Genomic DNA, 67,806 nt, shown 5'->3' with positions numbered 1-67,806 from the left:
CACAGTTCTAACAAATATCCCAGATTATTCCAGAGTAAAAAAATAAAACTGCCCAGAAAAAGCCAGTACGCCGCTGCCAAACCGCTTGCTTATCCATGTTGGCGGCTCAAATCACGTGCAAGTAAGCTTCTTGCGCAATCCATTCGTCCAGACGATCGTTAATGCGAAACCAGCACTCGTAAAGACCGGCGTCTTCGTATGTAACGCTGTAGAAACTCATCGTCGCATTGCACAGACAGGGTTCACTCACACCGAGCTTAAATTCTCCCTTAAAACCAAACGGCGAAGTGACTTTACCCTTCATCTCCGGGACTGACTGGGCCAGTAAGAGCAGGCTTCCCTTACGCCACAAAAAGCGGGTCATGAGGTACCCGGGGAGAAAATTGAAGCGCACCGGGCAGACCATTGCCGCTGGATGGCCGTAATGCACGGTGACGCTCTTCATGGGCGGATTAAAAACGTTGTGGCGGAAGAGGGTCGCGCTGACCCAATAGCGATGCGTCACAACGAGCTGGCTGCCGTTGGAATGCAAGCACTCGTACAGACCGGTGTAGACGTAGGAGAAGTTCTCTAACGCGATGGAAAACGCACCAGTTACCAAATCGTACTCGGGCACAAGCCACCGGCGTGGTATCTGACGGTTCCCGGCAGTGGCGGCAATGAATTCTTTCGTACAGTTGCAGCAATAATTCACTTCATTGTGCGGTTCCTTGTTTATGCCGTCCGCGGGAACAGCGACCAGAATTCCGTTGTATGTGAATGCCGGCGGAATCGCAATGTGGGACACCTGTAAAATATCGATAATGTTTGCAAATAAGCTTGAGTTTAACGACAAGATGCAACAGACCAAGCCGGTTTTGGACTCGAAGACTACGCTAAATAAGCTTCTAGTAGGTAAAATTTCTATAAATTACTCTCTTCTTAATGAAGTTGCGGCATGTCGAATTACTGCGGAATTAAGCTGCCGTCATCACTTATTAGACCTTCCGGCAAGACGCTTTGTAAATGCGCCCTGAATCTTGAATCAAAAACAAAACAAACTGGTCGATATTGAAAGTCTATATAATGCCCCATACGCACCTGCTTGTTGGTGTTGTGGCTGTTGTTGCAGGGAATGAGCAGAGTGCCACCTTCTGGGGCTCGAATGATCTCAGTGTCCGGCGGAAAATCAGTGACGGGGATACCCCATAGAGGAGGGGCCACGCCCATAATCCTGCAGGTACATGGTGCCCGTGCCGTTTCGCAGTTTCGCTTCGTTCAAAATGCGATTGACTATGAGAAACAAATGCTGTGATTCATATGGAACATCGTTAAAATGCACTGGAGCTGCGGAGGCTAATTCTATCACTACTTGTAGTATGTGCTATGTACTATGTAGTATGTACCATATTACAGTCAACTGATCTTTCAGCGCTTCATCGGCTGCTTGCCGGATTTAGCATTTCGGTTATCTGCATCTATTTTAACGTGCAGTCTTGCATCTCAGAGCGACTATGTTGCTAACGCTAGCGAATAAAACGTATTATAGAATAGGGTTGAAATTCATGAGGTTTAAACCCATTTTTGAAAGGAAATGAAATGAAACGAAAAGAAATGAAATGAAACGTGAATTAGAATTCTTTAAAAAAAATAATTATTTTAATAATAATAATTATAACACTTTAATAACTTTTCCCGCTGTTTCAAATACTTGTTTCTCCAAAATATCTTTCAGAAATGAAAGTATGGTTATCACCACTCACAAAAAACGGTCCGAGAGTACAAAATATGGTCAACCGCAAAACCGGCAAGTAAGAGCTGAAACCTGATGCTTTTGGTTTTATCGTATCTTTAGAGATTCTGCATTGATTGCATTAGGGGTACCGCTCCAAAAAGATTTATTTTCCTACTTGCCATAAGGGCATAAAATTAGGCATACCAAGTCTCATAGGCAGGAAGCGAAGTAAGTAAGATCTGCTAAATTGCTAACTTGTAAGTACCAGTGTTGTGTTGCCATCTGCGCATCGCACTAAAAACAGTTAATCGTACTTACTCTCTAATGCCGATGGCTACGTCGCATTTACACCAAAAGCAGTCAAATCTGCGCCAGATTTTAAAATGTTTTACACAAAATCTTATGAAACACGTTAATTTCATGCGGTATCGTCGTATTTCAAACGATTTCACAATTTCAAGATTTCTTTCATTTCACATTAATTTTCATTTCCTTTTCACACTTCACGCAAGGGTCCGTATGATCACGAAATGAAACAAGAAATATGAAATGCATGAAATCATGATTTCAACCCTATTATAGAAACCCTTTTGTGTAAATATCACACTTTTGCATATTATACGGTTCGTCATTTGCGCTTTTAAACAGAATTTGCTGTTATGCAGGTTACGTATGTACAAGTTACATTTACAGACTGTCATTCGACCGCCTTTGTTTGTAGATGCTGCTGAGTAACTCTCTATCTTTCCATTTTCGAAAGATTTAAGAACGTCGAAAAACTGTTATCGGTAAAGAGTACCACTATAGCTACAGCCGTCCGCACAAGTTGCGCCACATTTTATCCATGAAAAAAGCACGTCGTATCGGAATAATAGACCAGATGCGCATAGGCGCTTCGGGGACTTACTTACAACGTTTTTCACCCTATACATACAGACATCGAACGCAAAACCGCGCCCGTTTACGCGTCTTGCATGTGGGTATGTACGGGCTAAACTCGACCGCATGCGCACAACAGTCAGGACATACAGACTGACAGTTAGGCCTTGTCCCGAATTCGAAGCAAATCTCGCTATGGTACCGTTGCTCAACCGCACGAGGTGGCTGTATGCAGTGGCCACGCCTACAGATACGGTACGCGAAGCCACCTCGCGAGGTGGAGTTGCTGTATCGCAACGAGATTCGCTTTGAATTCGGGACGAGGCCTTAATATGCGTGCTGTGCTGACATTATGCTTCTAACGATAAACTGTAGCACTACATTTCTAAAGTTAAACAATGACATATAACCTGTTTAAAAGTACCAAAACAAGGCGCGCTAAGGTACTGCTATGCAGTATTATTTTAAGCTAAAATAAACAAAAAAAACAACAAAATATACTAAAATACTTCTGGGTAGCTAGATCACAAAGGAACCCGCCACACGGTCAAGCAAAACATACAATTTTCTGTCAAAATATACGGACGAAGAACCAAAAATGGGGTTGTCCAGGAGTATAAATCGTAGTCGGATTTCCACATCCGATCAGGAATTCAAGCACAGAATGCACTGCAACCAACACCCACAGCTGGTAGCCAGCGCAGGGTTCCTGCGATACGACGGCAGCAATACATGACAAGTTTATATACCACAAATCGTTAGAGACAGCCACAAGGATTCATGGACCTTTTGGCAAGTCGGAATCAATTTGTAATACGCTAGTCAGCTGTGGTGGGATTCAAATTATTTTAAATTGAACGATAATCAGGTAGCAAGCGATCAGTATAAACAGGAGTGCATCTGGCCAAACACTATACTGTACGTCTTATCTGGATTCCCAGAACACAGGCTTCCTGCACTGTAGATGCATATCAGTTTCATATTTCTGATTTCAACAACAAACTAGAAGGCAAGAACTTGAAAAACTTAAAAAAAAAGACGGAAAACCCTGTCGTTTTACTGTTTAACCATCGCTGTCAGCCCAAAGTATGGAGAAACGATCACGTGGTTTTGAATTTTGCTATTATGGTGGGCAGCCTCGATCTAATTCAGAATGCTGACCCACCAATAAAATCGCGGAAACACGAAGTTTAGCACTCAAGCGTCGCTTAGACCAAGTTACAAGATACGCCCATGTTCGTAACGGTTTTCGTCGACGCTTCACCGACAGACATCGAACTTAAAGCGACTTACATCGAAACCCAGCCAATTGGGACTTGGTACGCCTATTTCTCGTTTCGATGTAAGTCGCAGATGCTCGATGTAAGTCCGCGTTTTGACTCTGCGCATCCTCTGGAATATATATTATTATGTATGTACACTTGCTAATCGTAGTGCACTTCTTGTCCGGTTTTACGCAACTGGTATGATGGTGTATCCTAACTGCATAATCATAACTAGTATGAAAAATAAACTTCGTTATCACTGAAGATTGAAGAACTGAAAGCCCGTCTACTTTTCTGCCTCCCAGTTGATACGGCAGGAAGTGCAACGGCTCCCAACGAGCACAATGGTCCCTTGTGTGACCAGTAGATGCCGCCGTGGGAGCCGGAAGTTCAAAGTGCCGCCAGCGGAAAGATCTTGCAGTTCGACAGAACGGCTTACGAAGCATTAATCTAAAACTGTCGAAGATATCCCACCTAAATCGCAGAAAACTTACGTTTCTCCACATTGCCATCGACTCCTTTTTGTACCGGACAAGTACGACGGGCTGGGAAAAGCCAGACCAGCTCCAGCACAATAAGCCCAACAGCCACAAAAAAACAGCCCATTATGAGATTCTGGGAGTGAGATCTTGTGACTTTTTATTGGTCAGACCTGATACACAAAATAATGAAAAGAACTACACAAACAGAAAACTACAACCAGAAAATCTCGGTTTAATTTATCTGGATAAATTAATGGAGATTTTCTTCCACCGTGGAAATTATAAAGAGTGATAAAACAATAAAAACAGTAATACAGATATTAGGATAATACGAGTATAATCGTCAGTATAACACTGTTGGATAATTCGCACTGACCGATACCAGAAATCGTAGAATGTGGTTGCGAATGTAACGCTTTGTTCGTAGTTCGTACGCATATAACAACTTGAACTAGCATGAATTAAGGCATGTAGCCATTTTTTGGTGCTAGCCACACCTGATTGGCTGTCTGGCTTCTCCCCTTAGTTACAGGAAAGTCAGACAAGGGCCAGTGCAGCGCAGTCGCACTATGGTGCATACGTTATGATTCATAGAGATAAGAACGGTGGAGTTAGCGCAGCGCGGTATCTTGAATACGTGCGGTATGGTTGTTTTGACCATTCAGAGCCTAGGTAGACAAGCTGCGGATCGTGATGACACATAAGCTCCGGATCGTGATGACACAGTCATAAGCTCCGGATCGTGATGCACGTCACCAGTCGTTCTACTGCGCATTATGCGGAACAAAACAAGTGGCGTTGGAAACATACGGGAATGTCTGAGACCAGAGTCCTACCGGACGGCATTCGCATCCGCCAGATTATCCAGGCTCTACAGGTTCCGAAGCGTTGTGCTCGACTGGAAGATAGCGTATGGCGAACATTTTGTGAGACTATTATATTGAAACACTAGTACGCCATCAACTGGTAATTATTACTATCTGTTCTCCGTACATGTAAATAAATTCAGACACATGTAGTTTTTGTGGATAATGCAGGGATAAATAAGGACTGGTAACGCGTATCACGTGTGTAACTTGGCAACGTGCGGGCTTATCTGCGCTCCGAATGGTCAAAACAACCATACGGCACGTATATGTACACGATACCGCGTTGCACAGCTCCGTTTTTTTTAAAAACGCGTGCTTATCTCTGTGAATCATAACCCACGGCAATAGCGCGCTGCACTAACCGTATACCAGCCTCCGGGAAAAGATGTCTGCATAGATTGCATTAAACTGCATATTCAACAAATTACAATCATGTGTTCATAGAATGGGGAGACCGACTGTCTTCAGTCTTGACTCTTGAGAATGCAAGGGCGTCCTCCATTATTAACAGACTAGGTGAACCCGAACAAGACTGCACGGAATTAAATTACTTTGAGATACGGTAAGTCATTTAGCACTTTTTTCTTAATTATTAAGTAATTAACAAAAATGCATACACCAAACCCGAGAAAAAGCTACATAATACGCACATACATTTGTTTGTCTGTCCCGTGACCTTTGGGCCAGCTGCTTTCCTGGTGAACTACGTAGTAACTAGTAAGTACTTAAATATTTATGAATTGTAATATTCAGGGTTCAGCCACTCGGGTAACGGCTTTTTTGAAATTTTTGGAAGCTGATGAAAACGGTTTCAAATGTAGTATGTTTGTCTGATTGTATTTAATCGAGACTTGTGCAATAGGAAATTTTCATATATTCCTGCTTGCAAAGCGGTTTTCTTACTCATTCTAAAAGGTTTTCTTACTCACTTACTCAATCTATTTGAATACTTTTTTCGCGGACCGGTTTGTGTTTACGAAGTCTTGTTGACAGCAAACCAGAATGGCAGTTTCCGTATGCTATCGAAAAAACTGTAAAATGCGGTACGCGTTTGCTGCAGATCGTCCACCTCGTACGTGTTATATCAACTATTCCAAGCTGACCTCTTGCGACTAGGACACCTGCCCGGCTTATCCTAATGCTCGCTGCAGTCCGGATCCTTGTAGCTGCCGTCTCGGTGGTTTATTGGTGGAAGAAATGTGATTCGGCTCTGATGGCGCGCTCAAGTATCACGAAATAAATCTATAAGTACAGTACAGGAAGCCAGTCATTGTTGCTTATTATACGAAGCACGAAAGTGGAACCGTGACACAAGTCAATACAACGATAACTAAAAAAAGGCCATCGTGAATTAGTTACATTGGGAACTGCACTACAACAATCAATTTAAACATCATGCCCCTATAATCAGAATTGCCAAGCAAGCATTCCACATTAGCAACAAGATTTCCGTTTTATACAACAACAACAGGGTAACGCTTATTATGATTGTGACGCTAGATTACGCTTATTATGAGACGACGTAGATTACGCTTATTATGATTGTGACGCTATGACAAACGATACTCGTACGAATGAAAACATGCCGCACCAGTATCAACCACCTGCCAAAACATGGTGCAAGATAGTGCACCCCGATTCCTCCAGCGCAATACGCTGGCTACCGTCCAGTCTCCCAGGCAGCCATCACATGGGCTCTGGTCACATCGTTCAGCGACATCTCTGGTATAAATCCACTATATAATTACACGCTCTCCTGTTCGATGACATTTCTTGGAGAACAGCAGTACCGTACCTTCTTTCCGCTAGCGCTCCTTTTTGATGGGTGTTCAAGGAGATGGAGATCTTGGCTTGACCCCATACAAAGGAAATCCCTTGTGTCACACTTTGATGAGTGGATCGCGAGCCGCAGATGTTGAGGTTGAACAGCATGCTAATCAGTCGCGATTTGCCGACACCCGTTGGTCCCACCACCAGAACATTCTAGTTGTTCTTTTCATAGTCGAAATACGATTCCACGCGACTGCAGACAATATGTTCGCTGGTACGGAAATACATGATCAGCAGGTCATCGCTCTGCGCATCCATCTGCAGGCTATTCCGGCGTCCCTGGAAAACGTAGTTCGCCACGCGCGCACAATTTCTAAAACACAGCGAGTAACTGCACATCTCCAGTACATGCCGCATGCGATTGCGCATGGCCTCGTCTATCGGTCTGCAGTATGTTTTATTCGCCGGACGGGTGGGATGTCGCTCACGGGGAAACATATGGATGATCACCCGTGCTGTGTAGGTGCTGCTATCCGCGGATCCGAATTCCAAGATGTAGAGGCCGTTGGTCACGAACTCCTGGGCCATGTGCTTGCTCTCGGTGCAATCCAGATAAATCAGTTCACCATTCTTGAAATTCGCCAGGGCGGTAGATTGACCTCGCGGAAAGGGGTATACTTCACAGTGTGCTTGTTCCAGGTCTTTCTTCCACTTCCACGTTAAATCGTCCAGTAGCGCGAACAAGCAGGTAGCCGAGGCGTAATTCCCAACTTTGGAAGCGTAGCTGCACATTTTGCGATGGTTCATGCGATAGCGATCAGGTTCTCGTGGTTACGGTTCTGCAGAACAGATTCAAATAATTATTACAGTACTAGTACTGAAAGTTTGCAATTAAAACGTACTCACATTGTAAAAACAGAATTCAGCAAAACACATAACGCTTAACCTATTAGGATTGTTCATACCTCTCGCTCGAACCTCGAATTTTTCAGATCTTGTTCAACTCTATGCGCTAGACTTCATTGCTTTTGACACCAAAACAGTAACTATGTCAAAACGCTACGTTATGTCAGGTAGGAAAATTAGGATATTGCTCCAAAGGTTATACTTGTATTCACAAAAGGCTTTCCACGAATTTAGAACACGCGTCAGTCCTGTCTGAATGAGCTTCTGAGCGTACACTGAAGAGTTTTCAAGTACTATGAGTGCTAACTTGACAAAAAGTACACATAAAACTAATACTGTAGCGTTCATAGAACCGTATTACGTTCTACTGCAACCAATCATAACAATCCACATTCCTGCACTTCCCTAGCTCCGGCCTGCTGCTCGCCGTGCGGTGATCCGCCTGTCTGTGTGATTCAAGGTAGGTTAAGCCCAGGCTATTATGTCATTTTGATTCGTAATGACTCTGTTCCTCCCGGCTCATTTTGTTACTGCAGAGGGGAGGGAAGGCACGAAAAGCCCGAAGACACTTTTTATAAGTAGAGCTGAAGAGGTAAAGTGTGCAGTCAAGTAAGAGTACTTGACCTTCTGAACAATGAGTGTTCTATAGCCTACTTAAACAAATAAAACTGTTTGCCTAATATTATTTACAGTTTCATTGGGATTTTGAATTTTCTGCTAGCCTGGGTCGTCTTTGATGTGAATCGCATACAACATTCAACATTGCTATGTTGGGAATCACATGCCGCAAAATGGGTAATTTGTTGGATATATATTATGGCAGGGCAGCGAGACTAAATACAGGGGTGCTACGCCAAGTTCGGGCAGTTACAAAAATTCCTCTGCTTCTACCAGTTAAGTCTAATATTTTTAATTTATTCTTGCAAGATAGTTCTTATCCTGGACCACCTTAGGTAATTTTGTATCTATGCAAAAAGCTGATGTACAAGGATTGCGAGCCGAATTTCTAATTTCATTTTTTGTGCAAAAATCTCACTGCTTAGTACGAAATAATCATTTTCCTTCAAAAAAATTTAAAAATTGGTGGGCATTGAGAACTGTGAGGTGTGAGCTGTATTTTCTAAGGGTCCTTCCCTACCTTCAGTTTAAACCCTAAAATCTGCCCCAATGGGATCGGTGCTCTAGACAACCGCATTCTCCTGTAGGCTCTTTTTAACATACAGGTCTATGGGAAATGCACTTTGTACCGAGGTCTCCTCGAGCACTGATGGCGCAAGTCCCTTATGCCGACCCTTGAACGATACCTTCTGGGTTACTTAACAGTTTTCGAAATTGTTCGCGCAAGAATATTTGTTGGGACATTTTTAATCGGTCCAGTTATAAGCCCCCAAAACATTACCTCCACCCCAGCCCTTTGTATTCCGGATTCTCCCTTACTCTCAAGTCGAACGATTAAAAGTTTGACACTGTTGGATTCGCAAGAAAAAGTTATACTAGAAAAGTGAAGAAGCGAAAACAAAATGGCGTACGGGAATATTTATAATTTAGTTTACGCAACTGCCCGAACTTGGCGTAGCACCCCTGTATGTGAAAAGCGAGCAAAGGAATTGGCCTAACGTTACTCGCCATGATGTGGAATCCGATGAAGGAGTCCGCGAGAAATGCCTCCCATTGTTAGATGAGTTCCATAACGGCAGTGACTTAAACCTTGGGTTCGTCGAAGATAAATGGGTCCACAGAGCACCGGAGTGTTGGTGCGTCACGGATACTTCACGTGTCCTGGAGTTTGTATGCGGTACTGTTTGCGTTACCAGCCATTCCGAACACGATCACAAATACGAAATCGGAGAGAAAGGTTGCGGCAAGATGGACGAAGCTGTCCGGCAGGTCCTCGGCATGTGCAACTACTCCGTCTGTTTTCGCGATTCGGAGCACGTGGCGAACTACATGTTCCATGGGAGATGGTTCAGCCGACAAATGGATGATGCTGAAGGTACACTAGAACAAACTTTCGTCGACATATGACTGACGATATGAAGCGCCTTGTTAATACTGTTCCGGAATCTCTACGCAGGTAGACTCAGGACTGTCGACGATTTGCAACAGATCTACCTATTCGTCCACTTAAGGTCATTTCGTATTTAACCAAGTTGGAGATAACCACGAAGATACCTACAATGTACTGGTTATCGGGCCGACAGGTGGTGGGAAATCGCGTTTGGTAAACATTCTGTTTAATCAGAACGTCTGTGCAGCCCCAGCCAACCCTCACTGTGTTACGAGGAGCGTCGACTTTCTGCGTGGCAGACTGCAGAGGCATGATTTATGACGCCGGAACTAGCAGTTACAAAGAACGGAGCATGATTGTTGCGAACACTGTTGGATTATGTGCGGATACGGAATTTGCGGGAGAACAAGCGGTCCAGTTGACCCTTGTCTGTCCTGACTGTCCATTGCACATCGAAGCGCTACAATAGTATCATTATAAAGGTACTACGAGTATAATGTATAAAGGTACATAGTGCACAGACAGCATTATGTCCTGCCATTGCCGAATACCAGCTGCGCTTTCGCTCGCACAGTATTAACTTTTATAAAAAAATAGTTACTGTAACATGTAGAATACTGTGCGCATAATTAATTTGATAAGGCTTTGCCGGTTGATATTCAGCATTATAAAATGGATCTAACGAAATGCGAGCGCATGTATCCGTTTATTTTCGATCACATTGTCTTCCGTCAATTGGATTTGCTTCTGGATCGTGCCGAAAACACATGCAATGTGGTTATAATCGGACCAACTGGGACCGGCAAATCGCGATATCAACGCTCTCTTTAATCTGGACCTTTGCGATGCTCAGGTCGACGTTGAACATACCACACCGGGAATCGCCTTCCTCCGCGGTGAAACGGACATTTTCAGTACCTCCATGGCGACGCCCCGAAAGCGAAATATTATGGTGGCGGACAACGTTGGTCCGTGCGAAACAGATTGGAATGAGAGCAGGGTGTTGAAATTCATTCGCAGCCGGAGAGTACCGCTACCATGCCAGTCGATGCCGTTTTCGTCATCGTTCCCGCGGATCAATCATCACCCACTGTCGTGCGAAATTTTTGTCAAATTCTGACCCATCTGGAGTACAACAAAGGGAAAAACTGCCAGCGGTTCATGTTTATCAGCACGTGCGCCGTATACTACCCCGAACGGGTAAGGTACCGGCTGCGTATAGACGCTGAGAACAACCTGTTTTCGGAGCAATTTAACCGAGGAACAGGCCAGCAAATTGTGGACTTTGGATTTATATCTGAGGCGTTACTGAGCCACGGAAGCTAAGCTACTATGGAAGATTTTTGGAAGAAGGTGCGAGCTCATTTGCGAGATCATGGGGACAGCCGTGAAAGGCCTTTATGCACCATCATGTGAGACGATGGTGGAATGACGGAAGTTCTGCGTGTTTTGTTCCGAGTAATTCTTCAGTACATTTGTTGTGCCGTACGTCATTCTATACGATGGAGTTCTGTTATTATCCGGGAATTCTCTTGCTCGATCCTTGACTTTCTCCTCATAACTGTCAACTTGTCAAGCTATTTTGATGTTCTGCTGTTGCACTTGCATAATCAGGCGGGCAGTGTGCTCTATCCATAGAAGTATGTTTTATGCGTTGTTGTTGTGTCGTTGGACGAAATTGCAAATAAACATTTCTGGCTTTAACGTGGCATGCATAAATTGCACGTTCACATTAATTGTTGCATATACGTTTGAATATTGAATCGATACACAGTTGAATTATGATGAGACGACATGTTTCCGGTACGTAAATGACAGATCCGCATCACTACTTCAGTGTTCGATTAATTAAAATTTAAAGTAAAAACCAAAGTTTATTGTTTAAGTATTATCGTACACGCACCCATTCCGCAGTATTCCAGACCGTATACGTAATACGTTATACGAGTATACAATAATTTATAAACATTTTGTTGACAGTGGCATATCTGATTAGATAGCTGATATGATTATTTGTAGAAACTGCTACGTAATAGCCGAGAATAATGTTAATCGGGTGTGCATGGTCAAACGGATTGTGCGACGTTTCACCGCCAGACATTTCACAACCAGACATTTCACCGAGTAACAATTCACCGCAGTAACGATTCAGATCCCGGACAATTCGCCGACACAACATTTCAAAACCGTAACATTTCATATCCGCAACGTTTCGAAACCGCAACTTTTCATGATAGTAACATTTCTCAACCTTCTCTCTGGTACGCACAATCCGGGTACGACGATCTGCCCTATACTGAAGGGCGTACAGTAGCTCAATGTTTTAGATTTGCTTCGAATTCGGATTTAAGCCGGATGCAGGCCAAGTATTTTGAAATTGCTGCAGTCGGCATCGGCATACATTTTTCGATCTAGATGTGCAGGTATAATTACCTTTGACAATCTTTCAAAACAAATTAGCGGCAAGAGAGAAACCGGAGGCGCAGGGCCTGGAGGCGCAGAGAATGTTCGGTCTTGACTGAGCGCTTAATGCGCTTTGCTGTGGTTTACCATGAAATTTACTTCTATGGAATATTAATTTGGTAAACATCAGTAGAAACTTGCAGGTGTCCGAAAAAAATTGCCTGGACGTCGAGTAGCGGTATCGAAAACCATGATGTTGTTTCTTCGGTTTAAAGTTTTTATTAATATCTTAGAATAACGATTGATAAGTGTCGGTAAAAGATTTTGATGTAACTAAATAACTTTGATACAACTGATACATAGATGTAAGTCGTATAACTGATTTCGATATCTATATAACTAAATAACTTTGATATAACTGAATGTACTAATTTAACGCTGAGGCGAAGCACAATAACACTAAATAGACGTATTGCATGATTTTAAATGATTGTTATGATTGTAAATTTGTAATAATTTACCCATGCCAGTTATGCCAACGCAATGGTGTGCCTAAAACTGGTTACATTTGAGTAAACCAGTAACAATAAAAGGTATATCAGTTATGTCACTTTTATTGTGAAAGATGGGTTTTGGTAATGGGTTTTGACTTTTGGGGCTTTTAGATATAAGTTTAAACAATTTTACAGAATATTAGGCGTGGGTTATCGCAGTTGCCAATAACAGGATATTTAGTAAGTTTGTCGGTTTTTGAATTATAGCAATCGAATCTCGTTACGGAATAGCGGGATAGAGTTGTTCCAGTGTGCGCAACGTACTTTATGCATTGTTACGGGGCGGCAAATGTACGAGTCATGAAATGTTACGGTTGCGAAATGTTGCAGTTGCGAAACGTTGCATTTGCGAAATGTTGTGGCTGTGAAACGTTGCAGTTGTGAAATGTTGCGGATGAGAAATGTCGTGGTCATGAAATGGATTCGGTGAAATGTTACGATGTGAAATGTCGCGTTGTGAAATGTCGTGAAACCGTCAAACGACAGCTTAATACTTTTTCTTCGCTTTATTTCGTATACTTTATGAATCGCAGCCATTATACAAATTGCTAACACTCTTTTCCACAGCAGGACCGGTATCCGGGACTAACAGGAAAGAGGTTTTATTTACTTTCGATGACTTATGATTACATTTTACTGAATCATAGATAAACTGCACACAAAGTGTTTCCGACTGTACAGGTAAATTAGAGAAATCGAGACTTATGCAATAGGAAATATTCAGTTACTGCCAGAACGTTGTACGCATCTTGCTTAAACAGCGGATTCCTAACTGTGTCTTAGACAGTTTCTTATTTGAATACTTTTGTCACGTACCGACTTGTGTTTACGAAGTTTTGCTGACAGCAAACCCGGATGACAGTTTCCGTACGCTTTCAAAAAGAATCTTTAAAATGCGGTATCCGTTTATGGCCGTATACGGTGATAATCTTTTCTTTAATGCTATGCGCATTTTAGCGAAACGTTTAACTTTTTGCCACAAATTACCGGCAAAATTGTACGTATTGTACCAAGCGCAGTCTTCCGTGCTAAAAGTATCGACAACGCTATGCATCGCGCAGTGTTAGTAATTTGCGTAATATGGATGGCACTTGCAGCAGTCTCGGACGCCAGGACAATTAATCTATCAAGTAAGCATACAAGCATGAAATATTTATACCCTCGTCGTGGCTACGTAGAGGTTTCGCTGGATCTTGTTTTGCCGCAGATTGTCCGCCTCATCACCCCGCCTGTTATATCGGCTATTCCAAGCTTACTCCTTGCGACTCGGACACCTGCCCGGCTTATCCTAACGCTCGCTGCAGTCCAGATCCTTGCACCTGCCGTCCCAGATGGTTTGTTGGTGCACGAAATGTCACTGGGCTCTGCTGGCGCGCCAACGGCTGATTTTACTTGAATTCATAATACATAGTCCGAACTCCGAAGCTCTTTAAAGGCTGCCTTTTAGTATTTTCAAAACAATTAGTCTTACTGCATTAATGGTGCATCGGCTTCCTTGCTCGCTTTGACAGTGTGTCACGGCAGTGATTTGCTTTAATACGAACATTTTTCTAACCTTGGCCGATACTTTCAGAGACATTCTGAATGTATCCCAGCCTACCGATATAGCTCTGATTATTGACGATTAATATAAAGAACTGGTTACGAATATTACTGTATTTGTACTGATTATGAATTAAGGCAACTGCGACGGTTATTTTGCCTTCGGATGATGTTGCTGCGAAACAGGTGGCTGGAAAATCGTGCTCTAACTTAACGTGACCCTTCATATATGAAACACTGAACGGGTCGCTGTCAGTCTTTCCGGGTACGTCTTCTTTCAGAAGGAACTCTAATATTCCGGCAGTCAGGCTCAACTATTTTAATAACCTGTACATACCTTTGAACTATGGTTTGCAAACCGTAATGTCTATACAGATACAATATTTTGTCAGTTTAACTTTCATCTACAGTACATTTTCGCTCGGTATCCCGTGGCAGAATATTCATCATAAAACACTACTCTTGCTAATTAGAAAATAACATCATTAGTCCTTACCACCATGACATTTTTGCTCCCGTAGTAAAAGAACGAAATACAAGAATTCATTTCAATACAAAGCAGTCTCAAACGATCATGCAGGATGTTTGACCAACCTCCAAGCGACCAGTCTGGCCCGGGTGCTTCATCAGATCTTCCACGTTTCGCCAGCTGTTTTCCACTCCTATCCGTGTCTGCTCGTTCAGCGAATCCTCTGGAGGGAAGCCAGTATACACCAGCAACGACATGTCTTTGTTAGTCTCGTTAACATCTGTTCCGCTGGTCTGCAGTTTCAACATCGCAGTGGCATCCACTCGTAGATTCTCCTTCTCATCGTCGGAGAGATTCTCCGCCGCTGTCCCAATAAACACGAACCTGTTTTTTTTTAAAATCCCGTTGCGTTTAACTTTGCAAAAACGATCACACTACAAAGCGGAAATACGTAGTACCTGGTCCAGTTGTCTGCCTCTCGGTATCGTAACCACGTCAGAATCCTCTGGATGTTCGCGACATGCTCCCTCATTAAACGCCCGGCGCGAAACACCACGCAAACGGCATCAATGAATTTGAAATTGGAATTTACACGACGACGCAGCAGCTGGATGACCTATCCTTCCTCCAGTTCTGTATCACACAGACCCACTGTATCCGCAACAATAATATTCCGCTCTTTGTAACTTTGTGTTTTGGCATCAAAAATCTTGCCGGTACCGCGCAGAAACTCAACGTTTTTGGTTACACTATGATGGCTGGCTTCGTCTGCACAAACGTTCTGATTAAACAGAACATTGATTAAACGCGATTTACCACCTCCTGTCGGCCCGATAACCAGTATATTGTAGGTATCTTCGTAGTTCTTATCCAGGTAATAATCAACTTGGCTAAAAACGAAATGACCTTCAGTGAACGAATAAATCTGATGCAAATCCTTGGCAGTCTGGCTTCGCAGATTTTCCGGAAGAGTATTAACCAGACGTTTCATATCATCAGTCATAATATATCGACCAAAATAACCTCCCAATGCACCAGCATCATCCATTTGGCGGCTAAACCATCTCCCATGGAACACGTAATTCGCTACGTGCTCCGCGTTGCGAAAACAGACGGAGTAGTTGCACATGCCGAGAACATGCCGCATTCGCTGCCTGACACCTTCATCCATCTTGCCGCAACCTTTCTCTCTGGTTACACGTTTGCGATCGTCTTCAGGATGGCAAGACAGGCAAGTAACGCAAACCTTACCACCTACAATCTCCAGGAAATGTGAATTATCCGTGACGAACCAACGCTCCAGTTCTCTGTGGCCCCATTTATCTTCGACGAACCCAAGATATAAGTCGCTGCCGTTGTGGAACTCATCTAACAATGGGAGGTATTTCTCGCGGATTCCTTCATCGTATTGAACAGCATGGGGAGTGACGTCAGGCCAAGTCGTTTGCTCCCTTTCTAGATATGCAGTCTGACTGCCCTGTCGTACTATATCCAACAAATTACCCATTTTCTGACGTGTGATTTCCAACAATCCCAACATTCTATACGATCCACATCGAAGAACACCCAGGCTAGTAGAAAATTCCAAAAATTCCGTAATGAAATTGTAAATAATATTAGGGAAGCCGCTTACTTGGTTCAGGCTTTTAAAACACTCTGTAATGACCATTGGCCAGTGGTTCAGAAGTTCAAGTAAAGGAAGTACAGTACTTGAACTTTGCACTTTACTTGGAAAAAACTGTTTAGGCTTTACGTGACCTTGCAATAACAAAATGAGCAGGGAGGAACACAGTCATTATGAATCAAAATGACATAATAGCCTGGGCTTGGCTTCACCTTGAATCAGACAGACAGGCGGATCAAACGCACGGCCAGCAGCAGACCGGAGCTAGAGAACGTGCAGGAATGTGGATTGTCACGATTTGGTTCAAGTGGAACGTAACACGCTTCTATAATATGAAGTACAGCAGACTGTTTGAATGCGTTTTATGTGTACACTGTACAGTGTAAGTACTCGTAGTCAAAATAAGTTAGCACCAATATTACGGCGAAGCTCTTCAGTGTGTAACCCTCAGAAGCTCATTCAGACAGGACTGACAGGTGTTCTAATTTTGTGGAAAGGCTTTTTGCGAAGATATTAGACTGTTGCAAAATTCCACTTTTGTACATCCTGGTTTTCCTACCTGACGTAGCGTCTTGACATAATTACTGACTTCAAACAGCGCTAAACAGGATCTGGAAAATTCGAGGTTCGAGCAAAAATTCTAAGAAACCCTTGTAAATGTAAACGTTCTATGTTTTGCAAAATTCTGCTTTATTAACGTACGATGTTATTACAAGTTACTTGAAAGTCTTGAATCTATTCTGCAGAATCGTAACCACGTGAACCTGATCGCGACCGCATCGCCAAATGGGGAGCTACGCTTCCAAAGTTGGGAACTACGCTTCGGCAAGCTGCTCGTTCGCACTACTAGACGATTTAACGTGGAAGCGGAAAAGACCTGGAACAAGCACACTGTGATGAGTGTGAAGTATATCCCTATCCGCCAGGCCAATCTACCGTCCCTGGCGAATTTCAAGGATGGCGAGCTGATTTATCTGGATTGCACCGAGAGCAAGCACATGGCCCAGGAGTACGTAACCAACGGCCTCTACATCCTGGAATTCGGATCCGCGGATAGCAGCATCTACACGGCGCGGGTGGTCATCCATACGTTTCCGCGCGAGCGACATCCCACCCGACCGGCGAATAAGAAGCACTGCAAACCGATGGATGAAACCATGCGCAATCGTATGCGGCATGTCCTGGGGATGTGCAGTTACTCGCTGTGTCTGCGCAACTGCGAGCACGTGGCGAACTATGTGTTCCGCGGGCGCTGGATTAGCCTGCAGATGGATGCGCAGAGTCACGGGCTCTTGATCAAATATTTCCGTTCGAGTCTCTTGTGTGATACCAACCGGATGGTCAACACCTTCCCGGATAATACGCACCCGAATATGGCGAACCCAAGTAATTGTTCGCGCGTGTATTCATTCACTACGGAGCATATTGTCTGCAGCCGGGTGGAACCGTATTTGGACTATGAAGAGAACACGTACAATGTTCTTGTGGTGGGACCAACGGGTGCCGGCAAATCGCGACTGATCAACGTGCTCTTTAATCTCAACATTTGCGACTCGCGCTCGAGCCACCAGAGTGTGACACAAGGGATTTCGTTTGTCCGTGGTCAAGCCAAGATCTCCAGTTCCGTGAGTGCTCATCAAATGCGGAATATCGTCGTTGCCGATACAATTGGGCTGTGCGATACGGAGTGGGAGGATGATGATGTGGTTAATTTCATCCGCAGTCGCGTGAGTGCCAACTGCAAGCGCATTGACACGGTGTATGTGGTCTTCGCGGCTGGCCGACTATCGAAGACCTATGGACAGCATTCACTGCATTCTTGACTGGGTCAAGTATGCGAAAGGGAAGAATTCTCAGCGGTTCATATTTGTCGCGACCTGTGCGGAGAACTGTACGGATTTGGAGAAGGATCGCTTGCGGAAGGAGGCAATGACGCTGCTGTTCTCGAAGAAATATCAAAAAATCGAACCGGAGTTCGTGTATACGGGATTTATACCGGAGATGTCGCTCAACGATCGGACCAGAGCCAATGTGGTGGGTTCGTGGAGGAAAGTGCGGGCGCATTTGCAGCTTCTGGATGGCAGTCAGCGCATTCCGCTCGAGCAGTCTTCGTGCACCATCTTGTGAGTTGTTTGACCGTTAGTAGCTTTGCATGTTTTTCTTCGTACGAGTATCGATCATCATGCCGACATAATAAGCGTCATTTATGTTTCCCTCGTTGTTGTTGTATAAAACGGAAATGTTGTTTGCTAGTTGTGGAATACTTAGTTTACTTCTGATGGTAGGAGCATAACGTTTTACTTGATTACAGTAGCTCAATCACAATATATCATGCGATGGATTTTACTTTTTATCTATGATTGTACTGACTTATGTCATTGTTTGCATTTTTGTTCTTCTGTACATAAGCAAAATGACTGGCTTCCTGTACTTACTTATAAAGTTATTCCGCGATACTATAACTCACGAGTGCAACAATTTTATGCTGGCACAACCTGAACTTTTGAGTTACATCACAAAATTCAATGGCAGCTAATTTTCACTAAATGTACCTGCTACAATTATGCATTTGAACCAAGCTGCTAGAAAAAACAGTAACTCTAAAAACTATTGCATCGTGCAGGAAGAAAGCAGATTAATGTTATTGTTGCCATACCCTTCAACGATGACAAAATGTGTAAACGTTACCACAAGTAGGTGCAACATTTGGCGTCAGAATGTTTGTCTTATCGACACTGCGAGGTGACATCTTGATAGTTTTCGTGGAACGACCAGCGGCATCCTCCGCAGTAGCTGTTGCAGCAGCGGGCATTGGGACGATTGGGGCAGGTTTTACCGCGGCAAGGCTCCACTTTACATTTCACCACTTGATCAGCCGGGCATTTGATCATGGGGCAATCCTGCGTGTTGCGGCGACTCCGAGTACTACTAGACGATTTAACGTGGAAGCGGAAAAAAGACCTGGAACAAGCACACTGTGATGAGTGTGAAGTATATCCCTATCCGCCAGGCCAATCTACCGTCCCTGGCGAATTTCAAGGATGGCGAGCTGATTTATCTGGATTGCACCGAGAGCAAGCACATGGCCCAGGAGTACGTAACCAACGGCCTCTACATCCTGGAATTCGGATCCGCGGATAGCAGCATCTACACGGCGCGGGTGGTCATCCATACGTTTCCGCGCGAGCGACATCCCACCCGACCGGCGAATAAGAAGCACTGCAAACCGATGGATGAAACCATGCGCAATCGTATGCGGCATGTCCTGGGGATGTGCAGTTACTCGCTGTGTCTGCGCAACTGCGAGCACGTGGCGAACTATGTGTTCCGCGGGCGCTGGATTAGCCTGCAGATGGATGCGCAGAGTCACGGGCTCTTGATCAAATATTTCCGTTCGAGTCTCTTGTGTGATACCAACCGGATGGTCAACACCTTCCCGGATAATACGCACCCGAATATGGCGAACCCAAGTAATTGTTCGCGCGTGTATTCATTCACTACGGAGCATATTGTCTGCAGCCGGGTGGAACCGTATTTGGACTATGAAGAGAACACGTACAATGTTCTTGTGGTGGGACCAACGGGTGCCGGCAAATCGCGACTGATCAACGTGCTCTTTAATCTCAACATTTGCGACTCGCGCTCGAGCCACCAGAGTGTGACACAAGGGATTTCGTTTGTCCGTGGTCAAGCCAAGATCTCCAGTTCCGTGAGTGCTCATCAAATGCGGAATATCGTCGTTGCCGATACAATTGGGCTGTGCGATACGGAGTGGGAGGATGATGATGTGGTTAATTTCATCCGCAGTCGCGTGAGTGCCAACTGCAAGCGCATTGACACGGTGTATGTGGTCTTCGCGGCTGGCCGACTATCGAAGACCTATGGACAGCATTCACTGCATTCTTGACTGGGTCAAGTATGCGAAAGGGAAGAATTCTCAGCGGTTCATATTTGTCGCGACCTGTGCGGAGAACTGTACGGATTTGGAGAAGGATCGCTTGCGGAAGGAGGCAATGACGCTGCTGTTCTCGAAGAAATATCAAAAAATCGAACCGGAGTTCGTGTATACGGGATTTATACCGGAGATGTCGCTCAACGATCGGACCAGAGCCAATGTGGTGGGTTCGTGGAGGAAAGTGCGGGCGCATTTGCAGCTTCTGGATGGCAGTCAGCGCATTCCGCTCGAGCAGTCTTCGTGCACCATCTTGTGAGTTGTTTGACCGTTAGTAGCTTTGCATGTTTTTCTTCGTACGAGTATCGATCATCATGCCGACATAATAAGCGTCATTTATGTTTCCCTCGTTGTTGTTGTATAAAACGGAAATGTTGTTTGCTAGTTGTGGAATACTTAGTTTACTTCTGATGGTAGGAGCATAACGTTTTACTTGATTACAGTAGCTCAATCACAATATATCATGCGATGGATTTTACTTTTTATCTATGATTGTACTGACTTATGTCATTGTTTGCATTTTTGTTCTTCTGTACATAAGCAAAATGACTGGCTTCCTGTACTTACTTATAAAGTTATTCCGCGATACTATAACTCACGAGTGCAACAATTTTATGCTGGCACAACCTGAACTTTTGAGTTACATCACAAAATTCAATGGCAGCTAATTTTCACTAAATGTACCTGCTACAATTATGCATTTGAACCAAGCTGCTAGAAAAAACAGTAACTCTAAAAACTATTGCATCGTGCAGGAAGAAAGCAGATTAATGTTATTGTTGCCATACCCTTCAACGATGACAAAATGTGTAAACGTTACCACAAGTAGGTGCAACATTTGGCGTCATAATGTTTGTCTTATCGACACTGCGAGGTGACATCTTGATAGTTTTCGTGGAACGACCAGCGGCATCCTCCGCAGTAGCTGTTGCAGCAGCGGGCATTGGGACGATTGGGGCAGGTTTTACCGCGGCAAGGCTCCACTTTACATTTCACCACTTGATCAGCCGGGCATTTGATCATGGGGCAATCCTGTGTGTTGCGGCGACTGCGAGTACTAGTAATAGCAGTGCTTGCGCATGTCGACGTTACTTCGCGGGTGCCGACATAAAAGCGCGCTTTGCAGCCTCCGCAGTAGTCATCGCTGCATTTGGCACTGGGGTGAGCTGGACAGGAAGCAAATCGGCAAGGTTGCACGAAACAGTTGAACATGGGTTGTCCGTTGGGGCATCCAAGCGCTGCAATAATTTAATGCTTATAAACAGCAGCACACAGCATTAGGGTTTTTCCGTGGGTACAGCTGCGCTTTCGCTCGTAAAATAGGAGCTTCTATTAAAAAATTTATAAGAATGCTGTACTTCAGTAATTAATCTTGTTAGACTTACCGGCTTCACTGGCAATCCATGACGTGGACAAGGCGAGACAGATGCCGATAAATACAACAGGTTTCATTTTCTTCGATTTGGTACTTCAATCCTTAGAAAAATAACTTAAACTTTACGCAAAGTGAACGCTGAGTTCCGGGGTATAAAAAATAATGATAATATGGTGCTGTGTTTCACAGTGTCGTCTCACTTCACTTTATCGCTTAAAATGATAAGAGCTGTGTGAAGAATGTTGTCGCGCAGGACGTGTTGTTTTCTGAAAACTGTTAACGGATTACATCGGTTGCGCTGATTTGACATACAAAGGTAAAAATGCACAAAGTGCACATTTTACGAGCAACCGGATGTTTTTCGGCTGCCCACAAATGTTACAGCTGGTGAAGAATTACCGGTATTTATTCAGTTTACCGATAATATGCGCTTACTTGCCGGCTACCGGCATACGTAAAGGCAACGTGAATCACGATGTGAACCAACAGACTGCCGGAAATGCAGCAGCTTAGTTGCATGAAACATAAATTTGACGGATACCATCAACACGGTAAAACGGCGGATACGCACTGCACAGGAAGCCGGCATCTTTATTCTGTACATTTAAATAAAAAAGTTTTATTTAGTTTGAGTTCAGCTTTTTGTAATATTATACTGTCACGTCTTGGCACAGGTGTTTATTGTGCCATTCTGGCCGGATAGATACTGAATAGTGATAATAATGAAATACTCGTTGCACCACATAAAATGCGTCCTCTACTGGTCAACACAACCATACGGGTTGCTACGCGCTAATATGGCGCGTAGCCACTACACTATCTGTATCTGTACATAGCTACATTTAGCCTACATGTACACGGAATAATTACGAGTACATGTATATGGAATGATGTTACTTACATGAAAAACAGAAGTGCTCAAGTGCTGGTACAAATGCAGTTAAAATTATCGTTTACAGATACATTGTACGTACATATATATATCTATATCTAGATACATTGTACGTACATATATATATCTATATCTATATATATATCTACATATATATATCTATATAGTATATTGTATATACGCAAACGATATGAAAAAAACTTTACCTATGCAATATTTTGCGCCACTGAACAGCACTGTACGAACACAAAATACTTTATTACGTGATCAGATACATATATACAGAAACGTGGGTCTTACAATATTCTACACACGACTGGACAATGTCTGCCAATAATTTGGCGTTTTCAGGTTTTGTAGTACGTACTACTGTACCGTAGTACTCGGACAAAGTAGTAACAACAAGAGCGCATTTATCGCAAATACATAATAATCCAGAACGATAAAGCAATCGTTGTAGTCAAAAGCATGCTAAATCGTAATTCCGCGGCTAACTGGTGGGATTTAGCGGACCCTGCGGATTCGGATTAACATTCCAACAGTCCCCGGTGACATCCTGGTAGCCAACCCACCAGGAGAAGGTACACGTACCACCACACATGTAGTTACAACAGACAGCGCTGGGATGCGCCGGACAATGCTGGTTCGCACATGGTATCTGTGGACACGGAATGTACGGTAGCGCGCATTTATACGCAAACGGACACCCCGCTTGTCGCTTCGCGCGGGACTGGCGGCATTTCGCGGTCACTTCTTGGTTATTGACGTAGTAGCGGGCCTTGCAACCGCCGCAATAATCATCGCGACATTCGGCGCCGGGAAAGGCCGGGCAGGAGCTGACGGCACACGGTTCAGCAAAGCAGTTGTATATTGGCTCACCGTTGGGGCAACCTGGACTAATCATATTTGTCAGTACTTGCAAACCGGAGACAACTGGACGGCATAATTGTTTAATTAGCTACAAGACAGCGAAATACAGATACACGCCAGAGCCATATCAAACAAAACTGAGATACGATACTTACCGAACCGGGTTGTTGAATCGGCTGATGCGATAACAACCAGAACTGAGAGTAGGATTTCAGAAACGTAGAACATTTTGTAAAAATTCGCTGCAGCAACAAGAACGAGTTGTACAAGAATGTCAGTGCTTTATAGAGAAACTGTCTGGATGATTCGCCAAGGTAATGGTGAAACTAAGCGGCAATGACTACGTTTAAATACGTTTTACTGCCTATAAACAATTTCCGCAATTTAATAAATGCATGTTTTACTGCTGGATTTCGACGGGAAACTGCCATTACGGTCAGGGATGTTTACTTTAAACACCAAACAAAACATTTTGGTCGACCCGATTCCTACCGGTTGTAAAGGTGTGATTGTTCAGCAATAAATATACATATGGGCTCATAGTAAACAACGCTTGCCGACTGTTGTACTTTCCGTCGTTTCTCGTTTCTGTTCTATTGAGTAGGCTGGAGCAACAACAACTGTGGGTGGCGATTTTCGATCTTCTTGAAACGTTTCTGCCTTCTGATAGCGTCTGCTACATATCTGGAATGCATGAATGATAGGTTAGTTTAAAAATTTCATTCAAAATTCAGTTCATTGCAGTCAGTAAAACAGTGCGGCGCAGCTTATCGGCATAATTATAAACAACAATGCAATCATCTTATTAAGCTTCAGATACGGTATAACTGTATAGCTAGCGGTAAAGTTCATCGTAAAAGCTGAGATTATTTAATGTCAGAAGACCATAAAAACGATACTTCGCTTTTTTCATATTCCGGCTTTAATTATACGATTTCATATTTCGGTCACCAGGTAGTAAACTTGCCTGGCAAAACAAAATTCACAGAAATGATTGGTTTTCACAATAACGGCTTCTCTCATTACATTCGAAGCGCAACACAAATAATGAAAAATTTTTATGAAAAATAAAACGAATAAAGGAAACTCTGAACAGGGTAAACGCAAGAAAAAACGGTCCTTTATGTGCACAAATCCCGACAAAAATAAAATTTAAACTTGATCACCAGCTTTTCATGCAGTGCGCCACATGTGCGGCTGTATAACTGACCGGTGACCGAAATCTGAACGTACACTCAAAGTACCGGAATAGGAGAAAACGCGAAGTATGGAACCAGCTCATGCACGAACAAATATGCAAGCATGCACTTTTCTATCGTGTATACTCTTCAATTACACTGACATACTATTACTCTCTGGTGATATGCGGTTCTTTTTCATCGAAATTTTTGATTAATGCAACGTGCAAGCTACAAGGAAACAATTTACCAATCACGAAGAAGATTCCATGCAGAAAGCGGTATTGGGTATCGAGCTGCCTCGACACTGCCATGGTGTTAATTAGATATAAAAGTAAAACAGTAAGACGAACTTTTCGTACATGTTAGTAAGGAGACGGGAGAATAAGCAACGCATATTTTATTGTGACCTTTAGCTTGCAAAACAGGAAAACCAAGACAGTTTAGCGAAAAGTTTGACTGCTCGACTTCATGACGTTTGACAGTGAAGGTGAATGAATTTCTGCCGACGACATGGCGGGTCATTCCACTTTCACCAAAGGATTGCGTCAAATGATTATACATAAATTCAAAGAAAGTATGCCAGACGGATACCTCCGAATGCTAGGAGTTTTCGCCGTTGCTAATCAGTCATCGGGTATCCTTCGCGATGCACGCTTACCGAGAATCGTCACCAGGAAGACCGGATCAGCTGCGCGGACACACCAAACCGACTGTGCACAATCATTACAACTTGATTGCTGTTGCGCGCCGGTAATGGAAAACCCACTAATGTCGCAGTTGTGTTGACGATCTACGAAATACGAATGCGGCAGCCATCATTAACCTGGTTTACCTCTTGACGGAGACATCTGTGGCCGTTTCGGCGGAAATTATCCCGACTCTAAGACGAAACTGAGTAATCGCATTATATTTGCGATGGTGATATTTTCTACTTGTGTAAGATCTGTACTCGGTTTAAGGTACTCGTTTACAATGCACGGATAACAGTTAGTGTGCAAACCGTCTATAGTGTTTGTCCGAACCGAATTCAGCAACCACAAAAAGAGCACAACTAACGTAACCGCAAAAAACACATAATAGATGATACGCTGAATAAAACCATAAAAGATGCGAACGTGTTCGACTGTTGGTTCAGCTGCCATAACATTATGGCTCACGTACGTCAACGGTAGACGAAACGTACGGGAGAGTACTGATACAATAATTTGTGATTTTATGCGAACAACATCGTGCCAACCCAAAATGCATTCTTGCGCTATGTATTCAGATATTTCTCGTATATACAGAAAATTAAATTTACCCATTGTATGCGATGGCACTCAACTGGAAAACGCTGAAAAATTTGGCGTTTTCAGGTTTCGCACCACTAATAGTGCTTCCGTACAACTGTTGTACAGCAGCAACAAAAAGAGCGCAATTTAACATTACAAAATAATAAGCCGGAAAGTTAGGTCAGAAGCATGCTTTTATGATAACTCCGTTTCTAGGTGATAGGATTGAGCGGCCCTTCCGGTTGCGGATTCGGATCAACGTTCCAACAATCTTCGGTCACATCCTGGTTGCCCACATACCAGGAGAAGGAGCATGGGGGATCGCACGGCAAGTGGCAGCAGAGAGCGCTGGGATACGCCGGACAATGTTGGTTAGCGCACGGCGAATGCGGACACGGGATGTCCGGGGGCGGACATTTCACAAACGGACAGTGCTCCTCTCGCTTCCTACGGGAGACGGCTCCGGAGCTGGCGCAATTGACTTGTCGGTTGTTAACATAATAGCGGGCATTGCATCCGCCGCAGTAATCATCGCGACATTCGGCACCTGGAAAGGCCGGGCAGGAGCTGACAGAACACGGTGAACGGAGACAGTTATATACCGGCTGACCATTCGGACAACCTGAAACAACATCGGTTAACAGGTATCTACGTATTTGCAAAACGACGGCAGATTGAAATGCTCAGGGTCTTTTCAAGGTAATGCGTTAATGCTCGTAGTTTCGATTGGATAAAAAATACGTTTAAGTTTTCTGAGTTTGACATTAATTTACTTTACTACTCGTAGTTCAACCCTCTATCTGAAAAATACCGATGCGTCCGGCTGTCAAGCCAGCTGTTGTGATGATTATAAGAATGGTGCAGCCAATATCAAATCCGTGAAACATTTTTGTATTGCGATGTTTCCTGAGGTTTACGAACGCAAACTGTTCGGATGAATTGTAACAGTGAAAATGCGACAACGGTCGGCAGCTTCCTATTAATACTGCTTACGGGTTATCAACTTTTTTTTCCAAAATTAAGTAAACAAATGTGTGCTTTTGTGGCGCCGAAAACTGCCATAACGGCCTCTCGTCGTCCAGAGATGTTCACAATAAACAGTAATAAATATCAAACAAAGCATTTACCCGGCTGGACTCTTACCGCCCGTAAAACGGAGATTGCTCAGCAATAAAAACATGAACCGCGCTGGCCGCCTGTTGTATTTTTCTGCTTCCTTGGGAAGCAGCAACAATTGTGGTTGACACTTGCCATAAAATATTATACAGGTGTTGTCAGTCTTACCCTTGCTGGTACTGTCCGCTACGTATTCATGATTCTGCTATATTTTGAAAATGGTCTCTTGCTCTTGGCAGTCGGTGATTGGTATTCCGCAGTTTTGCCGAAAATATTCTGCATGATGGTCAATAAAATTATTTTATGCTTCAGATACCGTATTATGTACTATACTATCACCTGATCAAAGAGCAGATCATCGTAACAGCTGCCTCCATTATTATGCCAGAAAACAACATTAGTAAACTATGCATTTACAATAGCTCACTATCGGGAATCGGTGCTTTGGGCCGCTCTACTAGCGGTCTATCGAAGTCATCGGTGTTTGCATTTCTGTGGCTTTTGAAGCTCGTTTTACGACAGTCCCGCAATTCTAAGTCTTATTCGCTCTTCGTTTTACAATGTGTGTTTTACAACGTCTGTGAATTTGTCGAATGGAAGCCATAAAATCACGAAATTTTAATAACTCGTATTATTCCATTATTCATATTTCAAGAGTAGTTTATTGGGCCCGTAAATGCTTTTATAAATTGACGAAACATATCACATGGGTCAAGGGCAACAGAGGGAAAGAAAAACCTTCTCTTACTTAAAAGAGTGGGAGCAAACCGTGGATTGGGGAAGGCTACACAGTTTTGCCGAAGATGCATTCATTAATTTCATTTACAGCACTAGTATTGTGCGTTTTAAGAACAGTGCCGATGGGCTGTTTGCAAACTGCTTTTATCGGCGATTTTGGCCCTTCCGTGGGCGACAATGTGCAATCACAATCAAGCGGAAGCGATGGAATTTTCAACATACCGCTGTCCAGGCGAATTGCCATTGGAGGAAGCCAGATTAACGCCCTGACAGTAGGTGCACGGGGAATGTTCCGAAAAAAGTTGTTGTTTTGCATTTACTTTAAAGCACTGCAAGCGTTCATTCAGGTAATTGATTATTCTTCAGTATGTAAAAGGGAAAACAGAACACTGGAGCGTCAATAGTGCGTATGCTTAAATAATCTTATGCGTTAAGTATATTCTTCCCTTTAGCTTTGGTATACCGCGTTCCCTGAGTCGGGAAAAATACTGCTTTCCGGTGCCCTTTGGTACAATCCGATCACGGGGTCGATGGATCTGCCTAATCAACTGCAGCTGGTTTGGGCCAATTTTCAATGGTGCGATCCTGCTAATGACAGTACAGAGGAGCAAGACTATCGTCCAGCGCATGCCACTGTGAATTACCGTGAAATTGGTCCTGTCGTGCAAAATTCAACAATCTACCAACGCATCAAAGCCGCACTGAGGTATTTGCCCGTTTTGGTAGCACAAACATACCGGATGTTAAGGAAATCGAAAATATTTGTGTGTACTTGTACATAAGTATGTATGATCGCTAGGGAAACAAAATTTATTCAAGTAATTTGTTATTTTTATATGTTTTTATATGTTTATATGTTTTCATATTTTTATACTGTTTGTTTTTAAATGTTTTTTTGTGTGTCATTTTTGTATGTTTTTACTGAAGCAGTACACGAGGTCACACAAGGACTCGCTTCAGGCACACTTTAATGTGGCGCCGCCGCCGCGCGTAACCCTTCTAAAATGATTACCATCGCTGCGAAAAGTTACTGTTGTCGTTAAAAACATTTTTGAACTTCAGGGTTAACCATAATGCGTCCGAACTGTTCGAGCCGGAATGGGCCTTCATTTTGACTTATTCTGGATACAGAAGACGGCGCGGCAGTTCCACGCCTGAAGTATTTAATCTGTCTAGGTGATGGTAGATTAATTTTACTACAGATACATAATTACGCTACAGCATCTGCCAGTGCTGCCATGCGATTTTTACAGCATGTAGTGAATCCAGTACCCCAAGTTAACTTTAGCTAGAAAACCCTTACTATGAATTTGTCCTTCGCTGAAAAAATAACAGTGCGACCTGTTTTAATCAAAGACAGATGGCGTTAAGTCCGGGGAGCATTTTGCAATGCAAATTGTATTCACGGTTCAAGGACATCGGTCATTTATCATTGGTGGCACCGACAGCGAGGTGCCTATAATATGGGAGGCTGCGGTACTTGACCACAGACTGGGTACAGGTGTATGCTAAACTTGGCACCAGTAACAGTACCCTAAAGTTTACGTTGGCGCAGATTCTGCTTCGAACAACGAACCAAACCATCCCCTACCAGTGAATGAAAGCACCCCAGCGGACTGCGTGCGCAAAGAGCTGAATATTTTCTACGAATTATCCTCCGGACTAGACAAGCGTTTATATTCCCTAGGTTTAGAACCATTCTATTTGGGCGGCTCGAAGTTCAAAATTTACGGAATCGATTTCGACGCAATCAACAACCCTAGCGAGTCGATACGTTGTAGAGTTGCCGATAGAGTGGTACAAGGAATACGCCGAGAACGGGGAGCTGTTCAGTGTATCATACCTCCTTTGATCTATACCATTAACTTTTCCTTCCAACTGGAAATATCGCTCAACAACGGTCTAACGTTCCCCTACAAAATTTGGCTGTCTACTGCAACTGGAGGTACGATAGTTATTAGTTATCACCTAGAGCAGTGTTTTTGGTGTTGCGAAACAAATTTTTGGATTATGATGAAAATGGAATCTGAAGATAAATCGTGATCTGAACCATCTGCAGATTTTTATTCTGGTCCTCCGATGATCTACAACAGTCACCTCTCAGCATCGCATTCTAGCAATGTGGCTGAACAACTATGGTGGTATCCCAACGGTCTAGATCTTTTCAATGAGGAAACCGTTGCAGCGCTTACTATTGCAGTCGATTTCGTTGGATGGTACATGAGGTAAGGGAGAGATATGCTTCGACCTTGTAAGTTGTACAAAAACGCGCGCTTGTCCCTAGCGACGCTGTCGGCTGTCCGTATTATTGCCGACAGACACTGTCATCCAAACCAGTTGCTATTTTGTCGAGCTACGATTCACCAACAAAGCGGTACTATTCCCACATATACTCCAGTAAAGTTTGTGGAAAACAAATAAAGAAGAAATAGGGTTCAGTTAAGTAATCATCGTGCATACCGTTTATCGCTTAGGTTTTTACTCGGAGCTTGCGTTACTAACGCAAATGTCTGTCATAACGGTAATGCGTGTTTAGTGTGTGTACCAGTGTGCATCGCAGAGTATTGTCGGCTCAGAAGATTTACTTCCTTTTGGGCGTAGCGAACACCAAGACAGTAGCTCTGACCGATATACAACAAAACAGTGCGGCTTTAAGCCAACAACAACAGCAAAAGAAAACCAAACACAAAAACGAAAACAAAAGAAAGCTCAACGCAGTGAGCCCCCTACTGAAAAGAAGAGGAGCGGCGGGCGGGAGAAGGTTATGAGAGCAAAAGTGATTAGTGTAAGTCTGGCCAGATGGCGTTATATAACAACCTACTATTAACAAAACTAGGACACGAAGCAATCAAGATGTTATTAACGGCTGTCCATCTCCTTTCGAGGAACAGTGAGGCAGCCATTGTCCACATCGCGCCGGCAGGGATCCAGTGGCCATTGTCCAGCCGAGAAAGTAGGACACGCTACCGTTATAATTGGATTTCATCAGAAATCCTTTTCGTAGTGACAACAAACTTCGTGTAATGGTCCTACCATTAACTCCATCTGCACCGAATTCTGGCAACATTCAATTCAACCTGACTGAAATAAACTTCGGCACAATGGACGATTCGGCTATACTTTTAAAGGGATGTTTCCGCGTGATAAGAGCTTCCGAAAGAGACCTGCTGGTTACGAGCAATGATAGTCTCAGCTTCCAAACCATTTGGTCAGCGTTTGTGGATGCCAGCATTTTTGAGAGACTGCGACGATCGCATCCTGACGCACCGGATGTGGTATCCACCTTATACAAAGAAAATGCCGAAAAGGTGCTGGGAATGCCTGTCGGCTCGTCAACGCTCTCCTTATCTCACATTAGCCCCAAGGATATTGCGAACAATTGCAGTTTCAACGTACATTGCAGTAATCGACTATCCATGATCAAAGAGACAGGCGAATGTTCTCTGGCCGCTGACTTTTGTGCATGTTGGTTGCAGATGGAACGGAAGTTGGCAAGGTAAGCTAACTGTAAGGTCATTGTGATGTCTCGTCAGTAACCTAACTGGCACGAAAACCACGGAGAATTTGTAAGAAAAGTCAGTAAGTTTGCTGCTGCTATAGTGTGGTTTCGTCGACATTATGATGAAAACACTACCTAATACTTATATCTGTAGGCCCGGCTCAGATGTGTGCAGCGCGGCTCCATGTTGCCCGCCCAACGATATGCATGCCTGGCTCAATCGTCGGCGATTTACAGTATTTCGGCCGGATTCCTCAGTCGTCTGTCACAACCAATCGGACACCCATAACATCTTTTGGCCCGCTGGTGACTGCTTGCAGAATATAGGAGCGTCGTTATGTGTGCTGGATTCGGGGCCATTCCAGGATTACCGGCAGGAGTGCTGCTATGGGAGAAATGGGAAGTTGTTATCAGCTGACAGTCCGGGCGCTTGGTGGGCCAAACTCAACGGATTACTAAAGGATATTGCCACGTGGCCATACAGAAAAACGCTATACTACAAGATCTTATTTGAAATGGAGCAGAGTATCCTGAACACATTTCCCCTTCGTAAGTGCCGCGCTACGGAGAAAGGAGACCGTTTGAGTAACAGCAACTCTGGCAGATTTATCCAACAACGAGGGATTCGGGATTTCTGTTGCGTTGTCAGGCCAGATTCCCACTGGACTCCCAAATCAGATTAAATTTCTATAGAAGACTGCGCCGATGATCCGCAAAACATTTTTTGCTTGCAGCGGACAGAATGCACCTGTCCCCAGTTTTAGAAAACTGTTTTAAATTATCATTGATTATTATTGGTGGTTGTTCCCTCCTGTCATTGCTTGATTACGTTCTTTTTTGCAAAACAGCTCCTTTAAGTATAAGCAGAAAATTTTGTCGATAAATGAAAGTCATTGTAATTATTATTTTTTATTGCATGCAATTTAGTGCATTGTTGTGACTGACCATGGTGAGTGGAGAAAAAACAGTCAACACGGAGCACAATAAAAACTGCATGGCCAATACAGTAAAATGATAAAAATGATACCGGCACGTGCGTACCGCCCACGTCAATCCGAATTACCGATACTAGTCTGGTAATCTAACGATCAGAATACTACTCTGTAGGCTGGTCGTTCGCATTGCGGAGATTCGTTATAATAACAGTTCACGTGGCCTTTTTCGCATCACGCTTAGCAAAATCAGGTTGTTCCCACTGTATTCAGTAATTTTAGTGCTGAATCATGGCGCGCGCCCAATGACTAGGGCCATAGATGCAGTTTGCCTAAGCCATAATATTCGTACTTCGGGGTGGTTGGGTAGCGCGGGTACGTTGTAGTGTGTTGAAAAGGGGTGGTTGTTGTGAAGACATCCACTTTCTGTACTTGAACATCACCCGTAACCGTGTGATCCAGAATCCACTGCAGATAGCGCGCCACCAGCACACTTTGCCCACCGAGACCGGCCCCGCAGAAGCTCGTTGGGAACGCAATCACTCCCGCCAGGTAGTAGTTGCTGTGGGTGGAGTCGTAACAAAACAGCGGGCCACCACTGTCTCCCGTACACTGATCCTGTCCCCATAGACCCTGGCTACAACTAAAATCTATCGTTGATTCAAAGGATCATTACATGAACGAAAATCGCGAAAGCTCAACGTACATGAAATTGCTGCGATTGGTGCATTGGCTGAACCTATCGCAAACTGATTGGCACGTGTTGGACTGCAGAATAATTTTCTGTACGACCCATTTCAGCGGGACTGTCGTCCGTTGAGCTAGGGGAACACCAAGGTTGTACTGTATTTTTGCAAAATTGTTAACACTAACAAGCCCTTTTGTGTAGTCTGAGAGCAATGTTCGTCTCTGAGTTGACGGTTTCGTTCAATGCGGTGCATTTACATCCGAACATCTGAGTTCGAAACTTGCACATCAACCGCTCGTCTCCGCCGCAATAAATGTAACCGTGCATTATCAGCGAACACTACCACTTACAAAACCTGTTTGCTATATAATATTGCAAAGGTACTGAATCTACCGCTACAGTTGTGCAGCTGCATAACTTACAGGTGTCGTTGTCATTGCCTTCCACTCCGTAACCACTCAAGACGCACCGGTCATTAGGCCCTGGCACGCGGTCCATCAGGCAAATCGGGCAGGCACATGCCTTTTGAGCCAGGTCAATTGGGTTGCTCAAAATGAGAATTCCTGCAGTGATTGGTTGAGGTTTACGTTCGTAGAATACTGATGACCTTCCATAAGGATAACTACGATGGCTCCCCTCGGTGCCCGATTTAAACAGTAATAAGTCTTTTCTTAGTGCCGTAGAAAATGAGTGGTACGGGATAAACAACATCTACAAATTTACTATTTAAAAATTTAGCAGTTTAGCTACTTTTAGAAAATACTGCACAAGCATCCGAGATTGATTTACGAATTACCGATATCGTTATCGAATGTTCCCGCATAGAAATCCTCATGTGGTAAGACTTTTTGCACGGAAAACGTTTGCGCACACCCAGTCGAATCGTTGCTGTTGCTAAACGGCGCATCGTTGTCCAACGCGCCCACGGTAACAGTGTAAACTGATGGATCACGATTGGCTGTTCCATTTGGGTACACCATGCACGACGCTGCTGTCAAGATGGTCCACGACCCCAGAATAACGCCACCGCAAGTAACCTCTGTCCCGTTTCCTTGATTGACCACCACGAACGCCTGCCAGCACACGACCGTCGGCGACGAATCAGTCCCACCAATGATACGCTCTTCCAGCTCGACCCCTGCATCGCGAGTGCGGCGCCGGCGTGTCGCCCGTAACCGCCCGAGATGCTCCATGCCGGATGCTGCTTTCTCTCGTAAACCCAGGATGCCGAACGGATCCACGCCCCCGTTGCGAGGGATTCCACAGGCCTCGGAAATGTCCTGTGGTATCGTTGTCGTCACTGGCGCCGTAGTGGTAGTAAGCATGGAAGTTGTGGAAGGCATGGATGTTGTCACATTCGGAGGCGGACTGCCCAAGCCCGGTACAGTGATATCTCCTGGAACGGAATTCTCTAAAATCCACGACAGATACAGTGCGACATTCACGTTCTGGCTGCCGTCATAATGGGAAAAGCCAAAATCCCGGCGAGGTAGTACGTATTGCTGGAAGGATCCAGACAAACCAGTGCTCCACCTGCAACATGTATCTTACTAGTTGATTATACCAAGCGCTTGTTGTAAAATTCAATTCCTCAAGGAAAATGTTCAGGCCTTGGCCGCTTTGCTATAAATACGCACCGGCATCTCGAGGGCCAGGATATCCATCAGGCTGGCTTTGAGTGCATATGTACTCCGTTGTGTTTGTGGTCAGTGTTCCGTTTGGTTTTAAATACCGCGGACATGTCACATCGTCATTGGCTTGTTTGATAATCTCTTGATTTGCCCATTGTAGTGGCTTCACCTCATTACCTACCGATTTAAAATATGTAAGAGAATTATATACTACCAAATGCGGTGTCGAATAAACGTTGATTCAGTTACGGCAGACATAAAAAGTGTGCTGGCGCTGCCGCCGAACTGGCATGCCGGGAGAAGATTGGAAAATACAAGTCGCTTACTGATCGCTGTAATTTTGTCGCCTTTGCATGTGAGACTTTTGGCACTTGGTGTGAGACCGGCATTGTAACGTTAAAGGAGATCGGTAAGAAGTTGTTTTTAAGGACGGGTGAGAGTCGCTCTACTTGTTTTCTGTTTCAGCGTTTAAGTTTGGAGATTATGCGTGGTAATGCAATGAGTGTATTGTGCACGGTCCCTTCCCATGTTAATTGGGACAAATTCTTCATTTGATCATGTTTGTTGAGCGAAGCTCGCCTTGCACATATTGAGACATAAAATATTTTACGGCCATTTATTAAACAGAAACGGTTAGAAAGGCCGAAAAAGCGTACTCGCAAGCTCTTCAGTAAGCTCTGCAGTTAAATATAATTTAATAAGATCTTTACTCTTCCAGTAATTCCGATACCATACCACATACCGTTAGCACCGTATCCAGTAATGGCACAGGTCTCGCCCACACTGGGCTGTCGGCTGCTAAAACACAGAACGCAGACGCACGGCTTGTGGTCCACGTCGATCGGCGACGCCACTGTGACGATGGCGATATCGTTGTTGGCTAGCGCGTCGTCATAATCCGGGTGGAATATGTACGTTGATACATTGAACGTCTCAGCACATTCGATAAAATCATCGGCATTAGATGCCGGTGCGTTGCTGTCGAGAGCACCCACGATGACCTGGATGTTGTCCAATGGCAGGCCCAACCTGGAAAAAATTCCGGTAATAAATAAACCACAAAACTGCGTTTTGAAATTATTCAAACCTTGTAATACTGTCCACTAAACAGCCGGCCGTGGTGAGAACTGTTCGACTGCCGATAATCACTCCGCCACACGTCTGTCGTTGGCCGTCCAGTGTGTGTGCGACAATAAGGACCTGCAAAATTTTTTTTATTCAAAATTTTTTTTATTTTTTTTTATTTTATTTTTTTTATTCATTCAAAGTCATTAGTTCATCTAATTTTTAAAAAGCCTTGCAATAAAAAGGCGATGCTTTAGCTGCTGGAATATTGGCTATTCTTAATATTCACCTGCCAGCAAACAATCGATGTACTGGTATTTCGGCCACCGTTAAGTTTGAAATCAGAAGGTATGTCCGGGGGCAAATTCCCTGTACGGTGCACTTTCTTCGATTTTCTTTTGTCTGCTAATTTTTCAGCATTTAGCTTTCCGTCCTGGAATTGCGGCAGCAAACCAAATGGATCAGGATCGATTCCTACATGCCGGCAAGCTTTTGGAACATCTGCTTTAAAAGCATGTTTCTCCCTGGATACACGATTGTCATTCGTAAAACTGGTTGACTGAATCTTATCAAACGCGTGTTGAACGCCAAAGAAATCTTGGAAAGCCGCGTCCCAGTCGTCGCGGGATATGTTTCGCCGGATAGCCGAATGGCATTCGTGTATAGTGAGAAGTAAAAAGATTAGAGAAGAATACACGCATCGCATTTTCTCAGTGTAAGCAGCTGACTTGATGTTTTTGCTGTGGTTACGAGTACAGAGACTGAGGTGGCGACTGCCGACAGGTGCCAAACTATCGCAAAAACGTTTAACCGTAAATTTATGCACGCCTCTTATCTTCCAAGCGTTACCTTTGCCGGATCTCGCTAACGGATTCGAAAAAGTGTCCGATAGAGAAATACATAAGCCATTTATTAAAACAGACTATGAATAAACTTACCGCAGCAGCTGGATACCAGGTTTCTCTAATAGTGGAAAATAGTCAGTAAACTGGAATTATGCAAAAAATTTCATCTTTTAATGGACAATTGGTAACGAAGTCGCTTTTTAGCATGCCGTGTTTCACCAGTTGGTGTCCCGGGGTTGCTAATTTTTCGTAAATGAAAGGGAAGGCAAGCCGTAAACGAAATTCAAGCAAGCAAACACAATTCAAGCAAGCCGCTGTCCGTTATTCCTCCTTAAATTATTCAACGAGTACAAGCAATAAAAAGTTTGCAAAGGGATTTTTCGCCTATAAGGTAATTATTTCAATGTAGAGGTACTTAATTATCGATCCCACGCGCAACAACTACTTTTAGCCGCGGCCGAGGCGTTGCGTGTCGTGGCGAGGAATACGTGGAAGTGGCCCAGTATTTGTAGTGGACAGTGGCCAGTGGACTGCCGATGTGTAAGACGAAGATTTACAACTAGTGTCGCCGATTCCGTCTGAGGGAACAACAACAAACTACAACTGTCTTTACAACAATATGGGATAACCACAAGAAAACAAAATACTTACTCTGTATGTCTAATTTCAAAATGAACCACGTATGCAGCGTACTGGTAATTCGAATAGAAATTTAGTCAAATTATAATAATCGACAATTGTGTCTTTCGATGATCATGCTGGTTACATTGATTTGTCGTCATTTATTGTTTACATTTTCTATTTGTGACGATTTCATGTAAAGTTGGCCGAAATGTTTTGACCTTACATTGTTTATAACCCGCATTACAAAAAGTTTGCGACGAGGCAGAAAAGGTGTCATAATAACTACCTGAGATCGTTGTTACATGTTCTAAATTAGGCTGCATGAATACGTAAGGTGCCGTGAATCGGTACCATTCATGGATGCATCGCATTTTGCTTTTTAAGATAACTTACGGAAGTAGTTAACCGGGCTCGTGTATTGCACTACGTACAAAAGCCAGCAGTACTTTGTAGATACAAGTCAGTCGTCACAAACGTATCCGCAGATAGATCCAAAATTATCCATGATGTAACCGCTGGGCAAGCGACAATGCCGGCAATGGTGAGAACCATTGCATGCATATTTCCGTTTACTAATGGCTATAACACTTCGTAGAGTTATATAGAGTCACATTCCGCGCTTTTTTAGTTTAATGGTAGCACTTTTGTCGCTATTTTTCCAATTACGACAAACAGAATCAGATTCCTCCCTTCGTTTTTCCCGTTTTGTCCCGAACCATGGTGCGCTTTCACCGACTACGGCCACAGATTCAGTCTGCCTAAACCATAGTATTCGTACTTCTGAGTTGTAGTTATGCGCGAGGTAGTGATGCCTGGGAACGTTGTTGTGCGCTGGACTGGCGTAGTCGTTGTCCGCTGAGAAGGGGTTCTCGTTGTGCTGAAAGCATCAGCTTTCTGCACTTGCACATCACCCGGAATCGCGTTGTTCACTATCCACTGCAAATAGCGCGTCACCTGTACACTCTGCCCACCGAGACCCGCCCCACAGAAGCTCGATGTAAACGCAATCACTCCCGCCAAGTAGTAGTTATTGTGGGTGGAATCGTAGCAAAACAGCGGGCCACCGTTGTCTCCGGTGCACTGATCCTGTCCCCATACACCTTGGCTACAACTGCAACGCCATCGCTTCTTCAAACGAATCCATTACATTAACGAAAATCGCAAAGGTCAACGTACATGAAGTTGCTCCGATCGGTGCAGCGGCCGAACCTATCGCACATCGACTGGCATGTATTGGACTGCAGAACGATCTTCTGCACGACCCATTTCAACGGGACTGTCGTGCGCTGCGCTGTGAGAAATATGTCAGTGTTATTATAATTATACGGTTGGAAGCGATGTTGGATATGCTGCCTGACTTACTGGTGTCGTTCGCATTGCCTTCTGCTCCGTAACCACTCATAACGCATGTCTCGTTAATCTGCGGCACGTGATCGGACAAACATAGCGGGCAAGCGCATGGCTTCCTGACCAGGTCAATGGGACTGGACAAAATCAGTAGTCCTGCAAAGATTACTTTACTTATTTGATCACCGGTCTCCGAAGAACGCATACCGATTGCCACGGCAGAGCGATCGATGCTGTAAATTCGAATTCTTAAGAACCAGTAGGAGAAAATCCATGTTTGTCAACTTATGATACTTATCTTGTCAATTCATGTTTCAGCAGCGCACTACGAACTACCCTGTACTGCTCCAGTCTTTGGACCGGAATTTGACCACAACGACTGCACAGCCGCAATGTGTAACCGTGACGCGAATCTCCGGGCGGATGACTGGAGCAGTTCAGGGTAAGTGTCTCATGCGCTACTGACTTCCTTCTATAATATAAGTTCAGTTTACCAATATTATTATCGGCAGTTGGTCCATAGAAATCGGGATGCGGGATGACACTCTGCACGGCAAACCATTGCGCGCATCTCGACAGATCCTGAATGTTACTTGCGGGAGCATCACTGTTCAGTGCGCCCACCGTGACTGTGATCTTGCTCGTATTACGGATCATGTTTCCATCCGCGTCCATCATGCAAGCTGCGGCCGTTAAGATCGTTCGTGACCCGAGGATTACCCCACCACACGTGACGTCAGTCTCATTTCCCTGGTCCACCACCATAAACGCCTGCCAACAAACGATCTCTGGAAAAGAACCGAATCCACCGATGATACGCGCTTCCAGCTCGGCGTTCGCATCGAGATTGCGGCGTTGACGGGTGGCCCGTAGTTTCCCGAGATGTGTCACTTCGAATGGTAATTGCCCTCGCGACCCTACGATGCCGAACGGGTCCATTCCACCGTTTCGCGGTATTCCGCAGGCTTCGGTGATTCCCGGTGTCGTGGGCGGTGGTGGTGGAAGAGGGGTAAAGGGATGCGGCGTTGTCCGGGGCGCCATAGTGGGAGATGTGAAAGGCAGGGATGTTGTAATTGTGGGAGCTGGGCTGCCCAAGCCCGGTACAGTAATATCTCCTGGGATGGAGCTTTCTGAAATCCACGAGAGATACAGTGCGACATTTACGTTCTGGCTGAAACCTCGATCGCCAAAAGCCAGGATGCCGGCTAGATAGTATGTATTACTGGAAGGATCCAGACAAACCAGTGCTCCACCTGCAAGATGTCTTGTTCTAGTTGATTGTAACAAGCGCTTGTTGTAGAAAATACCTGCTCAAGGAAAATTAGAAAGAAATACGCACCGCCGTCTCCAAGGACAGGATTTCCAGTAGGCGGGCTTTGTGTACAAATGTACCCCGTTGTATTCGTGATCAGCGTTCCGTTTGTATTCGTCCATTCAGGACATATCGAAACGTCTTGATTGACAATCTCTTGACGAATCCATTGCAGTGGATTTTTCGCATTAACTACCGTAGGAAAACATGAAATAGCATCTTTACAAACTACGGGTTCTAGAATAATCGCTGAATTGTTTACTGGCAATATAAAAATAGGTGATTAATACTTTACGACGTACTCTCATTTCGTAAATTTGGGGGCTGACAAAGCAGCCATTCACTAAAGCGTAACAGTTAAAAAAAGGGGGGAAAGAAGCATGCTGAGTGTCAGCGCGACTCAGCCGTAACTATATTATTAATTCTCGGTAACATTCCCACATACTTGCGGCACCGTAACCCGTGACAGCGCAGGTCTCGCCAACACTGGGTTGTCGGCTACTGAAGCACAGGATGCAAGCGCACGGTTTGTGGTCAACGTCGATGGGCGGGGTCACGGTTAGGATGGCGATATCGTTGTTAGCCAACGCGTCATTATAATCCGGGTGGAGCATATACGTTGACACATTGAACGTCTCAGCACATCCGATAAAGTCGTCGGCATTTGACGCCGGTGCGTTGCTGTCGAGAGCGCCGACGATCACCTGGATGCTTTCCAATGGCAAGCCCAACCTGTAAAAAAACTCTTGCATTAAGTAAACCACCAAACTGCGTTACGAAATCGGTAAAACCTCGTAATGCTGTCCACTAAACAGCCAGCAGTAGTCAGAACCGTGCGACTACCGATAATCACTCCACCGCATGACTGTCGTACGCCGTCGGATGTGTGTGCTACAATAAAGACCTGCAAAGAGTTTTTGCATTGAAAGTAGTCTTTAGTTTTATTAATATTAAAAAGCAATTCAAATGGAATTCAGCATCTTAGCTGCTGGAAGATTGGTTGATAGTTTACCTGCCAGCAAGCGACCGATGTACTGGTGTTCCTGCCACCGTTAATCTTTAAATCACCGAGCGCTTCCAGAGGCAAATTTCCTGTACGATGCACTTTCTTAAATTTCCTCTGGTCTGCTGATTGCTCGCCGTTTGATTTTCCATCCTGGAATTGCGGTAGCAAGCCGAATGGATCAGGATCTATGGTAATATGCCGGCAAACTTTAGGAACATCTGCTTTAAAAGCGTGTTTCTCCCTAAATAATTGGTTGGTTTTCTTAAAACTGGCTGACTGAATTTTGTCAAATGCATGCTGAACGCCAAAAGAAATCCTGGAAAACCGCATCCCAATCGTCGCGGGATATTTTTCGACGGACAGCAGAATGGCATTGATATATGATGAAAAGCAGAAGAATTGGAGAAGAATGAACACATCGCATTTTGTCCGTGGTTAAACGCTACTTCTGACTTTGTATATTAATTTACGGTCCACGGACCACACATACTGCAACACCGACGACAATGAGTGACAAACGATCGCAAAAAACCAGCTTGCCGCAAATTTATGCAAGGCCCGTGTCTTAAAAGCGTTACCTTTGCCGGAACTCGCAAACAGACTGAAAAACCGTTTAGACCGACGATATTATTTATCAAAAGCAACTATATATACGAACGGAATTACCGCAGTAACTGGACGCGTGGCTTAACTAAACAGCTGTTACGTTAAACTAGAAATAATAATAAATTTCGCCTTCTTTAAAAGCAATAAATAAGTGTCATTTTTCAACCTAATCAGTGTAGGATGTTTATTTAAAGTTTTTGTTTGAAATATCATTCGTGTTCAAATGTCATAATGATGGATATACTGCATTAAGAGGCGATCGTACTCTGTAGTTCGCTCAAAACGGACACTTGGTAGGAGAATCATTTCAGTACCGGCGAACACTGACAACCGTTACTTGTTGTATCCAGATTATTCCTTAAAATTAATGTTAGAGCTGCAACGTACAGCTTTATAAATCTTCCCTTCCAGATGCAGATGCTCGGATTGCGCGGAACTTCCTTGTCGAACTTCTAGTTTCATCTTTGGAAATTTTTAGCGAGTTAAGATCGACCTGTTGAAATTGATGGTCCAAAGGATCACATCGAACCAAAATTAAGAAGCACCAAGCAAGAAGCTAACCGAGGCTAACCGTTTGTTTTTTTTTGCTGTACAGATTCTGAAAGTTTTATGTGCAACGCAATGTTAATTAGTTATGTATGTATATTGGACTCTAGTACTGATGCTTACGTACGCTAATATGAACACCTGCTCTGAATTACTCTAGCACACTGAATTCGGTCTTTGGTCATTCTTATCGTGTCGTACATTAATCAAATCACATAATATTCTGCTTATTTTTTAGCAGTAAATTCGATTTTCGAACGTCATATTGTTTAATAAAGCAAATAAAAATCGTTTATGCGAAACATAAAATCAATCTAAATTAAACCAATCGCAGGCGGGGGTGTCGTCGTTCTTCTTTGTACAGGCACCGAACATTGCATCCATTCTCAGGCAATCATTGCAGCACTATTGTTTTGCGACTTCCCGTTTAAACGGCGTAAAGTAATAACGCAAAGTTCGTTGTAATTCTGAGCATTTATCATGGCGTTGTATGTATGTATTAGTTGTTCTGCACTGGCATTTACAAGCGACAATCTCGACAGCTCGGCTGTAAATGCGAAATAATTAACTCAGGTAAAAGTAGTCAATATACACTATAGGTGACCTCCAGCTAGAGCTAAGGCAATGTACAACTAATTGCACTTGTAAAGATCTGTTTGTTTGTCAACACGCATGTGTACCTTGGCTTTGGAATTTGCATTTTCCGCAGCATATTAATATTACACCGCAAACAAGCCATATCCAAGCAGGAACCGACATAAAGTTTATTATATTGTCGTAGACCTCGTTAAATCTACACTAAACACTACAGTGCCGTAAAGCACGTGGTGAATTTTCGCTAGACGACCGATAACCCAGCAGCGGCAGTTTTTACTGCACGTCAAGAACGATCGTTCCGGCATTCCATCTGCAGGGGCATTCCACCCGAACGCTGTTACCCGGAAAGTGTCGACTGTGCATCCCATAATATAAGAATGTTTCCTCAAGTGCTTCCGTGGTTTTTGTATCTCCTAGTTTGTTGGTCTGTTTTGTCATTTGGAGAATTTCTTGAAGAGTTTGGCGCTTCTGGACACAATCTACTGGGATCGTTACCTTATGGGGCATCGGGGAAAAATATATCTTTTACAAGTCCGTTTCCTTTCCTAAAGGACCGTATCAGTATTTTACATGTAAGTGAAGGATGAGGGCACAGTGCATATTTGCTCGCCTGGTATAACAACGTAAAAATTAATAAAAATGAAGTGATTTAATTGCTAGCTTTTTGGGCATTGTTTTCGCTAGGTTACGGCTAATGGCCATCATTACCAACAACCAGGAAGCAGGCCATGCATGAACGGGCATCTGTTCAACAAAGGGCCAGAAATGGGACCACTACAGTCCACCTCTCCCAGCCCCTTGAAGCTCGATTTGCAGTGGGATGAAGGCTTCTGGGACACAGAATGCAACGACACTAACGGAACAATACGGCCGGCAACAGCTTTCCACTACCGATTCGTCACCGATATGGACAGCGAATCTCCAGTGCGCGAAAAGATTAAAGTTTACATCAAGTATGCAAGACATTTTGATCGTAAATGTTGTAACTTGAGTCTGCCATTGTCGAGTTAGGATTATACTGATTTTAGGTAAAGTAGTTTTTCGAGCAATGAATATGCTACTGCTTTTCAGAACGAGTGACCCTGCCTATCAGTTTTTTAGTCCGCAGTGGGCGTTCATCTTCACGTTCGTGCGATATCGAAGAGGCAACACCAGCTCCTGTCATGCTGTTCAAGTAAGTACTGGAAACTAAAAACGTTGTCAGACTTTTACGCAACTTCAGTTGATTTTACTACTAATAAATAGGGTGCAGAAATCGAGGACGGAATTCAAATGACTCTGACCACTGACGGACGCTATTCGTTCGCCATTGCCACAGCGTTTAACAACACAAAAGAAGACCATCGATGGACTTACGACGGCTCTCACGCATGGCTAGGTATATCAATGTACAGATGTACAGAACTTTTGGCTGTTTGCAGTCTCTTCTACAGAACAAAAGCTCTCTTTCGCATTTTAGAATTTTGCTTCTGGTTTAGCCTTATACCGTGCAACTGCATGGTTAAAATTAATCTGTCTATAAAAAAGGTATGGGAAATTATAACACTGTTTGCTAAATAATTATTTACAGGTTTTCGTTCAGAGTGCTGGACTACTGCGAGTCCGATACAGGGCGGCAGCTCAGTTTTCCGACTGGATGGCGACTCAGTCACACCGCTAACCTGTACGATTTCTGAAAGTAAGTCCGCTTCTACGTTAGCGGAAACATGCAGTTCAACCATGGATGTACAGACAGGAATCTGTTCGTCAGTCCATGGTACGGATCCGTCTTGGGTGGGACAAAGTTGAAGATCAGCGGGATCTGTCTGAACCAAAACCAGCAAAACAATTCAGTATACTGCCGCTTTGGCGACCGCGTGGTCAAAGCGTACCGCGGAGAACTCGGATCCATACAATGTGTCACTCCAGTGCTGAATTATAAAGGTCACTGGATGTTTAACGTTTCCGTTGACGGCGGTGTTACGTATCCATACACCGGCTATCATCATCAAGGTAAAGTGGGCGAAGAATTGGCTAGAGCAAATTTCAAGGATAATGAATAATATATATTTTTGCCTGGGAATCTGAGTTTATTTTTTTCTTATTGCAGATTGGTATACACATCCCGTAAAGCTTGTCAACCGCAGTACGTGGATGTCACAGTCCGGTGCAGCCGTCATCCAGCTGGCTTGGGATCCATATCAACTGAGCTCCAACAACGACACCAACGTCTCCGTTGATTTTATCGGATGGTACATGAGGTACGAGTATGTAGTACTATGTACGAACGCGATCAGTGATCAAAGGAAATAAAATAGTTTTCTCTGTTTTCAGCCATGATAGTGTGCACGTAATGTTCCTGCCATTGATACCTTCTGCAGCAAATTCTGGGAAAATCAGTATCTCCTTATCCCAAATAAATTTCGGAACTTTGGCATCATCAAAACTCTTCCTGAGCGGAACATTCCGTATCATGAAATATACGGATCGAACGCTGCTTGTTCACCAAACGGAGAAGGAAATCAGCGCGATATCGCTATGGTCGGAATTATCGGACATGGGCGTATTAGAGAAACTTTCCACAAACTTGACGTCCGTTTCTGACAATTCGTCTGAGCCAGGAGTTTCACACAACGGCACTTTATACACGATCCATAAGATCATAACGGCCAAGTATGGAAGGGAGGCGGAGCGTGCCATTGGAGTGGGGGATAACACGACACTTTCCATGACCGTTAGCCGCAACTTCACCGCAAACAGCGAAGAGCAGAACGACCGACTACGACTTATTTACAAAATTGGTAAATGTTCAGCAGCCGGTGATTTCTGTTCGTGTTGGAAGGACGCCGAGCAAAGCGTGATGCAGTAAGATGTGCATAGTTTTTGCGTTGCGTTGCGTTGCGTTTTTGCGTTGCGTTATTTGCGATAATGCAACCTAGAATGCCGCTGGTCTCGTAGAAGTGTGGATCCGGACAATTGTGGTGGCGAATTCAACGGTTGCCCGCCAAATATCATGCAAGCCTTTCTCAGTCGTGGCCGGTTCTACGTGCCATCGGATTCCAGCGCCTGTAACCGGCACAATGAATCGAGTATGCTAATGTGGCCGGCCGGTGATTGTGTGGAGAATCCCGGAGCGTCGCTCTGCGTAACGGGTTTCTCGCGATCGTGGCGCTATCAGCAGCAGTGCTGCTATGGACAAGACGGAAACCTGCTTCCATCGCCGATACACACAAGTGCCGGTTGGACCAAGCTGAATAATATCTTTAACTGGCACACCGTCGAACCAGACGGCACATACTATTGGAATTGGATAGCCAGGCAATTGGAAGAGGTCGTGGTCAACCAGGTGCCGGTGCGAAAGTGCTGCGCTTTGTCGGGAGACTGGGCGAGTAATAGCTGCCAGATGTTTCGTCAGCAACGACGCAGCAGTTCGTCGAAATGCTATGTACCACCTAGACCAGGTCTGTATAAATTTCTATCTCGGCGTCATTAGTTTAGCATAGGAGAAACAACGTTTGCGCACAGGTGGCGGTTTCGGAGATCCGCATATACAGACATATGACGGTCTGAAATACACCTTTAACGGATTGGGCGAATATGTTGTGGTGCAAGTGCCTGGTGTGATTACCGTGCAAGGACGCACCTCGAAAGTCAAAACAGCCCAGGGTCTGTTGCAACAGAAAGCAGTTCATATCCGTAGCAGAGATTGCCGACGTCAGTTATATTACTCCTGTTTGCAGGTAGTGATTTGAACGCAACAATCTGGACCGGCTTAGTATTCGCCACCGCCAACGTAACAGTACAACTTAGCTTCACCGCTGACCGGCGTGCCCCCGATCTGTACATCGATAACAAGCTGGTTGAGCCACATCGAATTGTCAATCGTTCTACACAAGGAGGTACCAGAAAAGTCATAAATACCATTTTACTGAGAAGGTTTTAGTACGATTATTTTAAAGATGCATTGATCACTACGGAGCGCCGTCCCGGATTCGGCCTGCACAAAGTCAGCGCCAGTCTCCCGTCGGGAATCCTGGTCGAAGTAGAGGAGAACGAAGCAACGCTGCAGTTCCAGATTTTACTACCCAGTGATCTGCAGCAAGGGAATACCAGCGGCTTACTCGGGCGATGCAACAATGATCCGACAGACGACCTTTATCCACGAGGCGCCAAGAACCCAGTTCCCCATAACTCGTCCACGGAACACATATTCACGGCATTTGGAGAGACATGTATGACATTTCTCAATACTTTTTCATTGCTGTGATTCATACAGCAGTGTTGCAGGGCGAGTCACCGCAGCGGAGACGCTTTTTATTTATGAATCGCCGGAAACGTATGATACCATCAATGATCCCAACTTTCGACCGGTCTTCGATGTCACCCAGACAATGAATGAGACGTTTAAGCAAAAAGTCAAAGAAATTTGTGGCAATAACACGGAATGCCTGTTCGACGTGGCGGCGACCGGGAATATTCGTCTGGGTCAAGCTACATTGAAATTCGCTAAAGATGTCGAGAAGGAGTTCAAAGTGTCAGTTTCTACCGGTAAGCGTTGAGACCGAATTTCGTCTGGAATTCTTAACGCTCTTAAGTAATGATATGCCGCGAAACGTACGATTTCATAGGTTGCCAACAGCCTGTGATTGATGAGACAGCCATGATCGCGTCCAATGTTTCGTTTATTACCGGCAACAGCATCACGTTAAAATGCAAGAATAGCAATTTTGTCATCGCATCCGGCAGTCGGACGTTAACGTGCAAAGAAGACGGAAGCTGGAGTGGAGAAACGCTACATTGCCGAGAAAAAGCAAACGAGAGTACCACTGCAGCAACAACAGCAGCCACGGCAACCACAACGAAAAAAAGCGGAGCCGAAAGTATGACTTTGATTTATGCGTTATATCGATTTCTTTTAAAATATCATTCTGTCTTGCAGATCTCCACACGATGCACATGGAGTACTTCGTTCCGATAGTTACGATATTTTTTATTTTATTTGGGCAACTGCATCATTTATACTAGTTTTGATAGTAACACATTCTGAAACAAACACGGTTTTTGTAAGTTTTGAAGAAAACTATGACAAACTGGATGCAGAAGCTGAATGGAAATGCTAGATGCGGTAATAAATGCGATACACCAACAGAAGACGACTAGCTTAGTTGCATCCACCAGAAGATAAAAAAATCTGAGAAAAAAAAGTATCGCATTAAAACAGTAGGAATCTGGCCGCTTCAGAATTGCACATGATCACTGTTATGCTAAACATAACATGCGCCCAGATAAACATACGCTCCTGAGACCATTGACTGACTAGCAAAGGCGAAAAACATGGAGACAAACACAAGCCCGAAGCTCTTATTTCAACGAGAGTATGTGACATTTTAACAGGCTGTGCTTGAGGCGCTTTACTCGAATTTCTGTGGAGACATATTGGAGCATTGTTTTTCTTTCTTCAAGCGCCATCGTCTTAAAATCTGTATGATATCGCTGAGCAAGCATCTACTGGACATGCAGACCCACCAGTGTATTTGCTAATAATTTTATGTTATGCAACCGTAACGTACATAGGTCAAAGCACATTTGTTTTTTACTTAGCGAAGAACAGAAGTTGGACAGCAAGATAAAACTTTGTTTCCGCTTTGTGCTTGAAATTCTTTTTCACTAATGGGAGGTATGGCGCGGATTGGTGTGGTTATGCGTTCTGTTGTTAACAGTGGTGCCGCACAAATGCGTCGCCTGGGAAAAAAAGGTCGAAGCCAAAGGCAATACGTCTGTTCTGCAATACGGGTAAATCGAAAAACGCTGGAGCGACTATGTACGGCATAGAGTCCACAGAGTATAGCTGACCATGGCGACAAGCAGCTGCCCGAAAAGTGCCGGTTTTTTATGGCGTACGTTAATACAATATCGTATCCAGTTCTGAAAAGTCGAGACACGCTGAATGAAACCAGTGCACAGCTTTGTTGAGGACGGATTGCGCAGAGTAGAAGCCCGCTTCTGGCTTAAAACGCAACGCTCGCTCAAAGTATGAAAATTCCAAACCGACTGCTGACATCGGCATAATTATGGCAAAACGGTCTCTGCATTTAATTAGGAAATTCTTTACTTTTTCTCCAGTAGTAATTTCTTTACTTCTTTTTACTCTACACGCTCTTTTTACTTTTTTTTACTCTTCTTTTTTTGTATATTGGCTTAGTAATGACAATAATAATAAACTTAACGTGATGTCATATCTAAAGTTCAAAACCAAATAAACTCGGTACAAATGGTCAAATCTGCACGTCAAACCAAACCATAAGGAGCGGTATGTTTCAAAACTAGCTGTAAACAAATAAGGCAGTAAAAGCGTAAACCTTACTTAGCGCTATGAAAGCTCATGCAAAATTACACTTTGCTGCATTTGCCTAGTGCTGCATTTTGTCGTTAGCAGGCGCTTTTACCCCGGACTTGGGTGTGCCGCCTGGCGGCTCGTTTAAGTCCGAGGAACTGCTCCCACTATAGAGAGAAATAAGTGTGCTTGCAAAGAGAACACATGGCAGTTCAAATTTCGAAATCAAACGTCACTGAGTGATCTCAGAATTAACAATTGGCCAACCAAGAGCAACATATAAAGTCCGTTGGTCTGTCGCAGACGCTTGGAGCCTAGGGATGGAAGGGGTAAACGATGACTAAATTGACAGTCTTTCGTATTCCTCTTGCTTTTAACTTGTGGTGAAAAGCGTATCGATCATTATTTACCCATGTATCATGGCTATCCACGTATTGAGTTTGGTTGCTCTGATATTTTTCGGTACTCTGCATTACAGCAATTCTGCCGCGCTTTTGGGCAATGAACCTTTAAATTTACCGGCCGAACAGCCTATCCCTTGTAATGCGTATCCGGATTCCTGCAATGTAACCGATGTCCTAACGCTCAGTCCCAATAAGTCATTGACCGCCTCATGGTAAGGTGCGCCACTGCGCCATCGCGGTAAGGTTTAAACGAGTGGTTAAACGTCAACTGAATATCTACTGTAGATGTTTATAGTTATACGCTTTGCAGGTCGCGGAACAGTAAGGCCTTGTCCCGAATTCAAAGTGAATCTCGGCGAGATTCACTTTGAAGGCGTGGCCACTGCATGCAGCCACCTCGTACGGTTGCTCAACCGCACGAGGTGGCTGCATGCAGTGGCCACGCCTACAGATACGGTACGCGAAGCCACCTCGCGAGGTGGAGTTGCTGTATCGCAACGAGATTCGCTTCGAATTCGGGACGAGGCCTAAGATTTGACATCGTACCTCCTAACCGTAGTTTTTGGCTTTCTCTGTATGGCATTACGGACACGCATTTCTTCATCAATGACCTAATTGTTCACGATGTCAAGGCAACCTTTAGCCACCCAAACTTTACGCAGACCCTCACTCCGCGTACCAAAGCTCAGTTTGACGCAGAGCCGCGACCCGTGGATATCCATCTGGGTGTCCGTCTCAGCCCGCGAACCGGCGTTCATCAAAGTCGGCTACGGTTATCCAATGGACGCCAACACACTCTTTACATTCAGTCCCGATCGCCGAAAGGTTCCGAAAAACTATCAGATCGACGCCTTCATAAACCAAATACAGTACATCCAGATTAATGACGTAAGGTTGGTGCGGCAGCCTGTGGTCACAAGCGAGCCCATTGTGTTGGATCCTTCGCCCAAGTTGATTCTTCCAGAACAACGACGCCGTGAGCACGAGCATAAGCAATAGGACAGTTCTACTTACCGGTAGCCGGTTTGCCTTTAGCGGCACGGGGATTGCTGGAAGAGGTAATCAAACTCGAGCTAACTGAAGAGGAAATCGTGGCCCTGCAGTACTCGGTGCAGACACCGGGCAGTTTCCTGTACAACATCCTGCAAAAGAAGAAAAAGCCGGGTTTAAAGCGATATCTGCGGGCGGATTTCCGCTCCGCCCGGCGAACCGCGCCAGGTCAGGATATTGTACTGGAGGTGGTGGTTCCCGGCGGATCCAGCCCGATTCGTGATCATGGCAACGCTTCTGCTGTCATTAAGGTGAATCATATTCTCCGGTTGACATCTTGCTAAGGAAGCTAATGCACAGTATTTAATTTGGGTTTGATGTGACCTTCACAGGTATTATACGGGAAACCTATCTTTGAATTTTACAACCCAATGATGGATCGGATGCGGGAGCGCCCTATTCTGGTGAGCACGACAAATCTGACAGCAGGAGAATACACGTGGATGGCCGACTCCATTTACCAAACTCACCGGCTGATCAACGCCGACCCGGCCAACGCGGTTATTACCGTTCAAGCCTACGGATACGAAGAGGAGACCCGGGATCGTACCGATTATTTCCACTACTTCAACGAAGCTTGCAGTCTGCACGATCCGTCGGTATCCTGTTACACGGAGCTCTTTCCCCTTCCCGATTTTAAGTTCAGCGACATTATGAATTTCATCTTACCCGAGTTCCTTAATGCGATCGATCAAACACGTATTAAGAGGCCTGCTTAGAAATGCCGGGCTTATGGACTTCAACTGTTTTATGTAATCAGAATACATGTATTACGGTTACAAGTTATACACATACTGGGCACTGCTGTTTCGCTTTTGCTCTTGCGGATGGACTTCCATGATGTGCAACCTTGCTCTAACTGAATCGATCCTAACACTATTTGGTTGCTGGTTACTGTATACGAATTTAGAGTGCGTTTTTTTCCTTATTATTTCGCAGATAAGCAAAGAACGCTCACGCGCGGTGACTTCTGTTGATTACTAATCTCAGAATGTTAAACCTCACAGTACGTATATGATTATATCAAACCTTCTGCAATGCCAAGAAGTAGTATACTTAACCAGCTCCCGAGCAGAATGCAAAATTATTATATCGGCTATTCCACAACCAAATCTTCCACTTGTTGTGCGCATTATTTGTCAGTAACGGAGAGCCAACCTAGGTAATGATTAAGTCTTGCCAAAATACTGCAAGAACTAACTTCAACGTTGATTCATCACCTTTACTGGTCGTATTTGAATTTTCGACGTGCATCTCAGGGCGGAGAGTGCAGACAGTAATTATTAGATACGCGTTTCTGTGGATCTTACAATTAAAACCGTATAAATTTATGATAATTCTGAGCCGTCGTTCAGTGCTAACTCTGAGGCCGACAAGATTTTCTGAACACGTTCTGTTTCGGTTATTTGGTTGAATTTGAGCGATAAATTAATACTAGCAAATCGTGCTCCAAACGTAACGTTGTATGTATTTTATACTTTGCACATGTGTCGCTCATCATCACTTGCGCCGGATATGAGACAGCTGGACATGGAGAACTTCCGAAAGCCATGGCATTTTCGTATCTTTCTGTACGGCGTACGCATAATATTAGATTACATGTGTCACTCCCTTATACCCCACCCCCTTCCCCCACTGTTAGGCACGATTGTATATAAAACCGCTTACGGGAGGTATATTTTTACGTTTTCTGCTTGTTAACAGATGACGCTCGAAATGTAATCGATGCACGCAAGCACAGGACTGCACTGAACAATAAAGTTTGAACTTTGTCATTTTTATTAATTTTCGCTGCAATTCAGACATAATCTGCGCAATGCCGATTATCCGCGGCCATAACTATTCAATAGGCGGTTATTGAAGGAAGTATTTGAAGTTAAACAGGAATTCTACGAAGGACTGGATGATACTCACGTCAGATCAAACCATACAACGGCGGTGTGTCTCAAAACTGGCGATCGACAAACAACGCAGTAAATTTGTTTCTATATACCGCTTACGAATGCGCATACAAAGTTATACTGTCCGCATTTAATGTTGTATCCCGGCGATAACAGGCGTTTCGAAGCTGGACTGGGTGCGCCATTCGACGGCGCTTTTAAGCCAGAGAAAGCGCACACAATACCGTGTAACGTAATTGAGTTTGCAGTGTAGTTCATTGACCACGAAAGCATGGTAATATTAATGGTAAGTATCATGTACGTTGTTGAACGATATCCGAACTAACAGCTGCCGTTATAAAATGCATCCGTATTTACATCAATGAACAATAAAGTATATAAAGTCTGACAAAGGCACAGCCTATTCACATTCGCAGCTGGGGCTTAAGGATACAAATCACTTATAGCAGGGGTTTTCTTAACCAAAACTTAAAACTCTGGGAAATTTACCGGTAATATTATAATTTTCATCAGGGATCATGAGTATCCAAGCTTTCCACTTGGTTACAGTGGTAGTGCTCAGCACCCTGTATTGCAGCGATTGCGCCGCACTGTCTGGTAATGATACCTTCAGTTCGCCGGCCGAGCAGGCTACCGACTGTCAGTATCCTTGCCATTTTGGTGATCTCTTTACACCCAGTCCCAATACGTCTCTGAATGCTGACTGGTCCGGATATAGTTATTCAATGCTACTGCGCCATCGCGGTAAAGTCTGTTCAGCTTTTAGATAGATGTCAGAGAATTATTAATACGTGTTCTTGTCGCTAGGATTTACGTTCTCCTTTTTACTTTGTAGGTCACGGAACAGTACGATTTGACATCGTACCACCTAAGCGTAACTTCTGGATCTACCTCAACAGCTTCGGAGGTGTGCGCATCAGCGGTTTTTGGAACGTATACGGCATTCTGATTTCCGACGTCAGCGCGACCTTCAATCATCCCAACTTCACACAGAGCACCACCCGTGTACCGAAGGTCAGCTTGACGCAGAGTCGTGACCCGTGGATGTCCATCTGGGTGTCCGTCTCAGCTCGTGAACCAGCATTCGTCAAGGTCGGGTATGGTTACCCAATGGACGCCAACACGCTCTTCACGTTTACCCCCGATCGCCGAAAGGTTCCGAAAAACTACCAAGTCGACGCTTTCGTCAGCCAAACAGAGGCCATTCAGATCAATGGTGTAAAGATGGCGCGCTATCCTGTAGTCACGAGTGAGCCCATTGTACAGGATCCGTCGCCCAAACTAATTTTGCCGGAGCAGCGGCGACGTGAGCACGAGGTCTTAAGCATTGGACAGTTCTACCTGCCGGTTGCCAGGTTGCCGCTTGCGGCGCGGGGATTGTTGGAAGAAGTGAGCAAATTCGAGCTGACTGAGGAAGAGATCATTGCCATGCAGCACTCGGTAAAGACACCGGGCAGTTTCTTGTACAATGTCCTGCAAAAGAAGAAGAAGCCGGGATTGAAAGAATATCTGCGGGCGGATTTCCGGACTGCAAGGCGAACCGCGCCGGGACAGGATTTGGTACTGGAGTTGGTTATTCCCCGCGGATCCAGCCCGATTCGTGATCATGGCAACGCATCCGCTGTTATTAAGGTAAAACAGTAGGGTAAAACATTAAGGTCTTAGGTTTCTTAGGTCCCGCTTGCTTCTTACTGAGAACAGCATATTATCAATTATGTGTTTTCTGTGACCTTTACAGGTTTTGTACGGAAAACCTACTTTTGAATTTTATAACCCGATGATGGATCGGATAAGAGAGCGCCCCATCCTGGTGAACACAGCAAACCTGACAGCAGGCGAATACACGTGGATGACTGAGTCCATTTACCAAACTCACCGGCTGATCAACACCGACCTGGCCAACGTGGTTATTACCGTTCAAGCCTACGGATACGAAGAGGAGACCTGGGAACGTACAGATTATTTCCACTACTTCAACGAAGCTTGCAGTCTCCACGATCTGTCGGTGTCGTGTTACATGGATCTCTTTCCTCTGCCAGATTTTAAGTTCAGCGATATTAAGAACTTCATCTTACCGGAGTACCTTAACGCAATCGATCAAACACGTATTAAGCGTCTTTTTTAGAACTACTTATGGTCTTGAACTGCTTTGTGTGATCCGCATATTACATACACCTATTGCGCATTACTTTTCAAAGTTTTGTTATTGGTATGAATATTTCGCGGTCATAGAGAATCGGAGATAAATAAAAAAAACCGCCACTCATTCTCGACCTCTCTGCTGGGGATCTATCATCAAATATTAAATTTCACAGTACATCTAATCTTCCGTTCATGAGGTCATCTGTAACCCGGCAAAACCGTCCGCCCGCAAAATCTCACTTCCGAACAGATGTTCACCCCAAAAATTTTGCCAAAATGCCGCAATAACGATTTTCCAAAATGTTGCGCTTATGCCCAAATGATGCTGATACAGCTTAGGACTAAAAAGACGCACAACCCCATACCCAGATATCCGTACGCATGTGGCCAGTGCACTTGTACGAGAACCGGATATTTTAGCTGAGTCGTACAGCGCACTGCGCCGCATGCGTTCGGAATGATGTGGGTGAGATTATGCGTCTTTTTTGTCCTAAGCTGTATTATGTGAGATGTACTTGATATACTTCGCCTTGCCCATTATTTCAATCAGTACCGCTTTAGGGATCAATATATTAATCACTTTACCGAATTGAGAGCCTTTGTGGCGGGCGGCTACATGAACAACCACGGCTGACTGAAATGCAGTCTATGCATTACCATTCAGTCTATGCAGCCTACGCAGCTTATCAGTGTGCAATCTATGCAGTAATAAGACCAGCACTGCATCTATGCAGTAAAAGTGATTAATATATTGATCCCTAAAGCGGTACTGATTAAAATAATGGGCAAAGCGAAGTATGAAATTAGCTTCCTCACTCGTCGCCTTCGAATTATCACGTGTTGTGTCATGGTGTGGAGCGTGGACATTAATATGCAATACGCGTATTTCTGGATCTTCAAACGATTGTAAGTTTATGACTATGAGAGAGCTGGAAATAGAGGATTTCCGAAAACCATGCCGCATTTTCGGATAAAATTAAGCATTACTTTGTGCTTCTCATTGCATCGCGCTTATAGCGGCCTAAGATTTGTGAGATAGGTTTGCACTTTGTAACATCTGATGTAATTGTCCATATTCGAAAAATATTCGCATTGAAAGATTAGTACTCGTACAGGGTTACATTAGAAGAACGTTTGCGCCGATGTAGCGCTTTCTTGTTCAGCGGATGCTGCTCGATCCACAATATAAAAATGCAAACACGCCAGACGCCACCGGATTCTGCACCGAGCGATAAACTTGAAAATTTGAAAGCGTTATGGCTTTTTGCTAATCCACCTCAAACAAAATTTGCGCATTGCCAATTATTTACAGCAATTTAGCGGTAGTTCCAGAGTATAAATCTCATATTTAGTGGCTGTATTCGCTCGTAAATTGGCTACGAATGCTAACGTCAGAACAAACCATAAAAGGTCGGTTTATTTGAAACTGGTGGTTTGCTGTAGGCAAACAGCGCAGTAAAAACTAACGGATATCCATGCAAATTATGCTTTCCCCAATTCGGCAAGAGATGTAAATCCGTCGACAGCTGGACTGGGTGCGCCACTCGACGTCACTTTTGAGCCAGTGAATGTGGTCCCTGTAAAAAGCGTAACAGTCGTGTGTTTGCATTTGACAACGAGAAATCGCGGCAACTCAATAAGATACGTCACTGAACGGACTAGAACTCGCATTAAAAACTGACCTACCGGACTCATAAAGTTCATCTGTATCATTATATACAGCATTTACGCATAGAGGATAAATATATAAAGCCGGTTGAAAGTGCAGGCCGCACATTGCGCACGCCCTGGCAGTTTAGTGATGCGAATTACGCGTAACAAAAGCTTCTTTCATATTCCTCGGTTTCCCAACTAACTCCCAGTAATAATACTTTACCGACGGTATCATGAGTTTTCATGCGCTTAGTTTAACTATTACGATCGCTATCAGTACTCTGTATCACGTCAACTGCGCCGCGCTTTTTGGCAGTGATGCCTTCGGTTTATCGGTCGAACAGCCGATGCCGTGCAGTCAATACCCTTGCAAGGTTACCGATGCGGCTGCATTCAGTTCCAATAAGACTCTAATTGGCGCCCGATACGCGTTTTTACAAACACTGCGTCATCGCGGTAAGGTGCAATTCAATAAGTAGGCTATGGTACGCTAGCGGAATCACATCAACCATTCTGACACAATTTACAGGTCACGGATCAATACGATATGACATTGTACCTCCTCATGGTAACTTTTTGATTTTCCTGAACGGCAAGGAACCGTTGACATACTATCTTGTCATCTCCGATGTTTCCGCAACGTTCAACCACCCAAACTTCACACAGAGCATTACCCGCGTACCGAAGGTCAGCTTGACGCAGAGTCGTGACCCATGGTTGTCCATCTGGGTGTCCGTCTCAGCTCGCGAACCAGCGTTCATCAAATTGGGATACGGCTACCCAATGGACGCCAACACGCTTTTCACCTTTACGCCCGATCGCAAGAAGGTTCCAAAAAATTACGCTGTTGACGCCTTCCTCAGCGAACTGGAGAGTAGTTATATCGCTGGTGTAGAGTTGGTGCGTCAGGCAGTAGTCACAAGCGAGCCGATTGTACTGGATCCGTCGCCCAAATTGATTCTTCCGGAGCAGCGGCGCCGTGAGCACGAGATGCTGAGCAATGGACAGTTTTACTTGCCGGTCGCCAATCTTCCCTTCACAGCGCGCGGACTGATGGAAGAAGTAAACAAGTTTGAACTAACCGAGAAAGAAATGTTGGCCTTGCAGTACTCGGTGCAGACCCCCGGTAATTTCCTGTTCAACGTTCTGCAAAACAAGAAGAAGCCGGGCTTAAAGGGTTATTTGCGGGCGGATTTCCGCACGGCCCGGAGGACCACACCCGGTCAAGACTTGGTACTGGAGGTGGTTATTCCCGGCGGATCCAGCCCGATTCATGATCATGGCAACGCTTCCGCTGTCATTAAGGTAAAGCATGTTTTCCTTTTGGCTTATTACTAAAGAACTATTGTATATTACTGTACCAGTTGTGTTTGCTGTGACCTTTATAAGTATTGTGCGGGAGACCTACTTTTGAGTATTACAATCCAATGATGGACCGCATGCGGGAGCGTCCCATCTTGGTGAGCACGGCAAACCTGACTGCAGGCGAATACACGTGGATGACCGATTCCATTTATCAAACGCATCGACTGATCAATCCCGACCCGGGTAACGTGGTTATTACTGTTCAAGCCTACGGATACGAAGAGAACACACCTGAACGCACCGACTATTTCCACTATCTGAACGAAGCCTGCAGTCTGCACGATTCGTCGGTGTCGTGTTACACGGAACTCTTTCCCCTGCCTGATTTTAAGTTCAGCGATATCAAGAATTTAATTTTGCCTGAAATCCTTAGTGCGATCGAACAAACACGCCTTAAACGACTGGCATAGTGCACCGTAAATGGAATTACTGCTTTAAAAAATGCTGTTATTTACGGTCTCAAATTGTGCACGTAACGAGCAAGTATATCTGTACTTCGTTATTTTGTTGTTTCAGGGATTGACAGATGTTGTGCTTATCCAATCATTTTTTACACTGCTTCCACTGCACCCATAACCGCATAACGCTTAGTATCATTTAGTATCATTGTGGTGAATTTATAAGAAACATTTCACATTTGAGCTGTTTGAGGACTATTTCGAGATCGTACACAACAACTCTGCCTTTGCTTTGTCAAAGGGTCGCCAACTCTAATACCTCCTGAAAAGGAGTACAACACAAAATTATTAAAACATAATTCCTCCCGAATTTAATTTTTCATTTCTGATGCGCAGCTTTTGCTTATTCTGTGCATTACCGACAATTAACGATTTTGTAAGCTCTATGTATGATATGGCAGTTGGCATTAGGTATTGACAAAACAAGAACTTTGATCAGAATTATACGCACAACTGCCCTCCATAGCGATCACACTAAAATTGTCGACATTTGTCGCTCTTTGTGGTATAGAGAATAACAGGTTGCGTTGACGCGTTATTCGGGTCGTTATCTAACGGTAACGCCGAAACCGCCATGGTTTTCTGGGCACGACGTGTTATCGGTAGATAAGGAATTAATTGTAATAACTGGCCGAATTTCGGCTTCCAAGCAGTACTGTCAGCGACTGTGCACGTTTACCACTCGGTCTGACGTCGTTACGAATCCAGAGAGATAAGGATGTCGAAAGTGGAGGAATTCTGAAAATAAGCCACCGTGGGCATTTGTGCCTAAATGCCGGGAAAACCATTATCCGCTTGACAGAAGCTTCCTTTTCACGTATGAAAATTTATCATCATGATAACACATCCGGTGCATTTTAATAAACATGTCGTTAGGTTAATGCGTAATGTTGTGCAGGAAGACGACCGAGCCGACGTTATGAAAATGCCTGCTGGGAATGCAGGGCCAAACTACTATACAAAACTTGGGCTTCGACGATACGTTTTCATCTACAGTACCAATCCGAATAGTGCAGCCGTTTGTTTTTTAAATGCATATTGTAAACAGTAATGATTCTATTCCACAGCTTTTTTTTCACCGTTTGAAAATCTTTTTTGCAAAAGTACTGAGCGTTGATTGAAATTTGTACAGCAGCATACACAATTATTATGATGCATTTTATAGCGTTTTGCTCAGTTTTTCTGTCGTTTGCCCTGAGTGCGTTTAGCAATGCTGATAACATCATCTTTTGGCCAATGATGCCATCAATACACAAGGCGATCAGAGCTGCGAACACTTTCCGTGTAAAGCCCCTGATACGCTCAGACTCAACTCCAGCGGATCATTAACACTAGCGCGGAACATTGCCGCCCTGCGATATCATGGTAAAATTCACAAAAATCCCGCTCACCCGAAACGTTTTGGGCAGTCGACTGTATTGCATTTTGCAGGTCGCGGAACCGTCGAATTTAGCATAGTGCCACCGAAACGCAACTTTCTCATTCTGCTCAACGAGCACAATTTGACGGTTTCCAGTACGCGAGTGACCTTTAGCCATCCCAACTTCACGCTCAACAATACCCACGTACCAAAGGTCAACCTCACACACAACCGCGATCCATGGATTCGCATCTGGGTGTCGGTGTCGGCCCGTGAACCGGCCTTCATTAAATTCGGATACGGATATTTGATGGAGACCAACACGCTTTTTACATTCACCCCGGACCCAACGAAGGTCCCAAAGAACTATTTAGTCGACGCGTTTCTCAACCGTCTCCAGTATATTCAGTTAGAGTACGGTGTGGAGCTGGTACATTCACCCATGGTCCGCCACGACCCTATTTTATTAGATCCGTCACCTAAATTGATTTTACCGGAGCAGCGCAGACGCGAGCATGATATGCTGACCAATGGACAGTTTTATCTACCGGCCGCCAATCTCCCGTTTGCTGCGCGTGGATTGCTGGAGCAGGTGAAGAATTTTGAGCTGACGGAGGAAGAGATTATGGCCATACAGTATTCCGTGCAAACCGAGGGACGGTTCTTGTATAATATCATAAAAGGGAAGGGAAAGCCGGGTTTGACCGGGTACTTGCGAGCGGATTTGCAGACTGCCCGACGGACGGCGCCCGGGCAGGAGATGGTGCTGGAAATATGGCTGCCCAGTGGAGCCAGTTCCATTCATAATCATGGCGACAGTTCTGCCGTTATTAAGGTAAACAGATAATATTTTCCCGTACCATCAAAAATCAAATAGGTATTGTAGTCTATCTTTAATCTTTATCCGTTCGTAGGCTGTATATACTTTTTTATTCGATTGTTGAAAAAAATTGATGACTTTTCATGCAGGTTTTACACGGTAAAATTACTTCGGAATTTTACAATCCTATCATGGATCGAATGCGAGAGCGTCCTTCGTAGTACACGCGGCCAACTTGACCAGTGGCGAGTACACGTGGATGACCGACTCCATTTACCAGACTCACCGGCTGATCAACTACGATCCGGTCAATGTGGCCATCACCATCCAGTCGTACGGTTACGAAGACGACGCTCGTGAGCGCACCGACTACTTCTACTACCTAAACGAAGCTTGCAGCTTACAGGATCCGGCGGCCTCTTGTCACACGGATTTCTTCCCCATTCCGGACTTTAAATTTAGTGATATTAAGAAAATTATTCTGCCCGAGTATCTAATCGCGTTGGGGCAAAAGCATTTTGAAGCATGACCACGTGCACTTTAGTAATATTTTATATGGAAATGGTTCCTGGATGGCACATCAGTTTTCCTGTGCACGGTAGAGGGCCAAACTTTACAGCAGCAGCCTGTCACATCAAGTTATTGCTGCTGTTAAAGACAGAATAGTTGTTGCTTTCGAAATATTTGGCTGTTATTTTCTGTTCGGCTTGATTTTGATGCAAATACTGTTCGCAAATGCCGAAATGCGTACGTAGTACGTACGGATGTGTGTATTTGCTGCTCACGTATGATGTTGTGCAGTACAATTAAAAAAAACATTTGCTGCTTAAATTTAATTCGTCTTTGTAAATGACCGTGTTATTTGTAAACGCAGTTGCACAGATTTAAAGAAACGAAGTGTCTCGGGGCAACCGTTTAGTCGCTTTTGCATACTACGAGTAGCTTTTCTTAAGTATGATGTAGCGGCAGTACGACTTTTGACCATGTTCAAAATTGTACTGTACGAGTACATTGGATTACCGTAGCAATGCTCTGTAACGACGCTCTGTAATGAATATTATCGGCATAATCAATCTAATTTTGCGACGTGGAAACAGCAAAATCTGATTAAAGTTTACGCATGTAGATCCCATCACACCAGTGGAGATTAATATCGGAAGTGGAAATCATCATTTAAAATCCGGTTGACTAACCCGGTATTTAGAATAAAAGGAATTATCGGAGATAATTAATGTTAATTCTGGCGAGCGGCATGCTTTTGCCTCGCCCTGACATTAATGTGCTGTCGCGGGACAGATTTATTGGTGGTCATCTGGGTGGTCAGATAACATTTCTTAATGTCGCTCTGGTTTTCATGCTGCCTTTCGGCAGCTTCGCATGCCATCTACCATTTGGGAAAATCTTTGATGCAGTTCACAACGACTGCGATTTTCCCCACCCACCCGTTCCCGCTTGTATCGAAGATCTTTGGGAGGGGGTGTTGGGAGGGGGGCGTTTTTTTGTTTTGGTTCATTGTACTTTCATTTGTGCATTCATTGTTCATTAAAATACCCGGCAAACCCACGATGCGGTGTCCTGTTTACATCCACAGCGACCGGCAGAATTAACATCGGATATCCAGCCATACTCGCATTGCTGGTCATAGCGTCAGACTGCAGCTATCGCTTCCCATCACGGAACAACGTATCACGCACAATCTGAGCTAATAATATGGTCTAGAGACCTAATATAAAACCACGCTTTGTCGTAAATTACGAGTAACTGCGTAAAGGTGAACTGAACCCAGTCCTTTGCATTTTTTATTCTTTTGCGAGCGCCTCACCATGCAAAAAGTGCTTGTAACCGTACTACTGGTTACCATTTCGTGTATCTCATAAAATCAAACCAAAAAAAGTATAAAATTTTCAAAATTAAACAAAAAAATTTTCCAATAGCCTAAACACTCAAAGGTTTTCACCTTAGGGTTAAAGTCTCCTTTAAAGGAGTTTGGCTACTGTAGTTGCTATAATAATAATCAAGTATTTAATGTTAATTGCCTAGCCTGGTGGTAGTACGTCTGGCTTTAAGATTGTATGTCCTGGGTTCGATTCCTAGGTGGGTAACTTTTATCTCATAAAATCAAACCAAAAAAAGTATACAATTTTCAAAATTAAACAAAAAAATTTTCCAATAGCCTAAACACTCAAAGGTTTTCACCTTAGGGTTAAAGTCTCCTTTAAAGGAGTTTGGCTACTGTAGTTGCTATAATAATAATAATAATAATAATTGTGGTATCGGCCAGATGGTTCCCTTTACCAGATGGTGAATGAACACGGAGTAGTATCTTTATTTAACTTATAGCGAGCTGGTGATCGGCGCATTTGCTTTATATTGCGCATATAACTCTGCATCAACAATAAGCGAGTTGCCAGCACGCCATTAACTTTCGATAATAACTTAACATTATGATTCCGAATTTACAACCATTTTACCTTGCTGCAGTATTTCCGGATCATGATTCAGATGTGGATGAAAAAACGGCAGCTTTCTGTATCCCTTGCCGGAATTTACCGACTCTCCCTTCACTGAACAGCAGTGTCAGAGACAGTTCTCGGAGAACTTCAACAACTCATGGGTCCATTTTAACGGTAACTGCCTAGACGACCGTCCCTTCTACACCGTGCGCTGTCCGACCACGGCTGCCACCCCGGTAGAGCTTGCATCGATGTTCGTTGGTCTAGCGCAGCCACCGTTTCGTTACATATCCGTCGAGGTCTGTGATTCCCCTTACATCACGGCCCCCACATTTTATCCTATCCGCGCCCAGATCCTGGAGTTTTTCCTGTCCTACGCCCAGACGCCGCGCGCCACCAATAAACTGCAAGAAATGGCACTGACCAATTTGCTGAGCTACACCGTCACCGGCTCACGGGTGCGGCTGGACGTTATATAAGAGAGAGGACTTTGAAACGCCGCCGAAGTTGCGACAAATTTACTTCTACTCCTGCTCTTTCCAGTCGGTTGATGCTGACAGCTTTTCCTCGTTGGTGGATCTGCGCATCCTGGCGCTGGATATTGGTGCAACGGTGGCTGATACTATCCGAATTCAGACTGACCCGGCGTTTGCCGGTTTCCGGGACTGGTTCTCCACGCGTACTGATCTGCGGCAGCGTTGGGAACCCGGAAACGTTTATACGATTGGTCCGTATTTTCACAACTGGGCGTTCCCCGTACCAGAAACTAGTGGCCTGGATTTACTTTTCTTCCAGTGCGACGCTTCCAAATAACGCGAGAAAGACGTACTAAATGGGTCTAAATGGTAACCCATTGCCAATAGTCAATTAGTCATCTGAGTCTGCGTGGTAGACATGGACACTTATAAATTTTGTGCTGTGGTGTTTTAATTGTGCTGTTACCGACTTTACCAACTCTATGGAAAACTTTACCAACTCTATGGAAACGTAATGTAAATTGATTCCAACGCTGAAAAAAGCGCAAATAAATACAGTATATTTACTGCAACTGATACATAAATCATAAAGCATCACAACCGGTGTTTCGTTTCGCTGCAGCCCACAAAAATGTGATTCGAGAAACGAAGGAACTGCACATTTTTCAAACGGCAAGCGTTTCTCTATTTTATACATAGTGCAGCAAAACGAGGTACTTTACGTATTGTTAATCGCAGTATAAATACAGTATGCGGCTCGGAATTTCGAAGTAACTGGAGGCCCGAATTACTCGGACTTGAGTAATTTTTGTTTTTTCATTTTAACTACAGATACATAATGTACCTATACATGTTCTTAAATACAGTGTTCAATACTTTTTTCGGCAAAAGCCACTACCATAACAACATGCCTGCGCTAATAGACACTAATCAAAATGATTTCAAATTTAAAACTACAACAAAAATCGTTAAATAAAATAATTAAAATACAGTACGTTCTCGTACCTTTTACCGCAGAGCCACTGAGTCACCGCTGCGAGTGACCGGTTACGTTATGAATAAATTTCATTTCAGTGGACTGCAGTCTGCAGAGTCTCGAACTCGAAGAGCAACTCAGCCAAAACATTTTTTCCGCGATTCGAAGGTTCTGTAGCTATTTGACCTAATTCATATTTTATTTCCTATTTCATATTTTATTCATATTTTATTGTTTTGGGTTTTCCTCACTCAAAACACATGTAAATATAGTTAAAAAACATTTCTATGCGTGTTTCAATCAAAACGGTCAAATCGGCTGCGCCCGGTAAAATACGATATCATCGAACTTGTTTTTCACGTCACAGGGCTGACTTCGTAAAGTATGCATCAAGAATTGCAATCATTGCGCTTTGTCAGGTTGGGCCCCGAAATCCATCGCGCAGCATGTCTGTGGCACGGACCCGTGACAATAACGTTGTGAGCGACAACAACAGCAGCTTGCTGTACGGGCGTGTGGTGGACGTGGCGGACAGCGGACTCCACATCGATCTGTTGTGTCGCGACCGTCGACGCATCGATCTGTTGTGTCGCGACCGTCGACGCGAACTCATCCCCTTCCATCGCGTCTTCCTTTCCAGGCCCGTGCACTTCGCTCAATGGGGATGGGACTTCAACCGGTGGGAGGAGCCCAGGGAGACCATGGACGTTCTTCGCCGTGAATATCCCGGTGGGGCGTGGCGCTGGTGGCCCGGGACCATGCTGAGTGTGGCACCGGGTTCATTGTTTGGGTGGTTTATAAATGTGGCTGTTGTCCAGGGACCGGATGACAGCGGCGCCATCTGGACAGACATCGTCCCCAAGACCCGCCTGCGTTATCCCGTTCCGGCAGACTGGTGGTCGGAGCAACCTGAAAAGGAGGCAGAGGGGGCGCCAGTGACGCATCTGCTGCCAGTTGCACCGGGACGCTTTGTCAAGCGAAGTATGACGTGGCCTGCCGAGTGTCGTGCGGCATCAGCAGCACAAGTGGTGCAGGTGATCAGGGAGATGCAGGAACAGCTACGGACCTCCAAAGGGCAGGTGGTCTGCGTCGAGATGGCGGATGAGCAGGTGCATTTCATTGTGGAGCTGAACGGTGACGTCGGGTTTCCATTGCGGCAAGCCGAAGACATGGCTCAGGTAAGGTACTTCGTCGAGATCTCACTCTGCGTAGTCGGATTAAGCACATTTCATAGAGAATATTAGTTCGTCTCCTTCATCGGCTTCTTCCGAATCCTTTTTGTTGGTTATTGCAGAAATGTGTTGGAGCGATGTACAAAGCGCTGATTGGTGGTCTTCCGAGCATCCTGCGGACGATGAAGCCACCGGTTGAGTTTTGGGATATCGGCGAGACGACGGATGAATCGCGTGCACTGGGTGTGGATGGGTGGGTGGAAGTGTTTGGCCATTTAGACACGCTGACGCAGACCAGCGCAGTGCGCAGTGTGCCCAGCATGGGACGCTATCCTAGCCACGGCTACGTTGACGGCCAGCGTTGTCCTTGAGACGTGCGATGTCAGCGGATATGCGTCTGGTCTGCAACACATCCTTCTGCTGCTCCTCTTCAAATGCCTGCGCTCCTCCACCAAGCACGTTATTATCCATGACCGCGACCACTGCATCGACATCGAACATTTCCTGATGGTGTCGGATATTACTCACTGCGGGGCGCGGACTCACCGCGGGATCCGCGGCGCTGTATGTGGTTGGCGTCACGAACTTCCGGGAATATATTAACATGTACCCTGCACACTGCGCGGTGCACCCGCCCAGGCGTTGTATCCTTTCCAGGGCCACCTCGACCGCCTGATCGCAGCGTGCCGCAATCTGCCGTGCGCTGCCATCTATCTGGTGCGGTGTCGAATGTGCCTGCTCTACGCGCTAGAGAATCTGCTGCAGGAATGGGACACGCGTGTTGAATTAAATGTCGACTATAATATCACGACGCGGCTGCCGCTGAACGGTGATGTGGCGTTGGCGGTGTGGAATGCGATGGAGGCGGCGATGCCGGTGCCCAGCGACGACGAGGTGCGGGGTCTGTCCGAATGGCTGATGATGATCGCGACGGATGAGAGGCAGGAGCGATATCGCAGTGCACTTTGCCGAGTAAGGGAAACTTTTGTATTTTATTAAAATTATCAGTAAACGGCTCACCGATGTTTCGTTGACTAACACTTCGTCGATCGACACGAGGGCGACGGCTAAAAACCCTGAGAAAACTAAGAACCCTAAGCATCTAAAAAAACCCAAGAAAACCTAAGCAAACTAAGAAAACTGAGATGGTTTATATAAACGTCAGTTCGACGCCGTGACGGGTCGACATCGTGTCTGTTCGACGAAGCGACGGTCGACGAATTTTCGTCGACGAAATGGCGGGTCACCCAGTAAACTATTAGCGATGCAGTGTTCGCAAAATGCTGACTCAATTCGTATTCTGGCGTATTTTTATTTATTTGATAGCTGTTATGCACAACACAGACCGCGGATCCACGTGCGTCTTCCGATTACCGAGCTCGGTAATCGGAAGACGCACGTGGATCCTCGAGGAAAGAAGTGGTGCATGGATGGACTGCAAGATCTGCGCTGGGAGAAACTGTCTCGCATTATGCAACGCTTTCTGCTGTCCTTGCGTGACCTTAATGGATCCAGCGCACATTCAGTTAAAATCCAATAAATCGTTATTATTCTGGTATTCATTTTACAGTTAATAGTCACCGAATGTTCATCTCGTTTATTTCAGTAGTGATGGCGCGTTTCGATTAGTATGGCCAATGTCAAAACGCCGGAAGAATTAACTTTCTGCTGACCGAATTTTTTGTGGCCAAAACGCCGGCAGAATTTTTTTCAACATTTTCAACTTTAGGTTAAAAGAGTAAAAAACATTACTTGCCTCTGGGTTCACTTGCCATGCGGTGTATAACAAAGATTTGGGCACTCTACTTATAGTTACTCAAGTGTCTTCGTCGGCACGATTTTAGTGTTGCTTTGACAGCGTGCTTAAAGACTCGCGAAAGAGAATGCAGAAGCCGCGCAAAAGATAAAAAAGGTGACAAGGTGATAACAAGACAAACCATATTGGTAAAAGAAATCGGCAAGCGACTACAACTTCACACGGGTGAACCTCGCTCCCATGAGTTCCTTCGTCAACGGCTGTCGCTGGAGATTCAGCGAGATAACGCCGCTTCCGTACTCGGAACAATAGAGGGAGCGATAGCATTAAATGAGATTTTTTTACTGTGATTAACTGTTTTTGATCTGTGTTCAGTATATCGTACCTGTATTTTATGAAATAAAAGAATAGACAAAACATAACAATGTGTTACAAAAATAGGTATTGCTGGTGGTAGCTTGGCTGGTGGTAGCTTGCTGATCGAAATCGCTGCGATCAGGCGGTCGAGGTGACCCTGGAAAGGATACAACGCCTGGGGCGGATGCACCGCGCAGTGTGCAGGGTACATGTTAACATATTCGCGGAAGTTCGTGACGCCAACCACATACAGCGCCGTCAGGCGGATCCCGCGGTGAGTCCGTGCCACGCAGTGAATATATTACAAATGCTTGCATAAGGCATTATGTTTTGAGTACCTATTTGATTTGTTATTTGATTTGTTTCGATTTATAATTTTATAGTTTATACGTAACTGCAGTGCAGAGTGGTAACGACTTTTGCTGATTCAAGCATCCCTGCAAATTGGAGCCGCGAGGTACATCCCACACATCGGACCGCCGCCCAGATGGCTGCACCACGTTTGCGTGGCAACGCGGTATGTGTTTGGCGTGGGGCGTGACCTGCGTGGATACTGTGGCTATGTCTCACCG

General features: G+C 44.5%; 11 protein-coding genes and 1 long non-coding RNA gene across 13 annotated transcripts in view; 7 read left to right on the top strand and 5 right to left on the bottom strand.

The window, feature by feature from the left end:
* Window positions 1-4,389, bottom strand: part of LOC129594046 (uncharacterized) — a 4,394-nt gene extending 5 nt beyond the window's left edge. Inside the window, exons 1-3 of the mRNA XM_055490592.1 lie at window positions 4,353-4,389; window positions 1,081-1,272; window positions 1-787 (exon numbers count right to left, since the gene is read on the bottom strand). The exon at window positions 1-787 is cut by the window's left edge and continues 5 nt beyond it. Of these exons, the coding sequence (XP_055346567.1) occupies window positions 107-787; window positions 1,081-1,209 (810 nt within the window). The 5' untranslated portion in view covers window positions 1,210-1,272; window positions 4,353-4,389 and the 3' untranslated portion in view covers window positions 1-106. The remainder of the gene's footprint in view (window positions 788-1,080; window positions 1,273-4,352) is intronic.
* Window positions 4,390-21,077: 16,688 nt separating this feature from the next.
* On the bottom strand, window positions 21,078-22,157 carry LOC129594040 (uncharacterized). Its single transcript, XM_055490586.1, has 2 exons — window positions 21,823-22,157; window positions 21,078-21,675 (listed from the first exon to the last, which is right to left on the bottom strand). Exons 1-2 carry the CDS (start codon window positions 21,887-21,889, stop codon window positions 21,296-21,298), a joined length of 447 nt encoding a protein of 148 aa, XP_055346561.1. The 5' UTR covers window positions 21,890-22,157; the 3' UTR covers window positions 21,078-21,295.
* A 1,663-nt stretch (window positions 22,158-23,820) lies between these two features.
* LOC129594004 (uncharacterized) lies at window positions 23,821-27,024 on the top strand. Its single transcript, XR_008691151.1, has 3 exons — window positions 23,821-24,278; window positions 26,243-26,670; window positions 26,814-27,024. It is a non-coding gene; the product is annotated as an uncharacterized LOC129594004 (long non-coding RNA).
* Window positions 25,944-26,988, bottom strand: LOC129594003 (uncharacterized). The gene is made up of 2 exons (XM_055490549.1): window positions 26,838-26,988; window positions 25,944-26,648 (listed from the first exon to the last, which is right to left on the bottom strand). Exons 1-2 carry the CDS (start codon window positions 26,911-26,913, stop codon window positions 26,239-26,241), a joined length of 486 nt encoding a protein of 161 aa, XP_055346524.1. The 5' UTR covers window positions 26,914-26,988; the 3' UTR covers window positions 25,944-26,238.
* A 696-nt stretch (window positions 27,025-27,720) lies between the features above and the next one.
* LOC129594006 (uncharacterized) lies at window positions 27,721-32,235 on the top strand. 2 transcript variants are annotated; one of them, XM_055490552.1, is made up of 7 exons: window positions 27,721-28,152; window positions 28,333-28,586; window positions 28,943-29,375; window positions 29,436-29,825; window positions 29,940-30,105; window positions 30,885-31,376; window positions 31,534-32,235. In XM_055490552.1, the coding sequence occupies exons 3-7, from the start codon at window positions 29,270-29,272 to the stop codon at window positions 32,060-32,062; spliced, it is 1,683 nt and encodes a 560-aa protein (XP_055346527.1). In that variant the 5' UTR covers window positions 27,721-28,152; window positions 28,333-28,586; window positions 28,943-29,269; the 3' UTR covers window positions 32,063-32,235. The 2 variants fall into 2 exon arrangements, with proteins under 2 accessions (XP_055346527.1, XP_055346528.1); XM_055490553.1 differs by having other exon boundaries at window positions 27,721-28,227.
* Window positions 32,236-32,620: 385 nt separating this feature from the next.
* LOC129594015 (serine protease 55-like) lies at window positions 32,621-34,804 on the bottom strand. The gene is made up of 5 exons (XM_055490561.1): window positions 34,800-34,804; window positions 33,796-34,532; window positions 33,422-33,562; window positions 33,018-33,132; window positions 32,621-32,954 (listed from the first exon to the last, which is right to left on the bottom strand). The coding sequence occupies exons 1-5, from the start codon at window positions 34,802-34,804 to the stop codon at window positions 32,621-32,623; spliced, it is 1,332 nt and encodes a 443-aa protein (XP_055346536.1).
* A 459-nt stretch (window positions 34,805-35,263) lies between these two features.
* LOC129594014 (transmembrane protease serine 9-like) lies at window positions 35,264-41,897 on the bottom strand. The gene is made up of 13 exons (XM_055490560.1): window positions 41,823-41,897; window positions 40,836-40,979; window positions 40,615-40,727; window positions 40,269-40,555; window positions 39,851-40,015; window positions 39,006-39,764; window positions 38,527-38,667; window positions 38,341-38,455; window positions 37,943-38,275; window positions 36,634-36,658; window positions 35,718-35,830; window positions 35,373-35,659; window positions 35,264-35,307 (listed from the first exon to the last, which is right to left on the bottom strand). Exons 1-13 carry the CDS (start codon window positions 41,895-41,897, stop codon window positions 35,264-35,266), a joined length of 2,601 nt encoding a protein of 866 aa, XP_055346535.1.
* A 936-nt stretch (window positions 41,898-42,833) lies between these two features.
* LOC129593987 (uncharacterized) lies at window positions 42,834-47,698 on the top strand. The gene is made up of 15 exons (XM_055490526.1): window positions 42,834-43,150; window positions 43,263-43,531; window positions 43,650-43,752; window positions 43,824-43,956; window positions 44,149-44,256; window positions 44,310-44,570; window positions 44,668-44,818; window positions 44,892-45,422; window positions 45,516-46,018; window positions 46,083-46,223; window positions 46,298-46,456; window positions 46,517-46,789; window positions 46,845-47,105; window positions 47,186-47,437; window positions 47,497-47,698. The coding sequence occupies exons 1-15, from the start codon at window positions 42,956-42,958 to the stop codon at window positions 47,580-47,582; spliced, it is 3,426 nt and encodes a 1,141-aa protein (XP_055346501.1). The 5' UTR covers window positions 42,834-42,955; the 3' UTR covers window positions 47,583-47,698.
* A 2,221-nt stretch (window positions 47,699-49,919) lies between these two features.
* LOC129594012 (uncharacterized) lies at window positions 49,920-51,209 on the top strand. Its single transcript, XM_055490559.1, has 3 exons — window positions 49,920-50,183; window positions 50,300-50,596; window positions 50,678-51,209. Exons 1-3 carry the CDS (start codon window positions 49,920-49,922, stop codon window positions 51,062-51,064), a joined length of 948 nt encoding a protein of 315 aa, XP_055346534.1. The 3' UTR covers window positions 51,065-51,209.
* A 1,459-nt stretch (window positions 51,210-52,668) lies between these two features.
* On the top strand, window positions 52,669-54,553 carry LOC129594033 (uncharacterized). Its single transcript, XM_055490577.1, has 3 exons — window positions 52,669-52,990; window positions 53,082-53,878; window positions 53,985-54,553. Exons 1-3 carry the CDS (start codon window positions 52,765-52,767, stop codon window positions 54,369-54,371), a joined length of 1,410 nt encoding a protein of 469 aa, XP_055346552.1. The 5' UTR covers window positions 52,669-52,764; the 3' UTR covers window positions 54,372-54,553.
* A 1,625-nt stretch (window positions 54,554-56,178) lies between these two features.
* On the top strand, window positions 56,179-57,981 carry LOC129594042 (uncharacterized). The gene is made up of 3 exons (XM_055490588.1): window positions 56,179-56,497; window positions 56,571-57,346; window positions 57,431-57,981. Exons 1-3 carry the CDS (start codon window positions 56,275-56,277, stop codon window positions 57,470-57,472), a joined length of 1,041 nt encoding a protein of 346 aa, XP_055346563.1. The 5' UTR covers window positions 56,179-56,274; the 3' UTR covers window positions 57,473-57,981.
* An 807-nt stretch (window positions 57,982-58,788) lies between these two features.
* Window positions 58,789-60,877, top strand: LOC129594005 (uncharacterized). Its single transcript, XM_055490550.1, has 3 exons — window positions 58,789-59,229; window positions 59,296-60,059; window positions 60,194-60,877. The coding sequence occupies exons 2-3, from the start codon at window positions 59,535-59,537 to the stop codon at window positions 60,263-60,265; spliced, it is 597 nt and encodes a 198-aa protein (XP_055346525.1). The 5' UTR covers window positions 58,789-59,229; window positions 59,296-59,534; the 3' UTR covers window positions 60,266-60,877.
* The last annotated feature ends 6,929 nt before the right edge of the window (window positions 60,878-67,806 follow it).

The sequence above is a fragment of the Paramacrobiotus metropolitanus genome, unplaced genomic scaffold, assembly GCF_019649055.1.
Source record: "Paramacrobiotus metropolitanus isolate TYO unplaced genomic scaffold, Prichtersi_v1.0 Parri_scaffold0000065, whole genome shotgun sequence".
In the NCBI taxonomy this organism is placed as follows: domain Eukaryota; kingdom Metazoa; phylum Tardigrada; class Eutardigrada; order Parachela; family Macrobiotidae; genus Paramacrobiotus; species Paramacrobiotus metropolitanus.
This window is presented reverse-complemented; position numbering and strand designations above follow the sequence as displayed.

What these genes read in the sequence shown, in the direction of transcription:
- LOC129594040 (XM_055490586.1), bottom strand. Translation starts at nt 21,889, where the DNA reads ATGAAACCTGTTGTATTTATCGGCATCTGTCTCGCCTTGTCCACGTCA. An exon ending in ATGGATTGCCAGTGAAGCCG is followed by an intron (nt 21,676 to 21,822) that starts GTAAGTCTAACA and finishes AAATTATTGCAG; the next exon opens with CGCTTGGATGCCCCAACGGA.
- LOC129594003 (XM_055490549.1), bottom strand. Translation starts at nt 26,913, where the DNA reads ATGTTTCACGGATTTGATATTGGCTGCACCATTCTTATAATCATCACA. An exon ending in CTTGACAGCCGGACGCATCG is followed by an intron (nt 26,649 to 26,837) that starts GTATTTTTCAGA and finishes ATGTTGTTTCAG; the next exon opens with GTTGTCCGAATGGTCAGCCG.
- LOC129594006 (XM_055490552.1), top strand. Translation starts at nt 29,270, where the DNA reads ATGCAAATTGTATTCACGGTTCAAGGACATCGGTCATTTATCATTGGT. An exon ending in GGTACTTGACCACAGACTGG is followed by an intron (nt 29,376 to 29,435) that starts GTACAGGTGTAT and finishes ACGTTGGCGCAG; the next exon opens with ATTCTGCTTCGAACAACGAA. An exon ending in ATGGAACGGAAGTTGGCAAG is followed by an intron (nt 31,377 to 31,533) that starts GTAAGCTAACTG and finishes TTATATCTGTAG; the next exon opens with GCCCGGCTCAGATGTGTGCA.
- LOC129594015 (XM_055490561.1), bottom strand. An exon ending in AGGCAATGACAACGACACCT is followed by an intron (nt 33,133 to 33,421) that starts GTAAGTTATGCA and finishes GTGTTCCCCTAG; the next exon opens with CTCAACGGACGACAGTCCCG. An exon ending in ACCAATCGCAGCAATTTCAT is followed by an intron (nt 32,955 to 33,017) that starts GTACGTTGAGCT and finishes GATAGATTTTAG; the next exon opens with TTGTAGCCAGGGTCTATGGG.
- LOC129594014 (XM_055490560.1), bottom strand. Translation starts at nt 41,897, where the DNA reads ATGAAACTAGAAGTTCGACAAGGAAGTTCCGCGCAATCCGAGCATCTG. An exon ending in TTAGTGGACAGCATTACGAG is followed by an intron (nt 40,556 to 40,614) that starts GTTTTACCGATT and finishes GTTTTTTTACAG; the next exon opens with GTTGGGCTTGCCATTGGAAA. An exon ending in AACTGCCGATAATAATATTG is followed by an intron (nt 38,668 to 39,005) that starts GTAAACTGAACT and finishes TAATCTTTGCAG; the next exon opens with GACTACTGATTTTGTCCAGT.
- LOC129593987 (XM_055490526.1), top strand. Translation starts at nt 42,956, where the DNA reads ATGTTTCCTCAAGTGCTTCCGTGGTTTTTGTATCTCCTAGTTTGTTGG. An exon ending in CGGCTCTCACGCATGGCTAG is followed by an intron (nt 43,957 to 44,148) that starts GTATATCAATGT and finishes AATTATTTACAG; the next exon opens with GTTTTCGTTCAGAGTGCTGG. An exon ending in CACCGGCTATCATCATCAAG is followed by an intron (nt 44,571 to 44,667) that starts GTAAAGTGGGCG and finishes TTCTTATTGCAG; the next exon opens with ATTGGTATACACATCCCGTA.
- LOC129594012 (XM_055490559.1), top strand. Translation starts at nt 49,920, where the DNA reads ATGTCAAGGCAACCTTTAGCCACCCAAACTTTACGCAGACCCTCACTC. An exon ending in AGTACATCCAGATTAATGAC is followed by an intron (nt 50,184 to 50,299) that starts GTAAGGTTGGTG and finishes GCAATAGGACAG; the next exon opens with TTCTACTTACCGGTAGCCGG. An exon ending in ACGCTTCTGCTGTCATTAAG is followed by an intron (nt 50,597 to 50,677) that starts GTGAATCATATT and finishes TGACCTTCACAG; the next exon opens with GTATTATACGGGAAACCTAT.
- LOC129594033 (XM_055490577.1), top strand. Translation starts at nt 52,765, where the DNA reads ATGAGTATCCAAGCTTTCCACTTGGTTACAGTGGTAGTGCTCAGCACC. An exon ending in AATGCTACTGCGCCATCGCG is followed by an intron (nt 52,991 to 53,081) that starts GTAAAGTCTGTT and finishes TTTACTTTGTAG; the next exon opens with GTCACGGAACAGTACGATTT. An exon ending in ACGCATCCGCTGTTATTAAG is followed by an intron (nt 53,879 to 53,984) that starts GTAAAACAGTAG and finishes TGACCTTTACAG; the next exon opens with GTTTTGTACGGAAAACCTAC.
- LOC129594042 (XM_055490588.1), top strand. Translation starts at nt 56,275, where the DNA reads ATGAGTTTTCATGCGCTTAGTTTAACTATTACGATCGCTATCAGTACT. An exon ending in ACAAACACTGCGTCATCGCG is followed by an intron (nt 56,498 to 56,570) that starts GTAAGGTGCAAT and finishes CACAATTTACAG; the next exon opens with GTCACGGATCAATACGATAT. An exon ending in ACGCTTCCGCTGTCATTAAG is followed by an intron (nt 57,347 to 57,430) that starts GTAAAGCATGTT and finishes GACCTTTATAAG; the next exon opens with TATTGTGCGGGAGACCTACT.
- LOC129594005 (XM_055490550.1), top strand. Translation starts at nt 59,535, where the DNA reads ATGGAGACCAACACGCTTTTTACATTCACCCCGGACCCAACGAAGGTC. An exon ending in ACAGTTCTGCCGTTATTAAG is followed by an intron (nt 60,060 to 60,193) that starts GTAAACAGATAA and finishes CTTTTCATGCAG; the next exon opens with GTTTTACACGGTAAAATTAC.